Raw genomic sequence first — 71,707 nt, 5'->3', positions numbered from 1 at the left:
TATATCCCATGATATATTGTAGTGAATAGGAAAGAATAATAGAATAAAGGTATCAGGCACATTTTTAATGAAAAACTAGAAGAAAATAAATTATGTACAATTTTTTTTTAATTTTGGAATTTATCTCATTTTAAGTACATGAAGATTGATATCTAATGTCTTAATGTAGTAAATACTACATTAAATCACTTTTCTATGTCCATTGTGGGCTTAGCTGGGCAGTTAAGTGGCAAAAGGGGATAAGGTACCAGCCATGGAATCAGGAAGATTCATCTTCTGAGGTCAAATCAGTCCTCAAACACTTATTAGCCGTATGACCCTGGGCAAGTTACTTAACCTTGTATACCTCAGTTCCTCATCTATAAAATGAACAGTTCTGACAATTTTCTTTGCCAAGAAAATCTCAAATGGGTCATGAAGAGTCAGACATGATTGAAACAACTAAGGATTACATTTGATAACATCAATATTAACAATTTTTGGAAAGATTATTCTGCAAATTTGCATTGTTGTTCAATCAACAAATATACAGGTTTTTTATTCTAGATTAAATAATATTTGGAACTGAAAGCATCCTTAGAGATCATATGGACTAGCTCCTCAATTAACTGGTGAGGAAACTATGGCCTTGAATATACTAGAACTGAATCAGACTTTTGGGAGGCACAAAATAAAGAACAGACAAGATTTTTGCTCTTGGGATTTGAAAAAAATATGATAAGACTTGCAATCAACAGAAACACATTTTCTACCATTGCATTTCTAACTTGCAAACCACAGAAACATATAATCACAGTAATCATACAAGCACTAAGGGAACAAGGATATTAGGAATCCCTAGTGACAATGAAAAATCAAAATTTAGGAAGTTTCTCATTATGTGCCTCTGCAAGGTTTGCTCAAGTCTGGGATTTGGATTCAAAATCAAGGCATTTCTCAGAAAGACTAAGAAAAGGAAAGGGCTCAGTCCTCAAAGAGAATCTCTCCTGAGCTTTAGTTCTCAAGCAGAATAGGCAAAGTAGCTTACCATTATTTTTAGGATAACGTGGACGGAAATTAATGCACTTTTCAAAATGTTCATCAAAATCAAATGGGTCTATGATCCACATATCTTTTAGCTAAAGAACAGAAAAACATTCTTCAATTCCAAGACTATCACAACCTTTGTTCCTTTAATGGAGACTCTTAAGAACTCATAAGGCTTCTATTATTCCCCTTATTCTACTTATCTCATAGTTCTGTAACATTTGCCCTGAAATGATTAATAGCTTCCTTATTTAAAAAAAAAAAAAGTTCCCAAACCAGTGGTTTGTCTTTAGTAGTATTTCTAACTTGACAGGCTATACTAGAGATAGGAAAGAAAAGGAGCATAGCACCTTTACAGCTTTAGGCTCCCTCATGATTTCCACTTCAAACATTTATTGTTCACAGAGCTTCCAACAGTTCCAGGACAAGATGATCTCGTTTGCCTGAGCCAAGTGCTGGGCTACCTGGGCATCTACATTTTGTCCTGTTAAGAAGAGGAATTACCCCTGCTCATCTCCAGTCATAACCTGAGAGATGTGACTTGCAGACATGTCTATTAAGAGAAAACTAAGACAAGTGAAGAACATCCAGGTTTGCTTCTGCCATCCTCCAAAATTTAAGACATTGGTCAGGTAGACAAATTTTCCTAGGCCTCAATTTCCTCTATGTCAAAAGGAGCAAGACATTGGATCTATGCCTTAGTGCTATCTAGGTTCACCAAAATTCAAGTCCTTCCTCACTATCTGCTAGAAATTCTATAGTATAGTAATCCTACATTAAAGCTTGAAAAATCAAGCTCATCTTACTACTGTTACACTAAACATATATATCAGCCTTAAATAAGTTCCTCTTCCACAGTAACAACCTGCCAAGGATTATCTTCGGCTACAAAAATGCCTAAAAGTAGAGTCTTTTAGTGCAAGAACTCCAGACTAGTAAGAGGGAAATAATAGGAAACAGTTTTGTTTAAATTAAGTTGTTATTTACTACCAAACTCTCAAGAAAGTTTTGGTAAAAATGAGTATTTTGTTCTCTCAGTAGGTAACTGGAACATGACTATGGAAAGGGGAGTCTGATTCAGAAGTTGCTATAATATTCCTAGGGCAAGAGAGCTACATAGATCATTGCCTTCATTCTTTTGTTCACCATAACCACAAACTCAGGTTCATACTCACAAATGGCAAATGAATTTAACAATACACTTTTAGCAACAAACTCAAAAAATCTTCCACAAATTAACAAGCATAACATTATATTTGCCTTCCCCTTTGTTGTACTTTCTGCTTCTAGATCTGGAAGCTTTGTTATCTATAATTAAAAATTGACAAATGCTTATTCATTCAGATCTGGTTGAAGAAGCATATGCTAATTATCTAAACTATTCAATCTAAGCCTAGGTTTAGGCAAGGAAAAAGGGATAACAAGGAATTGAGGTTAGAATACAACTGGCAGCAATAGAACACGTTCCTTATTATCTGTTATAATTTCTTTAGAATAATCCTACATTAAAGTGAAAAATTTATATACAGAAATATATATAGACAAATCTAAAATCCCAGAACCAACATTTCCCTTACATGCAGAAGTCCTGCTAATATGTTATCCAAAGAGCCTTCACACACACACACACACACACACACACACACACACACACACACACACACACACACACACACATTCCCCCCTCCCACAACTAGTGAGATTTAGGTATTTATGGGTAGCTCTTCCACATGGAAATTGTTACCTATCTTTATCTGAAGTTCTTGGCCTTCCTTGGTATGGCAAACTCCAAACTTTCTCTGTATTTCCAAGCTGCATTTCACCACTAAGGTAATGATATCACTTAGCTGGTTCTGTTCCACTGTCTGGAGTGCCAGAAGCACATTGTAAGGTCTAGTTGAATCAGTACAGTGTTGTGGGGTGGCTAGCAACATTCTTGGTCTCCCCCCTTGAGTTGTTTCTTTCTAGATTAGGGAGCTCTTTTGTTTTTTCCCAGTAATCATTCAACAGGTTAAAAGTGAAATTAATCAAACAAAATTCAGAATGTCTCCAAATTAGAAAAATTCAAAACCTTAGATTAAAACAATTCCTTTTTCTATTAGATATCAAAAGGAATGATGGATGACGGATATAAGAAGTGTGCCTTTTAACATATTGCTGATAATTATGTCATAATTGTGGCTGAGAAGTTTGTTGGTTCTGGGGTCCTATAGAAAATGATTCTGATAATTCTCTCAATTTGAAAACTCTACAATTTTTCACTTCTGTTACTGTTTCTAGCCAAATCTCCAGTCAGTTTTCTAAATATATTTCTAGACTCCCTCTGCATGATTTCTAAGTAATTTTAAATTCTATAGAGGAAAAAAAATAAAATTTAAGTAGGCATAATTTGGATAGGGTTTTCCTTTTGAAAGTCAAATTATACTTGATATATTATTTGAGTCCCTTCAAATGTATGATATAATCAAGAAATACCCATGATATCTCCTCCAAAGCAGAGCATTTCTGAGACCAAAGGAGGGGGAAAATGAAGAGAAATATGGGCTGTAGTTAGGAATTTAACTGATAATAATAAAAAACGGTATGCAAATGTTATGGAAAGAATCTTCCCTCTAGGTTCTGTCCTCCCGTAGAAGGACCAAAAAATACCTAATATCATGCAAATTATACTTCTCATTTTTTATCTCAACCCTAAACTTCTTAATCAGAAAAAGCAGGTCTAGTAATGCTAGCTCCACTTTCCAATTAAACTTCTGGAATAGATGCCACATAGCAAGAGATCTGAACTGAGTCTTGAAGGAAGCCAGGCAGTCAGGAAAGGAGATGACATAAGTACCAAAAAATGATATGGGAGAAATGACATGGTATTGGACCCCAAAATATATGCCAGATTGATCACTATTGGGTGAACCAAAGGCTCTAAGGAGGTTTTCCTCTATATATTGTTTTTCTAATATACTGATGTACTTAATATTGGTTGATACATCATGCCAGAGTCTATAGATATTGGGTTTTGAGGCGTAGGACTTGGGGATAGTAAGAAAAAAAAAATAGGAGCAAAAATCCATATTTTAACAATGATTATCTTGCAATTTTTCAGTGTCAATCCTTAACTATTGAAAGTATATTGTAGAGTCAAGGTTGTAACCACAGCTGAACTAGATCACTTCATCTAATACATATTACAGTTGAATAAACTAAGGACCAAAAAGGAAGACATGCTTCTCGTTGTAGCCCTCATTAGAAAAGTTATCTATCAGAATCTGGCTAGTTTGGTGAGGCTTCCAAGAAACTAAGGGTGGAATTGTTTTTTCAAGGAAGTGTGGTTTATCTTCAAATCCTTTCAACCTCTTGAACCCTCCCACCCACCCTAGTGTGGATACTCAGCTTCACAATGTCACCAATGTAACAAACAACTGCAGATACACTTGTCCATGTTGTACTTTGCATCGAAGGTCAGACTGAACTTGTCCATCAATGCTATGAATCCTACCCAACAAACAAGTCACTCTGCAATGCCATGGTGATTTAAGAGTTTATTTTCTCTTGTCTAAAGCCAGGATAAAAGAACTAAGGCTGGGCAAAACAATCATCCCTTAATACGTTCGTTAGTGGGGCTGCAGTGGAAGGAGCAAGACAACTTTATTTTTGATTATTTGGGTTGACAACCTTTTACCAGCTAATCTGATCTAACTCGAAGGATCTTATAGCAGCCTTTGCAAAGGGTGCCTCCCCTCCAGCACCTGGCATGTTTCCCTTCCTTCAACAAGCTGCATTGTCCTTTTGGAGAGGGATTATGAATGGAACTAAAGAAAAATGTGTAATTTATATAACACTTAAGAGTAAACTTGTCTAGAAGTATTTGCTAAGCTCCTATTACATGCTAGGTTATTTTCCTAAACATTTCTTTTAGTTGATGGTTTTTGCTCCTGCAAAGTTTCCAAAACTCTGCTTCCCAAAAAGAAGGAGGAATTCAGTGACAAGTCTCAGAAAGAAAACCCAATTATGATTTCCATGTCCAGACAGCCGCCCAAAGCGGTGGGAAGGGTGAAGGGGATGTCTGTATAAACTACTGTTTCCATTGGAAAGGTTTTTGTTTTTCTTTTTGAAATTCTCCTCCTTCGATCCCCTCGGGCTGAATATCTTCCTTTTGATCTCAAAAATTTCTACCCATCATTTAAATACCCATTTCAAACCACACTCTCTCCCTCTCTCCCTGGAGTTTCCTCAGTCCACAAAGTTTTTCCGCCTATCAAACTTTAGTTTTCTACCTCCAAAATGGAGTTAAACATAGGGCAGCTGGTTATCCATATCTTAGTGGGCTACCAGAGCGTACGTTCCCATAAGGTAGGGATAGGGCTGTGCTCCTCCTCACAGCCCACCCGTGTTCTCAGCAGGAAGAGCTTAATGAATAAAAGCACGGGCTTGGGAGACTCTTGCTCTAGCAATGGGCGTTTAAGTAAGATGGCGAAGCTGAAGAAAACAGGGCCGGTTCGCAGACCAGGGGTGCAGGGGCGCTGTAACCCTCACCCAGGACCCAACGGCCGCCGGATAGCGGGTCGCCTCTCGCTCCCACTCTCACCGGACACGTGGACACCAAGCAAGACCCCCTGCCCTGTGATTATCTCTGGCCCCCGGCCTTCTGGAACACCAATAAGTCGGCGAACAACGCCGCCAGTCCGACCCTGGAAAGACAACGGGGAGGAGGTTAAACACCAGCGTCCACGGCCACTGCAGCTGAGACGCTATAAATTCCGACTCTCACAGCCTCCTGTCTCTCCTCCCAAGCTGTTACCAACCCAGCCAATCCGCATGCATCATCCAGTCCCTTCGTTCACTGCTCCAATCGGAAGCGATAATAGGAACTGTTCCCGCCCCCTCACCTAAGCGCCCACGCGCTGCTTTAAGGCCCCCCACAGTCTGAGAGTCGGACAAAAAGCCTCTCAAGTTAACTCCGAGTCCGTAGGGGACCAAATCTCAGTACGCATGCGCGTCCTCTGCCAGTGCGCGCTTTTCCCCAAAAGTCGTTTTCCTTAAAGAGATGCCTCGGCATGGCCTCACGATAGCAGTCAGGCTCTCTTTTTATGCCTTTAACAAAAGCTGGCAGTCCATGTTGCCGTGTATCACTAAAATTTGTGGGATTTTTTTTTGTTTGTTTGGAAGGAGTATTGAAAAAAAAGATATAACAGCGTGTCTTTTCTGTAGCAACCTTGATGGTGGTTTTGTGCCTGCCTAGTGTCACATGTTGGGCGGCAGGGGGCGGGCCTCTGAATTAGCCCTAATCTGAAAAGTTAATGTTTTTTCTGCCTTCTGTGGGAATAAATCCTAAAATTTAAATTTCTGCTGTATTTTACAGAAGTCCCCACAACCTTGATGTATTTCAAGAGAAACGCTATTTTGTGGCTAATGTCATGAAAAAAATAAATGCTTAAGTGATTACATTTAAAATTATTCAAAACTTGACAGAAGGGAAGCGTTAGGAAAAAGCTTAGTACAGTGCCTGAGGGCACAACATAGGATTTCATTGCTATATGCTTCGTGATTGGTGAAGGGAAAAGGGAAATTAGAGACAGAACGGTTATTTTGTTTTTCTCTATAAATATGTTGAGCAGTGGTTTCACTGCAAATATATATATTTGAAGGTTCAAAGTTAAAATTGACCCATAACCATGACTTAACGATTGAAGGAACCTTATCTGTTTCTTCAGAAGGTTCCAGGGCAATATTTTAAACCATTTTTGTGTGATGTGATCCCTTTTTAACAGTCTGGTGAAACCCAGGAACCCATTCTCCAAATGTTTTTAAATAAATAAAATAAACAGATTTACAAAGGAAACCAACTATATTTATTTGTTACATTTCAAGTTTCAAATTTCTCTGGCAGTGGACAGCCTTTTATTAAATAGGTCCTTTATAGTTGATTTGAGCTTTTTTAGTGCTCTAAATAACTTTGTTGTTCACAGTTTCAAAAGGATTCTTTGAACAATCTTGCTGTTATTGTATATAATATTTTAAATGGTTCTGCTCACTTTTCATTTTTCATGCACATCTTTCCATGTTTTTCTAAAACAACCAGCCCATCATTTCTTGTAACATAATGGTATTCCATCTCTATCGTATAACACAACTTGTTTAGCCAGTTTTTTGCCACCACAAAGAGAACAATGTAAATATTTTAGGATAGGTTCTCTTCCTTTTCCCCTGCTTAATAATGGTGCTGCTGGGGCAAATATACACAGTTTTATAACTTTGGGGGCATAATTGCAGATTGTTCTCCAGAATGGTTAGAACAGTTCACAATTCCTCCAACAGTGTAGTAAGGCTGCAATTTTTCCACATTTCCTCCAACATTTGTCATTTTCTCCCTTATCATCTTGGCCAATCTGATAGGTATGACATATCTTAAAGTTGTTTTAATTTGCATTTCTCTAATCAATAGTGGCTTTTACTTTTTCATTTGCCTGTATGTAGTTTTGATTTATCAAAAACTGCCTATTAATATGCTTTGACCATTTATCAATCAGGGAATGACAACATTTTTATATATTTGAGATATGAGACTTTTATCCAAGAAACTATAAAGAATTTTCTCCAATTTTCTGCTTCTCTTTTAATCTTGGCTACATTGATTGTTTTTGTATGTAAACTTTTTAATTTAATGTAATCAAAATTATTCATTTCACATCTTAGATTGTTCATTCTATCTTATATTTATTCATAAATTTTTCTCCTATCCATGTCTGATAAGTATTGTTTCATATTCTTCTAGTTTTCTTATGATATCTCCCTTTATATCTAGGTTATGTACCCATGTCATCCATATCTTAGTAAAAGCAAATTTCTGCTAAATCGCTTTGCAATTTTTCAATTTTTTGCTAAATAACCTATTCTTATCCTCAAAGCTTAAATCTTTACATTTGTGGAACAGAAGGTTACTAAAATCATTTTTACTACTATGAATTTTATTTCTACTTTTATACCGATCCATTTTTCTATTTCTTAACCTATAGCAAATAGTTTTGATTAGTACTGCCTCACAATATAGTTTAAAATCTGGTACTGCTAAATCTTCATCTTTTTAAAATTCCTTTGATATTCTTGACATTTTGTTCTTCCAAATGAATTTTATTATTTTTTTCTAACTCAATAAAATAATTTTGGTAGTTTAGTTGAGATGGAATTGAATAAGTAAATTGGTTTAGTAGAATTATAATTTTTATTATATTGGATCTGTCCATTTGTGAACAATTATATTTCTCCAATTATTTAAATTTGAATTCATTAGTATAAAAAGTGTTTTATAATTATGTCATGTAGTTCCTGGATTTGTTTTGGCAGGCATATTCCCAGGTATTTTATAACATCCATAATTATTTTAAATAGGATATCTCTTACTCTTTTTCCAGGGTTTTGTCAATGACATAGAGAAATGTGGATGATTTATGTAGATTTATTTTATATTCTGCTACATTGCTAAAATTATTGCTTCAATGAACTTTTTTCAATTTTTTAATTTGAATCTCTAGGATTTTCCAAATATATCATCATGTTTTCTGCAAAGAGAGAGAGCTTTATCACCTCAAAACCCATTCTGATTCCTTCAATTTCTTTTTCTTCTCTTCTTGCTATTGGAACATTTCTAATGCAATATTGAATAGTATTGGTAATAATGGACATCCTTGCTTTACTCCTGATCTTATTGGGAAGACTTCTAGCTCATCTCTTGCAAATAATGCTTGCTGATGCTTTTAAGTAGATGTTATCATTTTAAGGAAGAATACATTTATATCTTTGTTTTTAAGTATTTTAATAGGAATGGGTGTTGTGTTTTGTTAAAAGCTTTTTCTGCTTCTATTGGTAGGTGATTTTGGTAATTTTAAAAATACAATTATGTTAATAGTTTTCCTCATGTTAAATCATTCTTATCAATTATATTTAAATAAAATTTATCAAAATAGTTTTAAAAGCAATTTCATGCATCCCATGTCAAGAACTCCTGACCTAATAGGAGTGTATGCTTGGAAAGTTGCCATTCAAAACCCCTGGACATCATTCCTCACTTCCCTTCTTTTCCCAGATATCTGATCAGGACATTGGACTTTCTCTTAGTTGGGCTAATCCTTCATTAACATGTGCTTTTAATCCCACCTGCTTCCTCTCTTCTCCAACAGATTGCAACCTCAATCATACTTTCTCCAATTCATTTTCAGTCTCTAGCTACTGATCCTTCCTTACTGCCTTCAAATGTGCCCATCTTCCTTATGCTTAAAAACAAAAACAAAAACAAAAACAAAACAAAACAAAAAAAAAAACAACTTTTATTAGACCTTATCATCCCCTCAAGAACTTTTCTTTCTTTACTCCTTCCCTCCTTATCAAACTTCTTGTAAAACATCATTTCAGCTTCCTCTCTTCTCACTCCTCCCAAAATCTGACTTCTGATGTCATCATTCCAATGAAAGTAAGTTACCAGTCCTTTGTTAGATCTGTATCTGCTATTTTCAATATTTTGAACTACCCCTCCTTCTTTTCCTAGATACATATTTTGTGTTCTCTTCTACCTTCTTTACAATGCCTTGTCAGTCTTGTCATGTTCTCTGTGGGCATTTCTCAAAGTTGTCCTGGACCCTCTTCTGTTTGATGGGTCTGTTTGATCTACTCTTCCTCTTGATCTCCAATTCTTGATTCTGCAATAACCTCATCAGTGAAATCATCCACACCTATGAAGATGACTCACAGATCTATATGTCTAGCCTTTGTTTCTCTTGAGCTTTAGTCTTTACCAACTGTTGGACATTTCAAACTGAAAGTTCGGGAGACCTCTCACACTCAACATGTTCAAAATAGCACTCATGCCCACAGCCTCTCCCCCAAACACAGTCCATATTCAAATTTTTCAACTTCTAACATACCATCATTCTTCTAGTTTCTTGGCAAAGATACTGGATTGGTTCTTTCTCCAGCCCGTTTTATGAGAGGAAATTGAGGCAGAGGGTTGTGATTTACTTAGTCATTTGAACTCAGAAATTTTAGCGTTTTTGATTACGGAACCAGTGTTCTATCTACTGTGCCACCTAGCTTTCTCAAACCTCCACAAACTTTTTACCATCTTGAAACCAAGTTCTAATGACTATTCAAATGTAGATTGTTCCAACAACTTCCTAGTTGATCTTATGTTTCTCATTTTTTCCCAATTCAAACTCTATAATGTTGCAAAATTATTTTTTAAGCATAGGCTTATATTAGCACTTGCTACTCAATAAACTCTAGGGGTTCCCCATTGCCTCTAGAAGCAAATCCTTTAAAACTTCCCCGCCTGAAGCTTTTCAGTTTTATTGTACATCCCTCCCTTTGCCCTTCTTCAGCTCCCACTATTTAGCTAAATGGTCTATTTTTCATGTCACTCTAATCTTCTCTTCCTTTGCACAGATTGTCCCTCATGTGTGTTAGGCACTTCTTCTTCTGTGTACTCTAAGACCCCATCTTCCTTTAAGTCAAGTCTCCCTGCCCTCAGCTATTGGTGCCCTTCCCAGACTACTTTGATTCTAATTATTTTCTATTTATTCTTTTTATTTTCACTCATGTACTTCTTGTCTTCCTTTGTAGAATGTTGATATATTTTATTCTTTGTATTTCCAGTGCCTAAAAAGATATTAGATAACTTCTTGGTTGATTGATTCTCAATACAATTTTCAACTTACCACTTAAAAATTTTTAAAACACTATCATTTCTGCATATATGAAAGTTAGTATCTTGAGATGGCAAAAAGAATGTCCTTTGTCAATGGCCAGACAGTCTGGGGGATTGGAGGAGATGACGCCTGAGGCCAGGAAGAACTGGGTCAAGAGGCAAATAATGTCTCTGTGACTCACACATAATACTGTGACAGTCAGATGGGACTGCCGTTCCAAGGACAGCCTGGCGTGGACACACAAAAGGACCCTCAAAGCTGCTCCCAGTTCCATTACTACACAGAAACACAGAAGCTAAGTCCTCAGCAAGTCCACCAGAAAAAGATTTAGCCACTCACCCAAAGACCCTGGCAAATGGAAAAAACATACTTAAAGACTGACTCTTATGGATACACACCTACAGACAAGCCCTCACAGCTTCCCTGGGAAACATAGCCATTTGTCTTCAGATAGCAGCAATAAGGAGGCCAAGGAAAGTTCCCAAGGAATGATGGCCTTCTCACATGGGTACTTGATATCACACCCATCTCCATCCTCTCTCACCAAGACAAATCAGAAAAGAAAATGATCATTCAATATAGCTACCACTTTCTCATTTCCCAAGTCTGCATACTAAGGATTTTTGGAAAGAATCTCAAAGGCCATTCTCAAAAATTGTAAGGCCTATTGAGTTCTCTGTCCTGATGGACTGCTTGGAGGATGGTTGAGTACTTTTGAGGAGTAACAGATACTACCAATCCTCCTTTGTAGGATCTTGGTCATAGCATGGATGGCGTTTGATTTTGTAGAGTGAACTGAATCAGGCTTTGGCATCAGATAAGCAAACAATCTTCACAATCACATAGTAGATGAGCTGAAGAGAGTAGGATGGAGAATGCAGAAGTCCATGAAGGTGATGGCAGTGTAAAAACTCTGGCATTTACTCATTGAATGCACATGGATCCTCCATCTCTAAATAATGAACTATTAGTTTCTTAAGAGTTGTCAAACACATCAAAGGGCACTTGCCACAGGGCAAGTAACACACTAGGGTCTCTATCTAGCAGCCCCCAGAATCTAAAAGGTACACAGGACTTTTCAACTATGTGCTGTCAGCCAGCCAGGGCCTGAAAGACCTCAAAGTCAGGAGAGCCGAACACAAGATAGATTCAAGTAGCTCATAAAGGCATTATATAAGCCATTTGGATTAAAGCAGAACAGGCAGACAAGGGCCCAGGCCTCACCTGGAAAGTAGAAGCCGCCAGAAAGTTTAGCAGCAAAGAGAAGTCAGATAAAGATCAGCAATCTTTCGGGACAACATGCTCTTGTGCTGCAATTACCAGGTGGTGGCCAGCAGCCAAGGGGAGAGGTCAGGTTGAGTGCCATGGTCCACTGCAGGAAGACATCCAGATTGTATTATAACGGGGCAGCTAACACTCAGCAAGTAACCCATTCTACTTCTGCTATCAAGTTCTGAACTGCCAGCAGGTGCTTTCGATCGTAGCTCTTCTGTTCCAACTCTTGAGCCACACCTGCTTAGATCACCATCTGGGCATGCACTCCCAGGAGCTCATGAGTTGTGCTAAACTGAGGTCCAGGACACAACTAGTAGGCCCTGATGCAGCAACATTAGATGAAGCAGATAGCACCGAACCTATTTTGAATGAAACCAGGGCCAATATGACACACATAGCAGCAGTCAGTGGATCCTCCTAGGTCCATAGTGGGAATAGGTTTTCCAACCTTAGTACTATATGCTTCTGCCAGCAGCGCCAATCCTTTGCTATCATATCTTCATCTTGGCAATCAGAAGTCAATATTATACTTTTTTGACCAGTGACACATGCCAGGCTTTCTCAACTTTTTTTTTTTGACTCTGTCCCTTTGTTATCTTTCTCCAAGGTCTAGCTTGAAAGCTCATACACACCTGGTTGAACTGGGGAATCCTCCTTCGACATTCCAGAATGCTCCTGAGGCCATAATTATTTGAACCTTCTTAGCTTTGGAGATTTTACAAGACTTCTGGCTTCTGGGAACCCTCAATGGCTCTCCAAAACTAATAATCCTAAAAAGCCCCAATCACTGTGAGCTTCTGTGGCCCCACCAAACTCCATTTTCAGATCTTGTTGGACTTTGATGCCTCTTCCTGGATTGGGTAACTTGCCTCTTTTCTAAGGAAGCTGCACGACAGAAGTGTGGTAGGATAACTCCTGCCCTACAGAAACACTGTGGTGGTTGTGTGACCAGTGGCAAGGCTAAAACTAAAGGAATCTCTTAGCAATGAAAAATGATGATTCTCCATTGGTGGTGAAACTGATCCATTTGTCCTTTTCCCTTCCTATTCAGTAACTTTAAATATTTAACCACTCAAGAGCCAGATCTCGTATGTTGTCTTTCAATTGCTTTTCATGATCCCATTTGAGGTTTTCTTTGCAAAGCGTTCTAGAGCAGTTTGCTATTTCCTTCTCCAGCTCATTTTGCAGATAAGGAACTTGGCAAACAGGATTAAATGACTTGCTTAGAGTCATACAGCTAGTAAGTATGAGGCCAAATTTGACCTCAAGATGATCTCACAGGTTCTTAAATCTAAAAATACAAAGCACTTTCAGATCATCTTGTCCAAACTTCTTATTTCAGAATTATGGAAACTGAGCTGATTATGACTGCTTATCAAATATTACACAAGTAGTAAGTAGTAGATCTAATTTTTGAACCTAGGTCCTCTGATTTCAAACCCACCATTTTGTCAACTACATCATGCTACTTAGGAAAGAAGGTAACAATTATTCAACATCGACTGTGTGCCAGGAACTGTGTTGCATTTTACAAATATCTCATTTTGATTATGAGAAAAAACTTGGGACACAGGGACTATTGTTATTCCAACTTTAGTTGAGGAAATTGTGGCAGAAATTACCCAAATTATCCAAGGTCACACAACTAGTGTATGAGGACCAAATTGAACAGTACTCTATCCACTAGCTGGTCCTTAGTATCTTTATGGATAATACTCCAACTTAATCTAACTTTGATATTATCTCTTAGAAAAGCAAACTGACTACTTCCATGAAGAGTCCAAGGAAATTCTTACATCTTACAAAATACCTGCCATCTCAGACAACTTTAACAATTCACTGATGTAGATTAAAGGACATAAGATATAAACAAGCTAGTTTTAATAGAAGGAGTCGAGGGAATAAAAGTGCTTCCCTAAAACGCAAACTTTTATTTTAATATTTTTATAAATTTCTTTTAAAAAATAACAATGGGAAATTACTCTGAATTCCAATGTCACCAATGATCACCTGTATTCCCCTCTCCCCTGGGGGAAAAACCTTCATATAGCTTAAGGTCACAAATGAAAGCCAAGACATTATTAACAGGTACCCACAACCCAGAAAACGTTCCCCTGGTCCAGCGGTATAGACATGGACATGTTATACGTAACAATGCACTTAAAAATATATATATTTATATATACATACACACACAATTATCCTGCAAAAAAAAAAGTACTCAAATGAAATGTAACACTATACATTATGCCAATTATTCATTCATCCAGTCACCCACTTTTTCAATTTTAAGGTCATTAGAACAGTCGCACCTACATATAAGAAAAAGATTTCCGAGGAGCAAATAAAAATAATTTCCCAAACCCCAAACTCTCCTTGCAAAGTCATGGTGTTTCAAGATAACAAAAAAAGGGACCTGACATTCTAAACACAAAAATCAAACTGAAAACGGATGTATCCCTCCCTTCCCAAAACCCCAAACAACAAAAAACCCTAAAAGAACCTAAAAGATGTAAAATTGAGTAACAGAACATTTGCAGGGTTGTTACTATGTACAAGTTTACAAACATAAATAAATACAGTTTAAAAATTGTTTTTCTTAATGAGCTTGAGCTTTAGAGATCAGGTTTGAGGGGCTTCCTCTTTTAATACTGGATCCTAAAGATAAACTAGGAATCTTAACCCCTTCTGTTTTATCATCATCATACAAACTTTGTTCTTAGCAAGTAAGACAAGCCTCTGAAACTACAAAATAAAAACAATTCAATTCCCAAGGGAGCATCTGAAAGCAACACTTGGATACATGGATTCAGAACCTATTAGTCCTAGGATAAGGGAAATATATCTTTTCACACTTCTGCCACTGTCCGCATAACAATCCTTACTTTTTGATTAATTTCCTTTTAAAAGGCTTAATTTTTCCCTGCAAAATTTTTACAGGGAAGACAAAAATGAGAAAGCATCCCCCCCACTTATTTATACTTAGCTCCAGCTTTTTCCACTTGAAATGCTGAATATTTTCAACCACTTTTGTTCAATAAGACAGACATTCTTCTAAAACATCACCTTAATTCTCTGAAGCACAAGGTCCAAAAGATGGAAATTTGCTTTATGATGGGCTCTTAGATCTGGGAATCCTGCCCCATTCTTGATATTTAGAGGCTTCCTGAATCTTTTTCCAGTTTGGTCCATAGAGTACAATGTGAAAGCCTATCTGTACAAGATTCCTGAATCAAAGTATAAGGATTACATCTTAAATGGGGAAAGCAAACAGAAATAAGTATCCACACACCAGCTGCCAAGGGGATTAAAAAAACAAAAATTGGTAGAGGAACAATTTCATTACTGGCTCCAATAAGTAATGTGGAATAACCATGGCACATGTTTTTTTGGAAATGGCCAAGGAATAACAAAATAAATCTCAGACTAAAGACAGTAAGGGAATTTCCACTTCCTTGCTAGATTAGGTTTTAGTATGAATCTGTTCCTTACTCTTCAATTCCTAATGATCTACCCCAGGTCTCAACTGAGTCAAGTTACAAAACACACACATACATACACATGCGCGCGCACACACACATATTATTCAAAATAACAAATCATTGCATTCTCCCTTCTATTCCTGAAGTGCTGTCAAAGGAGGACAGTTTTATAGAAACTCTGTGATCAGCAACCTACAGTTTTGCTCTCTTGACATTTTACTGACTGCAAATATTCTCAGCACTTTAACACAAAAAGAATTTAAATTGTTTTGTTTTCTGCTCCAAGGATGGCAATTTCTAGGAGGACTGGCCATCCCTACAATCTTATGGGGGAAAAAAAATAAGAAAACTTTTGATCCAGGTGATCTCTCTATATAATGTTACATTTTCACTGGGAAGGTAGGTTAAGACCACCTAAGCTGAGCCGAGCAGCATTTTAAAATGCTAGTGAGTCTTTGCTTCTTTTACTCCAGAGGTGCATTTTTTCCCCCTTGGCATTAAACCAAACAGGTAGATTCAGGTTCTTGCTATAATCACAGGTTGATTAAACCTCATTCTTAGGGAACAATATGTTCTTTATACATCACAGGATGGAAATTTCCTCTGCCTGAAAGTCATCTCTGCATGCAACATGTTCATTCTGTTGGTCAAACATAAAATCTCAAACTTCATGGATGGATGAGACTAACCAAACTCCAAGTGGGAAGAATTGGGCTGTGGTTTCCCGGACTGTCATCTTGCTAACGATTGAACAAGTATCTCTCCCCTGGGATGGCCCTGCTTCACCAGCCAAATTAAGTGCCGCTGTAGTACTGTCTTGTTGGCTTTTTGTCTCTTGTACCATCCAAATATATGAAATACTAATGTCATTAATAGTTTGAAGTCCTGACTGAGAGGGGTGGGACAGAGTCCTTGGAATTTCAATTCGCCAGAGATCACTGCAATTATAATACCAAACCACTTATTAAAAATTAAGTGGTTTCTGTTTTGTAGAAAAGGGCAGAATGTGATCATGAGTGTCCCACTGGAAGATCTGCTCAATTTCCTGGAAAAATGGGACATGGTGGAGAGGAACCTGGATCAGCTCGCTCTCTCTGCTCTTGGTTAGGATACTCGAATCATTTGTGCCATTGCTTCTTCATCTGCTTGATTTGGATCCTGTGGACAAAGAAATAATAAAAACCATCATCTTTCTCTCCCAAAGTTAAATACTTCTGATTTTCACAACTAGTTTTACCAAGAACAAAATACAGTACAGAAAAAGTTTACCTAATAGTTTGCAATGTATAAGGAATGGATAGTATTGCTAGTAAACTGCTTTTTTAAAAGGAAGAGCTGGGGACTAACATATTCCATTTTCCTATAGAGATATTAATTATATGTGCCATCTATGTCCTTAGTAGGAATTACAAGAGAAAAAAAGTAGTCCCTGCTTTGTGTAGCTTATGGAACGAAGATCCATAGGGTCCCTGGCAGGTAGGTTGTATTCCTTTAAGAGAATGAAAATATCTTCAAGACTTAATTGGTCTAGAAGATTAAGGTTTCAACTATTAAAATAATTTCCTCTTCACCTTTGTACAAAAAGGCAGCAACTTAAGGAATTGGAAGAATCCTCAGGTTTGACACATTTCTGATCAAGAATATCATGATGGCAAATTTGGAGGCGAGGGAGCTTTACATGCCACTGTTGGGTAAACCTTTTTGTGTTCAATGTTAACCTATATATTTATTTTGGTTTTGGTTGGTAGGACTGAATCAGTATTAACATCTTGTTTGAAGTGGCAGGAGGGAACATGCACAGGAATTGCTGGCTAATGTTGAAGGAGCTTCACTCAACTGTATCAGGGTTCTTATTGAAAATCCTCTCCATGCTCTTAAGCTAGCTTCCTTTTGTTAAGTGTCAAGACAATCTGAGTGTGTCTCATTTCCTTCAAGCCACTAGGTGGATTGAGTCAGGCTTGGATCACAACTAGGAGAAAAGAGGACCAATGTATATTTTTTCTTTTAAGAAAATATTTTTTAGAATTTCAATACCTTGTCCTATTCCTTCTCTGGGTTTCAGACCCTTCCAGGAACTCAAATCTCTGGTTCTGGCCATACCAGTGGGCAAAGCAGGGGGAAAGAATCTAAGAACAGTAGCCTGCTGTGATATTCATTGGTTCTGGTGTATTTCAACAGGAATCAACCCCTTATTCCTGGACAGGGATGATGTAGCTTCCATAATCCTTAGGAAAGTCAAAGGCTAATAAAGATGGCAGTTTTAGAAGAGTAACCGAGGCCTTGCCTAGGACAATACTAACCCCAGACACATACAGCTGGCTAGTTCCACTGTGTCAAGATCACTAGGTAAAGTCTGAATCCTTACTCAAAATAGCCTTTTTACTGCACATTCTAACCTTGACATTATATCCAAGATTATGTTAGGTTGATGATCTATATCTCTTTCTGGGTCTCCAGGTGCTATGAGGCATATAGTACTCCATCCCATTTTGACAGGACAAATCCAGGATGATCAGGCTTCAAATAAATTCAGCCATCACAGATCCCCACTCAAGAGTACTACAGGCTTCCACTTTTTTAAAGGAGTTCAGACCGGCTTCCATTCCCTATTATCCCACATGCGCTTTTGTAACCAACAGCCTTGCCAGAGCAGCTAGATAGAGTTACTGATCACTGCTCATTCTGGCACCCTTTTGAGTTATGTTTGTTGAAGAGTTATATAAAAGCTGGGCTACTTTATAACCTTCATACTGCCTTCTAAATTGGAAGTTAACAGACATTGGCAAATTGATAAATAGAACCTGCCCAATTCAGAACAAAAATAATAGCTGTAAAGTATTTAACAGTTACAAAGCAACCTTGGGAAACAGTCTTGAATATTAAAACTCATTTTACACATTGCTAAAAATAGCAATAAATATATAATCAAATAGTAAGAAGCATGATAGAGTGGTACAGTAATTATTCATAACTTGTGCAGGGACAGTTTAGTGTGAAATGTGACTGAAATATATCTCCTCAAGAGCAGGGATTAATTTTTTTATTCTTCTATTCCCAGTACCAGGTGTAGTACCTGGCACATAAAGGCACTTAAAAAATGCTTTGCTAAATAATGGAACAGAGAATTAATGTTCAAAAAGATAAACAATAAGAATCCAGATGGAAGGACTTTAACGTAGCAAAAGGGTCTGGACCTGATGTCATCAGCTACCTATGTAGACTGTTGAGTCAAATAAGGTTGTGATCAAAATCAAGCTTTAGAAAAATGTAATCAGGCAGTGGTGCTGTAAAGGATGGATTAGAGGTATAAAACTAATTAGGAATCATGTAGGCCCAATACCGGATAATATTTAAAGAGGACAGGATGAACCCTAATAACATTGTGATAAGCAAACCAAAAGAATTTAGTCATATAAGTAGTGTACAAGGGATGAAGACAGATGACACCAATTTCCTGCTTGGGGAAAAGTGATAAAGGTTATAATAGATAAAAACTGGCTAATTTAAGAAATGAATTGGAAGGTAAAGTAATTTTTAGTTCGGGATATGCTCTATTGGAAACAACCAATTAACATTGTACATAGATAGCTGGGAATGTATGTTTGACATGTAAGGTTAAGATGTCAGTAATAATAATAAAAATAACAGCGTGCATCTACATAAAGATTACTATGTGCCAGGCACTATGTTACGCGCTTTATAATGCTGTGATAATCAAAAGATATAGTAATTGTAAAACATTTAGTACAATGCCTGGTTTGTAGTAACTACTACACAAATGTTATTTGTTTTTGTTATTATTATTAATCTTCAACATTCAAGTGATCATAACCCTAGGAAATAGATGCTTTCATCCTCTTTTACAGATGAGGAAAACTGAGGCAACAGGTTAGGTGACTTGTTCATAGTCATTTAAATAATGACAGAGGATTTCAACTCATGTTTTTCTAATTACAGGACCAATGCTGTATGCATAGTACCTTTTTGTTCAGTCATTTTTTTAGTCATGCCTGACTCTTCATGATCGATTTGGATTCCCAAGAAATTTGTTTCTTGGCAAGGAAACAGAAGTGGTTTGTCATTTCTTTCTCCAATTCATTTCACAGATGAGGAAACTGAGGCAAATAGGGTGAAGTGACTTTCTCTAGGTCACACAGCTAAGGAGTGTCTGAGGTCAGATTTGACCCCAGGAAGATCAGACTTCTTGACTTTAGGCCCATCACTCTATCTAGAGTGCCACCTAACTGCCCTTTTAAAGCATACCTTACTCCAAAAAATAACAAGAGAAGTCAGGGCAATGTCACAAAAAATGCAGAAGAAAGTGTAGAAAAACTGGTGGACTTAAGAGTCAGAAGGAGATATCGGTGTTCAAATCCTGCCTTGATATATAACTATCTATGGGCAAGTCACAGCCTCTGTACTTCAATTTCCTACTCTGAAAAACAGGGATGTTAATAAATCATCAGAAGGGTCCATTATCTGCTAAGTCCAATGAATTTCTCTCAATTCTAATCCTTTGTGATCTTTCTGCAGCATCTGACAATGCTAGGGCCAGACTTCTCTCTGAATTGCTGAGATACTTGCTCTCCCTCGGTTATCCTCTAACCTTGCCAATCCTTCTTATCATCATGTATATTCCACAGCTAACTTTGGGATCCTGCAATGCTCTGGCCTTGGGGCCTTTCCTCTTCTTCCTTGATGACCTCTTCAACTCCCATGCGAATGACTCTCAGATCCAGTCCTAGACTGAGTTCCAGAATTGTAAATCACCTATCAAACTCAAATAGAAATGGAGACCATTATTCTGTACATAAGGATCTCTGCAGCTGCATAGTGACTTAACTTTAAAATATGTTTTATTATTTAAAATGTATGTTATATTGCATTTATTTTGTTGAGTATCTCCCGATTGAATTTTAATCTGGTTTGAGTTGTATTATGGAATGTTGTGGGCTAAATGTAGCCCACAAGCTGTGTTCAACACCTCTCATTAGTTATTTCAAACTGGACATCCCAAAGCAACTTCAACTTCAATGTCTGAAACAAAATTTGTTATTGCTTCCTCTAAACGTCTTTTGAATTTTCCTTTTTCTGAGGGCACCACTATCTTTTCAGTAATCCAAGTTTATAAGCTCAAAGAGTTTATAAGTCAAAAGGCTCTTTCTTCACTCTCTTTCAGCCTATATATTGTTTCCAAATTATGTTTCCACCTCTACTTAACATCTCTCACAATCTTCTCTCTACTCACAGCCACAAACTTAATTCAAGTTTCTGTCACTTCTGCCCTGGACTACTGCAATAGCCTCCTAATTGATCTCTTCCCTTCTCCAATCCATTTTCCAAAGAGTGCAGGTTTGCCAAGTCATTCCCTAATAAACTCTGGAGGCTTCCCCTCACTTCCAGAATCAAATATGAACTCCTCTATTTAGCAGCCTATCTTTCCAAGTCATAACATACATGATTCCATTTCACATTCTCCCCTTCAAACTTCCAGTTCTCTGCCTCTGCATCAGCTGTAGTGAACTGGAACATATTCCCTTCTTATTTCCAACTGTCTTATTATTAAGTTTCCTTCAAAATTCAGCTCAAGTGCCATCTTCTGTAAGAAACCTTTACCAATTTCTCCAAGATATTTTAGTGCTTTCTTTCAAAAAATTATTTTGCATTAATTTTGCAAATATATACATGTAGATCTGATCTAAAAACTTCACATTCTACAAGAAACCTTTCTTGCTCCATCTCCATTTATACTAGTTCCCTCCCTCTTAGTTTATTTCTAATTAACTCTGTACAAATCTTGGATATACATAATTGTTCACACATCTCCCTAATTAAAATGGGGGTTCTTTAAGAGAAGGGACTATTTCTGCCTTTTTGGGAGGATATTCCCTGGGCACTGCCAGGCATACATAGTAAGTCTTTAACAAATTTTGTTTGTTGATTATTGATTGACTATATGTTTTCTTCTCCAATAAAATTGTAAGCTACCTGAGGGCAGAGAGCTTCCCCTTCCTCCCCCTTAAGTAACTAGCACAGTGCCTGGCACATAGCATGTACTTAGTAAATGCTTTTTTGATTACATGTACTGATTATCTCATATAGTTATTTTGAGGATCAAATGAAATAATGTATGAAAAGTGTGTTATACCTCCTAAAATGCTAGGTTTATTTCAGTTGTTCTTATTACTATTATCATTACCTGCATGTGGGGGCTATCCTTTTCCTTTGGAGAGAAAAAGCGACCACCTTCTCCACGCTTCCTTGCCATGGCGTGCCGATGCCTAGACTCATGTAAATATTTCTGTAATGACAAATATCTTTCTGTTTAGCTATTAACTTACAGAGACCTCAATTACTTAAGTATAATTTTTCTCCTCAAAATGTCGAGCATATATGATTTCAATTCAATAAATAGTTTTTTAATTATTTATTTTACTATTAATTTTTATTTTTTATTTATTATTATTATATATGACATATATATAATAATAAATTATTAATTTTAATTAATAGTGCAAGGCACTATTGTTCAGCAACAAAAAAAACAAATAACTTTAATTCAGTGTGAAGAGCAAAGAATGATTGGGAAGAAAATCTGACAAGCAGCTGTATAAAGTAAACAACTAAAGTTTGTTCAAATAAAAATTTGGTTCTTATTCTATGATCTTAAATGTTAAAATCTATTAATATCCAATATAACCTTCTTGCCTCTCTTCTTATAATCCACATAAACAGGGAAGATGATGCTCATACCAAATTGGGTTAATTATTAGCAATGAAAACAAAGAAAAGTACTATACATAAATTTCCAGAAAAGTCAAAGGGTAAAGAGACATGGCTTCATGATTAAATTACAAACCAAAAGACCCAATGTACATGCTGTTCTCCAAGTATATACGCACCCTCCTTTCCTTGGGGATTTTTCCTTCTGCCTCTAATTTGGCCCGAGCTTGTCTCCTCTTAAGAATCCGGTGATATTGCTTAGCATTCACATAGAGGGGCTCTTCTTCAAGCATTTCTGCTCCAGGCAAGGGGATCCTTTGGATAGCAGGCACAGAACCAGCCCCTGGTACCATCTGAGTAAGGAAGAATCCAGAACTTATTAATTAGGAGGATTAAGGACCTGACAAAGCATAGTTGCTGGATCCCTGCTTACCCTTTTTTTTCCTTCTGTGGCAAGAAAAACAAAGATGGGTTTAAAATATCTCAAAACAAATCATGTCCACTGCTTGCTTCATGTTATGAATACCTGCTGCCATCTAATGGCTACTATTATAAATACTAATACCAGTAGCAACAGCAATCAGGTACACATGCACACATTTTGGAAGAATGTACCAATCTCATTTTATTCAATATTTATTCATATTTACCACCACTTGACACAATGTTGGGTCAAAGCTATAACAGATACCAAGAATGATTTATTTTGTGCTTGCTTGCCATTTTTGATGAAACAAGCTAACCAGACAGACAGCTTTGTCCTACTGAGTTTTTAGTGTCCTAGAGAGCCGACTGTGATCTATGGGAGCCGGTTTATAAACCAGTTGATCATTCTTTTCTCAGGCTTGCTAAGTAATGATCCCAATAAAAAACTGCCCTCAAAATCTCTTTGATCCCTGAGGATCTTTTTCCTGCAGAAAGATTCTGTATATTCTTTCTACTGCAAACAGAGAAACGTCAAAATTCAAGTCTTTACTTTGTTATGACTTAACATGTTTACATATAGAGTACTATAAAACCCAAAATCTTTGTGGGATTGAAATTTCTTTCCTAATCTCAATGTTAGTAACTATTGTATACTATTTACCTAAAGTGTCCCTCCCTGATAAAGCTTTATGTAAATGATGTTTTTGTAAATTAAATAATTTAAAATACATTTTGCTGTTTTTAAGGGGCTTCCTTAGCAAAACTTTTCAATAACTAAAAAAATCCTTTGTTAAAATGATTAATCACTCTAAAATATTTACTAACATACAGATTCTCACCTACTAATAGAATGTAAGCTCCTTGCCAGCAGGGAATGTTTTGTTTTCATCTTTGTGTCCCCAGTGCTGGGCACAGAGCCTTGCACATAGTAGGGGCTTAATAAATGCTTGGTGAATACCTGCAATGAAGGGCAGCATGAGTGGAGGCACAGAATGGGCTCCCCCCAACCCCAACACACACATTTCTCTACTAGTGAAGGTTTCATTGTAAAAATTTCACTTCAAAATCAAATCCTTAATTTAAAATTATAGACCTTCATAATTCATGTGTATAAAAGTTTTATACAGGTTTTTATAGCTCTTTGCAACAAAACAGATCAGAATTGTGCCACACAACTTTTGTAAATGAAATCAGCTCTACAAAGTATAAATTGAGATTTTATGGAATCACCAAAGGAAAAAAAAAATCTGTATCGTATCACAGCATCATTTAAAGTCATTGAGCTGAAAAGGATCTCAAAGAGTACTTTACCCAACCCTCTCATTTTACAGGTGAGAAAACTGAGGCCCAAGTTCATATAGGTGATATAAAATATAAGAGACAAATCTAGGTCCTCTAACTCCAGAGCCAGTACTTTATCCACTTTAACCAGTCACAAAAATTATAAACCCAGACAGCACCTTAGGGATGATATGATTTAATACCCTCATTTTATAGAGAGGATCAGTACCAAGACCTATAGAAAAGATACAACAGGATCAATTACTCACCATAACCATTCCTCCTGAATTAACCACGTTCCCAGCAACTGGTAGTGTCACAGTAACAGTCCCCTGTCCACTGCTAGTTGTATTGGTATTGGCTCCTGTCTGGACAATCTGGGCTCCTGCCAAACTGGCTGCTGGGATGGTAATCATGCCAGAAACAGGAACTGTAACTTTAAGAAAATAAAACATTTGGTTTGTAGCAGCTCTTTTTGTGGTGGCAAAGAATTGGAAAATGAATAGATGCCCATTAATTGGGGAATGACTGAATAACTTTTGGTATAAGAAAATAATGGAATACTATTGTTCAATAAAAAATGATGAATAGGCCTGGAAATAGTTACATGAATTGACACTAAGTGAAACAATTAAGAACCAGGAAAATATGTATACAGAAACAGCAAGATTGTGGAATGATCTACTATGACAGATTTGGTTCTTCTCAACAGTTCAATGATCCAAGATAATTCCAATAAATTTTGGATGGAAAATACTTTCTGTGTCCAGAGAGAACTATGGAGACTGAATATAAATCCATACATGGAATGTTCACTTCCCTGCCATGTTTTGTTTTCTGGTTTGGGTCTGTCATGGTTTTTCCCTTTTGTTTTGACTTTTCTTTCCCAACGTGATTCATAAAGAAATATATTAAAAAATGTTGTATCTGACCATAGTCATATTACACCCATATCCACACATTTTAATGAAAGTAATGAAAGATCTCAGAATCAATTTATTTTATGTATGTATAAATATACATGCATATATAGATATGTGCATGCATGTGTATACATATACATATACACATATTTACAAATCTTTACATGCTGGACAAAGGTCAATTGTAATTATTAATAAGACTTATCCATAGATGAAAGCCGATTTTTCTTTTGGGTAGCTAGTGGTAATAGAAAATTCTTTGGAAAAGTGCTGTTGTATTTTGATATAATAAAACTACAGCAATTACCCAAGTCTGAGACTAAGAAGAAGATATGAAAAGTACTATTTCTTGGAAGCTAGACACCCCTTCTAAAGTGAGCCAGCCAGCCACCCAAGAAAACACAGGAAAGAGATAAACAGTAACTTGAAAGCACACATACTGTCTCATACCTTGTTGAAGGATAGTGCCATCTGCATTGACTGGCTGATAAACAATGGTCTGTCCTTCCGCAGTCTGTGCCACCTGCTGTCCCTGGACAGCTATCTGCTGTTGAGTCTGCAAGGAGCCAACAATAAATACCATATCCTCCCAACAGGATCCTCAAAATAAAAGAGCGGATGTCACATAGGACCACCTACTTTTCAGAAACATTTTAATGAAAAGGGATGTTTAATTTAAAAAGCAACTTTAAGAGAAAGAGGGTCCTTAAAAGGGGGGAAGAACTGAACTATCATAATAGGCTAACTGTAGCCAAAACAGAAACCGAATAGAAGTTGTAGAACTCATTCCTTCTCTCCGATATGTATTTCAAACCTTCAGATTCATTAAGTTTTTCACCCTCCTCCCCTTAAAATATAAAGATGAGTTTTAGATATTATTCAAATACTTTATCGTTTAGAAGCTTTTAAAGACAACTTCCCAAGTCAATGTGAAATTTTTGGCATAGTGCCTTAATACTTTCAAATTAACCATTTTATTGTATTTTAGGAAAGAGCAGTTACCTGGGTCTGGCCAGCAGTGACGGCAGTCTGGGGCTGCTGAATGATGATTTGCTGGGTTTGGCCTTGCTGACCTTGTACCTGAACAGCCTGACCCCCTTGAATCTGAATCTGTCCTGGCTGTACCAATTGGATCTATAAAAGTTAAAAAGACAAAAAAACAAAGAAAATTGTCTTATGTTGAAACTGCTCTCGTTTGGTCTTCTAATTTTATTCTCTCTCAATTTATACTTCATAAAAGTGGCAAATGGTAAGAAAGGAAGGAACAGAATTACCTTTGTCCTTTTTACCATTCTGAATCAAGAGTGACTTATTATCAGTTATTTTAGTTTAATTCAAGAGGACAGTTCCTGAAGTAGGATGAATTTCCTAGAATCACAGAACTGGAAGGAACACATACTTTACAACCACCAACTACAGTGGCTAAAAAAAAAAAAAAAAATCCCACTATTACAAATTCCTGAAGTAAGCTATAAGATCTCTTTTAGATCACTGAGAATGTGGGAAAGTCATTATTTTCCCAAGATACTAAGTATAAATCCCCTTTTGGTGGAAAACAGAAGAAATAAATGGCCATTCCAAGGTCTCTTAGAACTGAAATTTATCGTTCTTAAACAAGGAAAAAAAGGGAAAAACTACAAACAATAACATGTATTTTAAAATTTTTGAACTTCAAATTATTCTTATTCCCTCCTCCTCCTCACACTGAGAAGGCAAGCAATATGATGCTTATTCTACATGTGAAGTCATGCAAAACACATTTTCATATTGGTTGCCAAAAAAGAAAAAGACAAGAAAAATAAAGTTAAAATAACATGCACTTCAAATCTGCACTAAGGTTCATCAGTTCTCTCTCAAGGTAGACAGTTTCATTCTTAATTCTTTGGAATTGTCATAGATCATTATTTTAAAAAAATTACTTAGTATTTTATTTTCTTCCAGTAACATGCAAAAAACAATTTTTTAACATTATTTTCCAAAATTTTTAAGAGTTTGAGATTCTCTCCCTTCTTCATCCCTCCTTCCTCCTACGGGGAAGGTAAGTAATTCTATAGAAGTTATGTATATGTAATAATGCAAAACATTTCCATAAAGCATAAGATGAGCTAGCAGCAACAATTAAGTAGCATGTCATATTATGTTCTCATTCCATAGGCAGTTAATGACAATTCACAACACTTACAGACAGTTCTGGCTTTGGGTAAACTGTCAATGGAATTCAAGTTAAACCGGAAAAAAAAGACTAAACAACATTAACAATGAAAATGAGAAATGAAGGGAGGGAAAAAAAAAAAAAAAAAAAAGCAAGCTTCACTTTGCATTCAGAAACCACCAGTTCTTTCATTGTATTACTGAGAATAGTTGAGCATCTTAAAATATCGCTATTACTTTGTACACAGGATATGTTACTTTACACTGGCTCATGGAAGCCCTACTCACATCAGTACTCTACTCCATGCATACAACCACCAGTCCTGTATCATCTCCAACCTAAATTATTCTAACAAACTTTTAATTGATCTCCCTGGAGCTCATCTCTTTAATCCATTGTTTACACAGCTGCCCAAACCATCTTCCTAAGGTATAAGTGTGACAATCGTTCCTCTACTTAGAAATCTTCAGTAATTATACAATTCCTCTAATATAATATACAGATTTCTTAACCCTCAAAAATATGGCCCCCATCTATCTTTCTAGCCTTCTTTTGTTAGTTCTTTACATAAATTCTTATGTTCTAGCAGAAATAATTCTCCTAATTTAATACAAATTCTTTTTTTTATGCATTCATTCAATTCATTACTCATGGCTGGAATGGATTCTAACTTCATCTCAATTCCTCAAAAACCTTGTCTTCTTTTTGATCCATTGCCAACCACTTACTCCCTCCAATTAATTATTAGTTTTCTCTCTTCCTCGATTTAACTTTTTGTGTGTGTACTTGTGGCACTCTCCCAATAAAATATAAACTTCCTGAAAGGAACTGTTTCATCTTTTTATCTCAGGACTTCATAAATGGCAAGTTTGGTAAACTAAATCCACAAATTATTTGTAGCAATGTATATTCAATTCATCTGAAGAGCAAGTTAAACAAACACTGATCAAGTGCATTGTGCTAGGTGTTGAGGCAAGACATACAAAAAATAGTGTAAGAAAAATTATAACATCAATTCACATTCTAATGAATTGCTCATATAATTATGCTCACCTGCTGTAATCCTTGTGTCCCAGAAACAGGTACTTGCATGATAGTCTGACCCTGGCCACCAGGAACAGCTTGGACCATAATGGGCTGGCCAGCTGATGTTATTAGTTGACCTCCACTCACTTGTACCATCAAAGGTTGACCCTGGACCTGTTGGGATCAACAGAAAAAAAGAAAACAAAAAAAAACAATGAAATAAAGCTACCCAGAGAAAGAATTCAACTATAAGCCAGTCAGTGGGATTACCTACTAATGTTTATGTTACTTGGGACAAAAATTTGCTGGAAATTGTGAAGAAAAATGAGCATATAAGTGATTTTCATCATAAAATAATTTGTGACTAAATACCAAGGCAATTTAAAGTTAAAATGGAACACAAGTACAATCCTTTGAAGTTTCAACAGATTAACTAAAAAATAAACAAATAATCAAGATTTTTATCAAGATGCATGGAATAAGTTCTTAGTAGCTGATAAGAAAACTTGGTTGGCTTGCCAGTAGCCCAATTTCCAGGAATGGTGTTTTTCAAAGGGACAGTGAAGATTCTAGGTAATGTGAAGAGGGAAAGTAGGAAAAAAATACAAAGAGCCAGATTGGAAAGTAGCCATATGGGGGTCAAGTTCCTCTCTCCATTGTCTTTCAACTCTGATTCACTCTTCCAAACTCACCTTGAGAATTTTGAGTAATTTTCACCATTTAATGCTTAATACTTAATTTATAGATTGATCTTAAATTTATGTACTCTGTGTGCTGTTCCAAACATTATAAGAGGTTTGATCCCTATAAATACTCCTTATAACAACTATATTGATTTTAATTTCTGTAGAATGAGGAATGTGGAAATTATATAGAGGCAGATGATATGAATGGAATTCCTATTTTTCAAGTTTCTAAGAGGAAGCTACTATAAGCCTGAAAGCTACAAATGCTATGTATCATGATTCTTAAAAACGAAATGTTCTTTACCTAGAATTCCTTCTGGAAGCCATAGCACAAAACACTTCAATGAAATAAGAATGATCCAGTGTCACAAAAGTAGTTTGAATCTTCTGTTTTCTTGTTCCATCATGATTTTAGGATGCTAGTTCTTTATCATCTAAGACGCTAAAATTATTTCCTAATTAACTAAAATTAACAAATGACCAGAAATATACTAAGAATGGGTCAATTTAAACCTTTACAGACTACAAAGTTAGGAATTATTTTTTTCCATTACATAAACAAGTGAGAATAAAAGAACATTATGAAGAAATTTTTAATTCCAGGCTTTGTTAGTCTGTTGGAAGAATTCCATATTTATTATCTATGAATTTTACTGTCAAATTCTCATATACCTATTTTCCCTTCCTTCTTACTTCAAAGTAGATTCCTTTTGAGACACAGTTCATACATGAATAGGTTTTCAGAATATTTATTTCATGAATACTTAAAAGAGTAATTTACAATTCTCTAAAATAATGAGATCCTTTGAGAAAAGGGGCTGCTACTTATTTCCATCAAGAGCTTCCATTTCTTTAAAAAAAAAAAAAAAAAGTCTGAAAGTACTTAAGATAAGCTTTTAAGTATGGCACACCATTTATCTTGACATCTGTCACCTTTTAATCCTTCTTCTAATCACCACTTATGCATTCAAAAATGAACCCCAGTCTTCAATGTGGTAACAGTTAAAGAGTACAAGCATAAGACGAGCTCAAGGCAACAGTTAAGTAGCATGTTATATTATGTTCCCATTCCACAGGCAGTTAATGACAATTCACAACACTTACAGACAGTTCTGGCTTTGGGTAAACTGGCATTAATTCAACTTTATAAATTCCAAAAGAAATATGAATTCCAAAAGCATGCCTTTACTGTAGTACTGTGCTTTCTCACTGCTCTATGACTGAGGTCCCCCATCAAACCACTTCCACCTCCCACACTTCCCAAAACACCTAACAACCCACCAAGTTTTGAAAGCAGAAGAAAGAATGCTTAAAAAGATTGTTGGGAATTTGGCTTGAAACTTTAGCAAGAGGGTCCTTTGCTCCCCCTCCCCAATCTGTTGCTCTTTTGTCTTTGCTTGGGTATGGTCTTTGTACTCATGTCTAACTCCTACATGTTCATCCTCTGCACTCTTTTCCCAGTTCTGGCCCTAGTCCTTGAACCAGGTTCATACAAGCCTCCCTCCTTCACATCTACAAATTCACATTATGAAAAAAATCGTTTTACATAGAGGTCTGTGGTACATTCCATTTACTGAAAGCAAGAACTGTCTGTATTTATATATTAAAATAAAACTAAGATGAAGCAAGCAGAAAAGATGAATAAGCTGCTGAACTTTGTGACAGAATACCATTAAGATGAAATATACAAAATCAACTTCTTCCAGGATGTAATATTCAAAATACATAATTCATCATCCCACAACTATTCTTTTCTGAAAAACTAGCACGAAAAGAAAAAACAGTCCAGTGAGAAGCCATGCAATGCATGGCACTAAGCAGTAAAGATCTGAGCTCTGTACACTAACTAATGCTTTGAAAAATTTCTAACATATATGGAACAAATGAAATGGGTCACACAAATCAGGGTTTGAAATAACTTATCTTCTGCCCTAATTGTTCAATTAGGTAAGTTAGAAGATACAATCTGCAGCTTCATGTACTATCACACTCATTATCCAATCCCAAAGTTTTAAATCTATCAGTAACCAATTTCAAGATCTTAGATTCAAGATATATAATTAAGATTTCCAATTTTCTGAGCAAAAGCCAAGGTTCTTCTTTATCAATTTATCTTGTACACTATGGGAAATTCTGGTTGGTTAATTTATTTAAACTGTCCTAACATACATCTTTCCACTAAAATTCACAAAGGGAAATAATGAGCTTGGTCTCTAAAAAGGAAGGAGCCTCTCTCCAAACCCAACAGTAAAGTAACTCTCATCTCTTGTCAGGAAGAAGAGAAAAGATACACATAAATTTCATGAGTTTTGTTTGTATTTCTGCAATATCTAGTTATGGGGTGCTCTTGTAGTTTCTAGCATAGAAAAGAGCTTTTAACAGATAAAAATCTGCTCTAGGGAACTAGCCAGTATGCTAGTTTCTGAAGTTTCCTATTGGTAAAGTGCTTTATTCTGCTTACATATGTCAGTAATAATCAATTTAGCTTTCCTATCACCTATTATGGACACCGCATAATAGACTTCCTTCTATGAGAATACATTAGTATTGTCTGCTCCACTACTTTACTGGTTTATTCAAAATAATACATTATATTAAACTTGCTATTTCCTAACCACTTAATTCATTAATAAAAAATAATGGCTAATCCAAGCCTTGTTAGTTCAATTTTTTCTTGTTTCCGTTTATCTCAAATTATTAACATTCAGTACATGAGTAAAGATCAAACTCCTAATTAAATTTCTAAGTTAATTTAAAACTCCTACTGCTGAGAATTGCTGCTAGTTACTTATTCAATCATTCACTTTCTATTAATTCCAAAAATAGATATGTATGCTTTCAGAAGCGGGTGACAACACTTCTTGCACACTTTCTAGGAAACATTAAGAAACTCTGCAGGAATTTTTATGGGTCTCAAATGAAAACTGGCAGCATCAAATAGAGAAGAAAATCATATGCCACTCACTTTTACCATTCCCATTTCAAACCCTGATAAAAAAACAAAACAAAACAAAAAAAAAAACAGTATCAGGCAGGAAGTACAGGGGGAAGTTCATGCAGTGCTCACATAGATACAATTAGAGAAATCACCACTACCTGGAGTGTCTGGACTTGCTGGCCTGAGGCGGATGCCACTTGGGCCTCTGTCTGCAACTGGACAGCAGTGACACCACCCTGCTGCTGGGAACAGGAACAGGAATAGCTTGAAACTTGACAAGGAAATGCACAGCTCAAGATAAGAGATCACCTTACCTCCTGGAGGACAGAGATTGTTTTCTCAAAAGTCCCTTTTTTTCTGGACTTTCAGACTGAAAGAACAGACCCAAGTTGCTACTGTCACCAACTGGAACAATGATGTCGTGACATAAGCATCTGTCCATTTACTGAGATTTGCTCTCTAATGTGCTATGGTCAAAGTCTTTTTCATCATGTTTAAAAGCAAATGGTAAGGTAGCCTTCAGAAACAAGCAATTTCAGTCCATTTGTTTATAGAAGCACTTCAGGGCTCCTTTGTATTACAGAATTTATTTGTTATTCAACTGCATTTATATAGGAAATTTATTTTTTAATGGAATTGCAGCTACATTTTGAAAGGAAAATGTACATTTCAAGGATTTCATCATTTGAAAACAACTAATTCAAGTCATGAGTGTCTATCATATGTAAGACACTGTTTTGACTGAAAAGAATATAAATATATCCTCTCAAAGACCTTACAAAAATTTATGATGCAATGGGGGCAAATTATTGAAAACTAAGCATCTTTATAAATTCATAACTTTTATAACTTAAAGCTAAAAGTATTTCTGTTTAACTCAACTACATTAGAGGCAATTAGTAAATTCATCTAATGGCTTCCACATAGCTGTGTCTATTTAAGGATTATTCCTGATTTCCTCTCCCCAATTTTTTTTTAATCAACTAGCATGCTATCTAAATAAATGGTGACGCTTTTGTGGAAACCACTCATTTGGAAGGGGTGATCTTAGTGAAATAAAATCATGATTCAAATTGACTTCATCCTGTGGCCACTAATCAGGAACAACTTTCTGTAATGACCTCTGGAAACCTGAATTTTCTAAGTACAATATGTTAGAATTTGACAACAAAGCCAAACACAACAAGAAGTTAATTCCTTTTCATTTATACCTGGTTAATCAACAATTCTATCTAAAGTCAGACTAAGGTACAATGAATCAGTTTTCCTTCCCCCCTACTCCCCTACCCCCCAAATTGTTGAGACTTATCCTAAAATAAAGTAAACCTAGCAGGAAACATCAGAAAATGTCATCTGCATGCATTTCACAACAATACCTTACTTGGATTTGGCATTAAATTAAAAACCAGCAGCTCTAATCCTTTCCCAATGCATCTATAGTTGCAAATACAGCTTCTAAATATAATCCTAATGCTGAACTAAGAATTAACTTTCCAAAATCATCTTGTCAGCAGATCTACTTGAATCTAACAATTTTGTGTTCATCCACTATAGAAAGCCAAAGCATCCATACCAGATGGAATTCATCAGGAAAAGAAACAGAACAGAATCAATTCAATATATTCACATGAAGACAAACTCAACAATTCCAAAGTTCAATATGAAAGTAGCCCAATAGTTTGAACTTTTTAAATAATTTGTCAAGAGGTCTAGGTTAATTAATATGAAAGACAGATTGTTCAGGTAACATAAAAAACTATTCCAGTGGGTTGTGGATAGAGTACAGTTGCAAAGAAACCTGAATTCAGTTTGACATACTGAGTCCAAATATAAGGAAACATTACCAAGAAAATGTCTAGACCTTTGAATCTCGCAAAACTCAGAATATGATAAATTTTCAAATACATTTCAGCAGTCCCTCTTAATGTTATAGCCATTTCTCTTATTTTGACACTCAAAGTTGAATGATTTTCATACCTGTTGCTGAATTTGTCCAGCCTGCACGACAATCTGTTCTGTAGAACTATTGCTGTTTGCTGTATATTGCTCCATGTCTCATTTAGGTTGCAATTCTGTATATATGACAACCTCCTGCTGGATATCCTGGGAAACGGTTTAAGAGTGTACTCCTATTAGAAAGATTAAAAAAGAGATTACCAGAAATTATAATCAATAGATATATAGATCTCTATAATAATGTATGATTAATCAGTATCATTTAGCACTGAAATTACAAGATTAAATTAGCATAATCTATTGATTACAATAAACCTATGCTTCTAAGTTTTTAAAATAATTTCAAGGCATGCAGCACATTTGTAAGGCCTGTCTTCAAAGTGTTATAGTACATATACACTGTTTTAATCAAGTGGGTAGATCATTCAAGGCCTGAGATCAAATTCAGTATTATTCAAATAGCCAATTTTAAGGAGGGATTTCTTAATCAGAAACTAGAGGAATTTGGAGTTTGCATATGATCCCAACGAATGGAAGGAAATACATTTAAATACTGAATGTATCTTTGACTTCTTTTAAATTTTCAAATTACTCTGTATTTTCCTCTGGTCCCCTCCATTCTAGAAATTTTAATTTCTACTACTGTGAATCAATATATGCTGGTTAATGTTAAAGAATAAGCTGTAATACAAAACAAAGTGTTAGAAGGCAGTCTTGGACAGCATTTCCCTCTGGCAGAAAGATGATCTCTCTTGTCCCTTCCACTGAATGGGCATATATAAAACAATTGCAGTTCAAAACAAGAAGAGAAGGAGAGATGGGGTAGATGGGAGAGAGGAGGCAGATAGGTAAAGAGGTAAAGTGTATGAGAGGAGGAGGGAATTCATTGGATCTTAATAACCCTCAATAGTAGGTACTATTGTTTCCATTTTACAGGTGAAGAAACTGAAGCTCAGGATTACACAGTCAGCAATCTCAGGAAATGTATATCCAAAGGCTACCACTCCAAGTCCAGGACTGACCTATTTATTTTTCCAGATTGTCTTGTAAGTACTAGTATGTGATCTGGCTAATCAGTAAAGCAAATTCAATTCTACTATTCCTGCCTTCAATTGGCCAAAGGACAACTGTATTTAATAAAGTTTTGCCTCAAAAATATCCTTCCCTTATGAGAAGTGTCAACTTTGAGGAAGCACAGTATGCTTTTTTGGCTATCTCCTCCCCACCCCCAATGATTAAAATAAAACCCATGTCTTACCTTCACATGAAAAAATAAAGTTTATGTAAAAATCTATTTTCCTAAAGTGTCCCAAGGAAATTGCAATATCCCAAATAAAGAGATTCTCCAGTGAACACAATATCCATTTTCAGGGCAAAAATTTAACTCCCACCAAATTTCAATGCACGTTCATATAAATATAATACATGTGCACTGTCTCCAGAAGAGAGCAAAAAGCTCAAAACCCCCCAAAAAACAAACAAAAAACCCCCCATTCCCTATTGGATTCTTTATATTGGATTTTCAAAATGTAGCTTTCAATTTTTGAAATTAAAAACATGAGATACTTCTTCAAATACACATGCAAAACACATTAAAAAGGCAAATATTTTAAAATTATCCATGCCATGGAATTCTCTATATTAACATGATTATGAGTTTGTTATTACTTTTATCTTATCAAAGACAATTTAATTCTAAGAAGCAAAAACGGGGGGAAATTCCTTGAGGATTTATAATTAACAATAAACAAAAAGGAATAGACTAAGGACAAAAATCCCCCTTTATGTTAAAAAGAAATCAACCCCAGTCATAAGCAGAAATCTCTCAGATTTTTCTAAAGCACAGGTCTGACCCTGTTACCACCCCTTCATTTAATAAATCTCAGTGGAAACTGTTACTTGCAGTTTCAAATTTTAAAAGTCCTGTTTGGCTCTTCACAACCTTTCTAGTTTTCTTTCACTTTACTCTCTTGTATTTTTCTATCTAGTGGCACCATCATCCATGCAATTTCTCCAATAGGACAATCTATTACCCAACACTCCTTTTTATCTGCCTGTTTCCATACCTGGAATTCACACCTTTCTCATCTCTGCCTCCAGGATTTTCAAGTTTCAGCTAAAACTTCAATTTCTGCAAAATGCCTTTTGCAGTCCTTGTTAACATCAGTGTTAGCTCAAGGTTATCTCCAACTTATCCTTTATATGTCTTGTTTATTTGCATGTTGTCCTCACGGGATTTTAAGTTCCTTGAGGGCAGTATTTTTGTCTACCTTTGAATTCCTATTACAAAGCTTGGCACCTGCTGGGTACTTAATTAATTTGAAGTACTTGTCAATTTGACTTAATCTTGTTAGGGACTTGTTTCCTCCATCAAAATCCCAAGTATTGTAAACTCTATAGATAAGTCACCACTCCTAAAACTTTACTGCAGCCAGAATCATAGGATTTAAAGTTGAATAGACCTCTCATTTTTAAAAGTAAGCCTTGATCCTAATATGAATATAGAAAAAAAATTTAAGAACTTAAAATGCAAATCATTTTATAAACAAGAACTTAATTATGCACTCTATATAATAGGAGAAAAATAAATCAAGAGGAGCCTGAAGGCTGACTTAAGTCAGGTAAGAAAGAAGATGGTGGTAGGGGAAAATTAACTCTATGTTTTCTGGGTACAACAAAGTACTGAAGACAGGAGAAAGGGCTTGTGCAGTCAGTCTTCCATGGGAGAACAAATTGGTGTAAAGAGCTTCCAGGAGCCAAATGGACAAACAGCCTGGGAAAAGGAGGCAGCTTGGTTTGGCACCCAGTCTGGAGGGGGCTGCTGTTCTGCCCCAGCAACGAGAGAGGGAGGAAATGACGAGCCAAAAGGGGGTGGTAACGGTAACGGGACAGGAGACACAGGGAATGTTGGCTGGAAGGAGGGGCATGGTCAGGCCAGGGGAGTGGGAGAAGTGGAGGGGAGGCCACGGGCCTCCTGGATTTAAGAATCAGGCAGACAAGGGAAGTCAGACAGTAGAGAAACCAAGGAGGAGGAGATGAGGGGGATGGGGGGCGGGAAGACCATGGCAAGGGGCTTTTGTATTAGGTTTGCCAAGCTGCCCGTCCTGGGTTATGAAACGGGGAATGGCCCGAGCACCTCATTCATAGAGGATGGGGGATGGGTGGGGGTAAACGGAGCAGGCGGGGTTTTAGGGTCCAGGTGATTGAGTGGGGTGGAGAAGGGTACGAACGAGTGTGAGTGTGTGTACACACAAACACGTACAAAGGGCATATTCAGACGGGCACGCAGAAGAGAGGAAGAAAGGGGAGCTGGGTGGTCAGTAAGGTCAGCAAAGGTTTTGTGAAGAATTAACTGAGGACCCACTCCCCGAATGCCCTGGAGCCTGTGGGCCCAAGGAGGTGGCTCCCGGGCCCAGGGAAATTGGAGGTAGCGCTTAAGAGTCGTGACCGAGCGGGAGATCTGGACCCCATCTTGGGGGTCGGGACCCCTGGGTCAAGCCGCCGACCCCGGAGAGGCCCCGGCCATTCCCGCACGGGTGGGGCGGCCCCCTGCAGGCCTCGGCCGGGAGTGGCAGCAGGTCCCCGGTATAGCCACGCCACGCCAGGGCCCGGTTCCAGGCAGGCCTGCCCCGCAGCCTCCGCTGCTGCCGCCGCCGCCGCCGCCACCCGCCCCGCTCCCCGGGCTCGGCGGGCGCCTGGGCCTCTCCTGAGTGGTCAGCGAGACCCGCCAATCGGGGCGCTGGGGCCGGCTCTGGGCCGCTGGATATTGGCTCCTCACACTCACCGTGCCTCGCTCCCCCGGTTCGCTGCCCGCGCTGATTGGCTCCAGTACCGGACCCCGAAACCCAATCAGAGGCTCCAGCCGCCGCTGCCGCCGCCACTGCCGCTGCCTGGCAAAATGGCGAACGCGAACAAAGGAGCCCCGGGCCCCCCCTCCAACCGCCTCGGCGCAGGCGCCTGTAAGCCACGCCCATATCCCCGCCCCCACTCCCCTCCCCACCTGCGGACTCTCCCCGCCCCGCGCTGAGTGCGTACGGCGCACGCGTCCCCAAGACCCAGTCAGGGCCCCGCCCCCCCGCCTCCGGAAGAATGTGCAGGCTCTTCCAGGCCATGTTGACCCACCCTTTCAACCCAAGTTCCACCTTGGAGGTGCTACTGCGCAAGCGTTCACTGACCCTTTCCGTCACTCTCTCCTAATGTCCGCCAGAGATCCTTGAAAATACATCCCCCTACACACCCCGAGCTTGGCGCGCAAGCGCTGATTCGTCCCGCGCGTGTTCCCATTCTTCGCATTACGCATGCTTAGCCCGACGGCGGGAGAAATCTCCCGCCGGAAGTTCTCGAAGGGGCGCCACCATAGAGCGCAACCCTCCCTCCGGTCGGGCTAGAGGTACCCCGTTTCCGCTCCCCCGGCGGATCGTGGGAGGCCATTTTAGGTCCCTTTGGGGGCAGCCGCGAGTCCGATTTGGCTCGGTCACGAGCACCCGGGCTGAATCGGGAGCAGCTGCCTACTGGGGCCGAGGCCTGGGTTTCCCGGCAACTGGCCCGTTCCCGGGACCCCGGGTATGTTGGGGCCGCAGAGGCCTCCTCCCCCGCGGCGCCCCCGGGTTAGGTGGGGAGGGCGGGGCGTCAGTCTGTCCCAGGGCTCAGGCCGGGCGCCGCAAGAGAGGCTTCCCACAGCTGTTCCCGGAGCGGGAGCCAGGGAGGAGCTAGATTGCACACTCCTCCCCTCGGGTCGGGGGGGAGGGGAAGCCGCGGGAAGAGGGCGGGGGCACGAGGAAAACAAAGAACGCTACTGGAGGGGTCAAGCTGTCCCTCCTCCTGTCCCCGGCCCGGGCCAGGCTCTAGATGAACCTTAAACTCCTTCCGAGGCCTAGGCTACTCTTTTTTCTCTCTTTAGAGTGGGACTATGTATGAGATTCTTGAGCCCAGGTGTGTGAATAAATTTCAGGGGGGCCTTGAACTTGGATCGAAAACAAAGCCAATTACGTCTTTATTTCAATATACTTGGTGCGCTTTTTAATCCTATGCATTTAGAAACATAATGAGAAGGTCCTTGGCACAAACCAAAAAGGGTTAAGCACCCAACGTTGGAAGATTTCTGAATCTCATTCAAATATGGTTGTGGGGAGGAGCCAGATTCGTAGAATTGGAAAGGACTTTTTCTATGCCCTTCATTTTGCAGTTGAGGAAACTGAGGCCCAGAGAGAGGGGAAAGTAAGTTACTCCAGATCACTTCAAAGCACAGGGGTTTTAAACTGGGTTTCCGACCCCGGGGACAATGAAAGAAGGGCTAAGGGGATTGGGGCAAGGGAGCTGGGACTGTGAAGAGTTGGGTTGAAATTGAGTGATACCTACACATCTTTTTTTTGCCCCGCATTTTTTTTTTGGCCACTTCCGGGTGAGAATAGTGAAAATTTAGACTTCGTTTACTGGGAGAGAAACATCTTGGAATGTATGTGCTCAACCCTAAGCAAATTGGTTTCCTTTTCCATTCTCTTAGCTGAAGAAATACTGCTAAGCCTTGGAAAAAGCAACTCCTTATCATGGCCAGCAGCCCTGATGAAGATCCAGGAGAGAACAGAGTGCGTAAAAAATTGTTGATTTATTGGCAAATAAAAATCCAGAATAATTGAGGTTATAGGCGTTTCGCATTGTTTTTAATTAGGCAACATAATTGAATTATCTTTTCTTATCTCATTTACTGCAAAGAGGCTAATGCAATCTTAGGGATCACTTCCATCTTATTCATGGTTCAGTTCTCATTGAATTAATCTCTTGAGATTTTTTCTGAAAGATGCTTGATTCCAGTAAGAAAAAAATTATTTTCTGGAAGAGGGAGAAAGTGTCCAAAAGAAACAGCCAAGCGTTTCTACATATTGGTTAAATCATTTTCTCTTACTTCCCCTCCTTGTATGTTCCAGATTGTGTATGTGAAAGGGGACCTTTTTGCATGCCCTCAAACAGACTCATTGGCCCACTGCATCAGTGAGGATTGTCGAATGGGTGCTGGGATAGCTGTTCTCTTCAAAAAGAAGTTTGGAGGGGTGCAGGAGCTCTTGAATCAACGTGAGTTTTTCTAAAAATTAGATCGACCTTTGTGGTTTCTGTTGACTAACACATTTGTTAAAACTATTATGGGCACATCTTCGTCCAAAATATGATTACACAAGATAGTCAATAGACAGCTCTCTGGACTCCCATACTTCCCTTTATTTTAAATGCTACCACCATAGTTATATTTTTATAATATACTATTATAATAGCTTTTCCATTGTATTTTTACCTCACCTCTCTTTTCAAAAGTTGTATGTGCAACAACTCTTAAGTAGTTCCAATTACTTGCCGAACAAATTTATTTGTGTTCAAGGCTATCTACACTCTAGCCTCCACTATCTTTGCTTATTCCTTTTTAGAGCATTCTTTGGAGATACTAAGCACTTAAATAAATTTGTTCATTGCCATGTAACCAGTATATGTCAGAAGTAGGACTTGAAACTAGATCTATCCATTAGTTGGTCATTAACTCTACCATGTTACATATCCCATTCCTCCCCTGGAAAAACTTATTTACCACAGTGGTCTATTTTCTGTTCATTGAACATGCCTTGCATTTTTCTGACTCAGCATCTTTGCTTATGCCATTTCCTTTGCCTGGGGAAATCCTTCTTGTCATTCACTGTCCTTCTCAAATCCCAACCTTCTTCCGCAGTTTTTCTAGCCAGAAGTGATCTTTCTCTCCCTTGATCTATAACATTTTTATCTGTAGAACTTAAAACAACTATACTAGCATAGTTATTTATATGCATGTCAGTTTTCCTAATAGACTTTTAAGCTCTTAGAGGCTGAAGGATTATGTATATACATCATTAGATCCCCTTCTCGTGTGTGGAGTCTTGATTTTGTAGATCCTTAGCCTTTACTTATTGAGTGAATAAGAGTAAATGTGACTGATAAAGAATGTTTTGAGAAATGAAAACTATTACACAAATATTATACTTGGCATTTTTAAACAGATTTATTAAGTTTTTTGGTCTTCTTATTTTGAAACTTGAGTTTGTAAAGAGTTGAAGAGGAAATAAAAGGTGTGAATCAGGTATTGGCAAATTGATAATAGGGTGGGGCTAAGAATAAAGTGGGTTAACCATAGAGGGGTTGACAGGATGTCAAAGAGATTAGGAGGGGAATACCTTGTGTTTGTTCACAGAATGTAGAAGGAATAGAATTCCACTTAGAATTCACATTTTTAGTTAGAAAGCTTTTCTAATTCATTTTTAGAAAGAGAATATATTATTGAACTTAAGTGTTTAGGTTTTCTTTTTTTCATCTTATATTATTAAATACTTGCCCTTTTTCTTTTTCTTAAAGAAAAGAAATCTGGAGAAGTGGCAGTGCTAAAGAGAGATGAAAGATATGTATACTATCTGGTAAGAGAAAATTAGTCCCTTAGTGTACTTTTAAGATTGACTGGAAATATTGTGTGGTGGGCTTTTTAGAAGGGAAAATTTCTAATTGATGTAATGGACTAGTTAACACCCAGGCTAATAGAATCTTGCATGTAACGATTTTAGTAAGTTTTTTACACTATACGTCAAAAAACCTAGCAGCTTCTTTTATTCAGACCTGTTGTACAAACAATATTTACCCAACAGATGAATCTGTCAGGTAAAATTTACACTTCATTGCTGGGTGATTATAATATGATGTTGACCTTTAATTATTTGTTTTGGCTAATAAAAGCTTAAATCTTTCCCTTGGGTTCAGATTACAAAGAAGAGGGCTTCTCACAAACCAACTTATGAGAATTTGCAGAAGAGTCTAGAGGCCATGAAAACCCATTGTCTGAAAAATGGGGTGACTGACCTTTCCATGCCTAGGTAAGGAATTCTGGAATCTGGAATTAAAATTTCATAAATTTTGGAACACAAAGGATATTAATGTACTATATACTGCCTACAGTGTTATGATGTAAATGGTTTAATTTTCCATGAAATTGCAGGTTTAAATATTGATTTTCTTGTTTTTAATCTTTAAATCAGAAGTGAACATTTGAGTTAAGCCTTTCCCATCATCCAGTTTATTCACACTTAAAAATTAATATTATTCATGATAAAGGATAATGCAGGGAAGCATTGTAACTTAAAGAAAAAGAAACTGGCCTCAAAGCCAGGATAACTTGGGGTATAAGTCTCACTTCTGGCACATATATACTGCCTATGTATTACCATGCAAGTCACTTAGCTTCTCAATGTACTGGGCAAGTCTCAAAAGTATAAATTGTAGAGTTAAGAGTCCACACCCTATCCCAGCTTTCTGGTGCTGAAAAAGGGCTCTTCCTTGTACTACACAATGAAAGTAGAACAGTTCACTCAGTTTTATCAATTTAATACACAACATTTTAAGACTGGAACTTGGCCTCAACTCCTAAAGTCATGAATTTAGGGATTAATTCTAGGCTGTTGGATTTCTCCATGCCACATCTTTAGATAGTAAAGTGTGTGTCATAAAAGTGGTAAAATGATCACTTCCTTTGTACTGAAAGTTGAACTGTTGAGTCAATAAGTAGAAGATAGCCATTTTAACCTCAATTTGAAAATTAATTTGTGTGCTGGAATTGTGATTCTGTAATTGTTCTGATCCAGTTGGGGCCTATGGGAGTCATACTGGGGTTCTAGTATACCTTGTCCTTTAAATTCCTTTCATGTTAGGAAGTACTAATTGATTCCCCTTTCTCTTTATACTTGGAATCATAATATCTTTTTATTTTTTCTAGTTGTTCTATAGTTGTTCTAGTTACTAAAAGGCCTAGACTAAATTAAGTTCTTATCACTTTTTGCAAAATAGCATTGAGGATGCCAGGTCTCTACCTGCTTCCAAAATTGATAAGAATCAGTAAAGTAGAGAATGCCCTCCTTGAAATAGAAGGAAGCTTCAGGAAAATATCGGAGGATATGGTTTCTAAATAAATGCAGAAGTCTCTTCAGGGAATATCCTTTTCTGACTTAGTGAACTACTTGTATTGAAGCTATTGACTTGTAATGATACTATATTTTGATAGTACTTTGAAGCTTTTTGGAGTTCTTTCCTCTTAATAGCTTTATGAAGGAGGTAATAGAAGGAGTTTACTCATTTCATAGATGGAACTAAGACTTGAGTGTTAACTACCAGAACCCAAATTTCTGAGTGTAAACCTAATGCTCTTTTCCCAACACAACATTTGGGGCCAAATACAAATTAGACTAGTAATATTTCCAAGGCAGGAATCAAGTGCTCTGGATAGATTGTATAGAGAAAAATGACTACCCCAAAGATATTACCATATTTTAGGCTGATAAGCTATATACTTAAAAAGACCCTAAGTCCATATAGTTTTCCTTCTTTTTCCTATACCTTCATTTGTAATCCATTATCTTAGGAAATGTTATTTCAGAGGTCTTATATTCCTCCTCACTGCCAGGCAGTTTTCATTAGAAGGTATTTAAAAAGTCTCTCATCATCTTTCCCCCTTAATTTTATGGAGTGTGCTGTGAAAATTTTAGAGTTTTCTAAAAGTTTATTTTGAAAGGGAAAAGATTGAAATGAATTGTTCTATTGAGAAAATATATTTGTTTTGGCAAGCTCCAGTGATTCATGGCAACATGAATTGTATAATTCTTCACATAAAACAAAGTTAATCAGTGTGAAATTAGTCAACACACAAAAACTTTTTCTTTCTCACTTTGCTGTGGAACATAATAATCTTCATGGAATGAGTTGGGTGAGAGAGGGGGAAAGCTGTCTGAGTACTTTATTTCCACCCAACAAGGATGTTTTTGTTTCTTCCAGGATTGGATGTGGTCTTGATCGGCTACAGTGGGAGAAAGTGTCTGCAATGATTGAAGAGGTGTTTGAGGGCACAGACATCAGGATTACTGTATATACTCTCTGAACAGATGGACCTTGTGGATGTGTCCATGTCTCTCATCTCACCCCCACCAAGCCCAGAGAACTGGGACAAGAGATCTTAAATTGAACAGGGAAAAGTTTTATTTGAAGTAGTCTCTCTCTCTCTCTCTCTCTCTCTCTTACACCGGCCAAATTCAAGTTGCCGTTGTTTGGATGGCCTTTTGGAGGCTAGAGTGTTTCAGATATGTTATTATTTTGTTCAAATGAGAGTGAGAATCTGATGGTCTTTTAGATGGGAAAATGCTGGGTGATATTATAATAGGGTGAACGCCCATTGGTGAGTATCATTGATTTGTTCAGCTGGCCACTAAGTGGCAGCATTGACTCTGCTTCTCTTTAAGGAGAGCACCTTCAGGGAGGATGAAAGTTTCAATTGGTTTGGTATTTCTTTTTGTATCTACCCCCCCTGAAATCATGATTTGTGCACTTGTTCAGTGTTGTCTTTGTGTTGCCAGAGCATTCTAGGACAGGTGAATTAAGGTGTTTTTAAAAAAAACAAAAACATTTGTATAATTGAGCTTTATGTTGTTGACAGGGGGAATTCTGTTGAATAAAGTGGGAAAAAAAAGTTAAGAGCTTTTTCTTGAGTTTTGTAAAATGAGATTTTGTGATTATGGATTGTAGCCTACTCTCACTTTAGAGTAAAGAGTCTGAAAGGGTTTTCAGTTCCATTTTACAGTAGTACCTTATTCCAAAGCTATTGCAAGGAATCATACTCTGATTTTCATGAGAAATTATATAACTGAAATTAATGATGAATCAGGAGCTCTCTCTATAAGTGACTGAGACTTGATGTTCTTTACAACTTTCATATCTTTGCTGTCTTTCCATATCTAAAGAATATCTTTATAATGATATGAGCAAAATTGACTTCCTCCATGTGATAGTTTCATTCTTCCTTCTTTTATTTTTATTTTACATATTACCAACCAGATATTTCATCTCACCTGTGGTAGAATACCATCTATGATGTTATTTATTACTTGAAGTAAATGCTAGTTAGTCTCAGATAGCCCACTCCTAGAAAGAATCAACATGCCTGGCTATTTTAAAGGCTGATAAGGGAAAAGAGGAAAATTGCTATATATTTCAGTGGTAGTCTGTTCCCTTCATTAGTTTCATCCTGTACTATCAAACCTATTTGTGGTTAACTAAGGAGAAGTGTTATGTCCATTTTGTTTATTTCATTTTTAGATGAGCATAATAAGCTCACAATATTTAAAATGAGTAGCTCTTTATCAGAACTATGGTATTATAAAAGCTAGAACTACATGTTTTCTTCCTATATTTCTGTGCTAAGAATTAGAATAGCTAGACTGCTTATTGATTTTTTCCCCCCATATTGAATTCTCAACACAACATAAGACCTCTTGAGCCTATACTTCCACGTAGAAAAAAGTGTGAAAGTTATAAGGGTTATGTATCTTGGTAAAGCACTTTAAAACTACCTTTGAATGTAACCTTTGTACTTTAGACCTGTGTCTGGCTTATCACTTCATTCCGATAAGAAAAAGCAATTTCAATAACTATTCAGCTTCATTTGTATCTACACATAGACATTAGGGCTCCCCTGTGTAGTGTGTCTGCATTAGACTCTGGCCTTGAAAGTAGAGAGGCCCACGATTGCACATAGTTGTACTCAGCACTATTAAGTCCAAGATTTTCCCTTAAATCCTACCTCTGTCATTTTTAAAGAGCTGAGGGTTCATTTTTACATTTGGTTTTTGCCTCTAGACATAACATTTACTCTCAGTCAGTATGGCCTGGGGATGAAAGAGATCAAGAAAAGTGGTACGATAAAATGCTTTGCCATTTGCAAATAGTACTTGGGTCAGATTCCTGTGGTTTATCAGACTTGAAGAATGGATAAAGGAGACCGGATCCTGAATTCAAAATTAGGAATGTTTTTTCCTGGAAACCTGGCCAAGGTTTAGGAATATACAAATTTACACATAGTTTATTTTTACTGGTTTTCTGGTCCTGGGGAAATGGGAATTGTGATGTTGATTTTCACGTGTTAAGCTAGTCCATAAATGATTTGATTTGAATCTCACTGTGGGAATTCTAGCCCTCTTCTTTTTGGAATCAGAAAGTCAGCTACTTAATCATTATGGTAATTAGGCTTTGGATTTCTCTTTAGATATCCAGGGTTCACTTTTCTTTTGTTTTATATATGAAGAAGGAGAAGATTGGGGGAAGCAAGAGAATTTAATAAGATAATTATTTGTGCACTAGAAGCTAACCTGAAAAATTGGAAAAAATAAAAATGAAAAACCTTTTTATAGAGATGAAATTTACCAGTAGACAGTCTGTGTAAGGAGTTGTCAGGTTTCTGGAGCAATTACCAAATTAAGCCTCCTATTATTTTTTGGTATGACCTGATTGAGAGGCAGTGAAAGCTGATCTTGAGTCAGAAAGATCTGAATTGAAATCCTGCCTCTTCACAAATACTAGCCTTATGACCATAATGATGTTATGATAATTCACTTAATCTCAGTTGTCACAGGCTACTCTCTAAGAACTATAAAATACACAAATAACTGACCTACTTCTGTGGAAGGAGTTTCTGCACCAGTGAAATCACAAGTGGAAACAAAAAAATTGGTTCACATCCTCAGACTTGAATTCTACTCTGGTTGATCATGCTCTGTTATTTCTAACTCCCAGATGCTAAGTTTCTTGTAAACCTAGCATCTGTCAGTTTGCATTTGAGAAATAAAAACCATAACATTATTCTCTTTTGGTAATTATTGCTGTTCTCTTTTAAAAAAAAAAGTTTTTTTTTAACATTACAAAACACATTGCTGGACATACTTCTAAGATTTGCACGTTGATGCATATTGGTTTATGATGCAGCCTGTTGGGGAGTGACTATAACCTGTTGTTAAGTTTTTTTCCCTCCACCCTACCTTTCTTTTTTTCCCTCCCTCCTACCACTTTAACAAAGAGGGGCACAGCTTAAATTAAATGCACAGAGGAAGTATATTTTTAGTCCATTAGGGGCCTGTTTGATGAGTTGACTTGGATATTGTCTGGCTCCAAGTGGTATTAGGAAGCCACAGGCATGTCCCAGATGGCTGGGTATATCACTGATGTCTCTTGGAGGTGACAGGCTAGCCCTAGGGAGAAGATAGAGAAATAATGTTACCAGAGGCTAACACTGCCATTCCAATGTAAGAATTTCTTTCAGAGTTAACAAAACATTCATATTAGAGCTAGTTCCCTAAATGTCCTTCCCTCATAATGTCTTGGGATTTCTGGTTGATTTTTTGACCAAGCTCCTTTCTTCCCCTTGGTATTTATGATAGAAAATGCAGAGAACCAGTCTTAGCCATTTCTCATCTTGAATGAAAAGCTTTTCAACATCAGGTAAGAAACATGCAACAAATCAATGCTAAACAGGTGCTTAGGGGCAGTTAGGTAGTGGTGCAGTGGATAGAGTATCAGCCTTCCAGGCAGGAGGACCCGAGTTCAAATGGGGCCTTAACTCTGGGCAAGTCACTTAACCCCAATTGCCTCAGAAAAAAAATTAAAAAATAAGTAAAATAACCAGATGCTTAAAATCCAAGACTGTTGATTCAGCCATGATGATCCTTTAACTGCTCTAATTATTTAAAATCACCTTTTGAGTAGCAGGATCAACTCAAAAGAAGGAAACACTTTAAACCAATACAGAATATGCTCTTATACCAACTCATTACTAAATGATAGATACCATTTCTTTCTGACTTAGGAATGACTATTTCCTCTAAATCTCCCCACAAATCTTCTTTATGGTTACATCAGTAATCAAAACCCTTAATTAGCCATAGCCTTGGGGTTACAGATAATCAGAAGGTGATCTTGAAATCTAGTTTGACATGCTTTTAATGATTATTTTTGAGACAAACTTAGCTGTTTTGTTTAGCCCTAGGCTTCTCCCCACCCACCCACCCATCCACCCAAATCATATAACAATTGAATAGTAGGAGGCATAGTCCAGGAAACTAGAATAGCAGAAGCAAAAACATCAAAGGGTTTAAACTTTGTTATAAATAATCCATGTGTACAGTGTCATGTCTACAGAAGCTTATGCCAAAACAACTTTGTGAATAAGGATTTTTTTAAAGGCCTAACAATGGAGCAGCATGGTATATTAGGTATATGTTGGGCTTGGCTTCAGACACTTATTAGTTTTGTGATTCAGGATAAGTCATTTAATTTCTCAGAATCTAATTTTCTTATCTTAAAAAAGGGATTGAATTTAAGACTTCAAACTGGGATCCTATGAATACTTCCAACTTGTCCTTTCCCAAAATCTTCAGCTCTCACTGAAAGGAAAGTATACTAGGCTCAGCATTTATTAGAATAATATACCTGGGTGATGGAGTCAAAGCCACTATCTAAAATCAGTGGAAGGGTCCAATTTCTGGAGAGGAGATCAGGGTAGAAACCTCAGCCTATGGATTCAATATAGCTCAATTTGAAAACCCTCTCCTGGTTTTCTGAAAGATCTTTAACTATTTTATTTCCATCTGCATTTTCCATCAAATTCAAGCAGATTTAAAAAAAAAATTAAATGTCATTTAAAAGCATATTTTATTATTATGGTCTGGATTAGGGCCACAGAAAACAATGAATCTTGGGTATTAAAACAACCTCATTGGTAGCATCCTAAAACCATCTCAAAGTAGGTTAAAGGACTACTAAAAAATACCTAAGGTAAAGTAAAGTAAAAGACAGGAGGACTTTACAATGCTTTTTTCAGTGGTTGGATGATTGTGAACACTCATCTGGAGCCTGGCAAAGAGTCAGTGAATACTGTGTAGAATTCCTGAGGTTAAAAATTAGAGCAGAACCCAGAAAAGGATGTGTAGAAAAGGATCTAGTAATATCCCAGAGGGCACTCAGTCTGTTTTTGTTAAGGATCTAATTCACCCTCAGCAAGAAGCCAAGTTGGCCTTAATTGTGTCCTAATTGGTTGTTTAAATAGCTAATCCTCCCCTAACACAACTACTCTTCCAATTTTCTTATCTCCTCCTGACAACTGTAGGGGTCTGACTTGATGCTGCAACCAGTTTGATAAACATGTCATCTTAACCTACCACATTTCCTGCAGAGTATGTTTCTTGCTATCCCAACCTCCTTTCATTTCAGTACATTTTCATGCTCTTTTACTGAACTGCTTCTCAAGAAAAGGTGAATCATTCTTGAATTATACATCTAAATACAATCATAGATCTCCTTTAAAACAATTTTATAGTTGTGTAGAAACACCAAAACAAAACAAAACAACAAAAAACAATAACAACAAAAACCCAAACATTCAATTCAAACCTCTTGTGGGATTTGAAAAAATTATTTCAAAATTAAAGCGTTACTCCTTAAAGGGAGAGAAACCTGCAAAAGAGGAATAAAGATAATGGGAGAGTAGCCCAGAATGTGCTTCAGGCTTTTAATAGGTATGAGACAAAAAGAAGGTAGTCATGGATTCAAATGGCAACTCTGTTATGTGCTCATATAACAGAATTTAACCCACCCCTTTTTTGGCCATAGAAAATATAATTTCTACTCCACAAGGGCTTTGGGTCCCAACTCTAGAATTCCTGGTCAATTTTAGCTATATCTCTTTCCTGGGATGTGGGAAAATTATTTTGATTATAAGATTATAGATTTAAAGATGGAAGAGATCTTAGAGATTATCTAATTATATTTTCTTGTTTTACAGAGCAGGAAACTGAGTCCCTTAGAGAGGGAAGCCCAGATGTCTGGATGCAGCAGAATGAGACCAGTTTGTTTGCACAAGACTGATCAAGGCATACCTACACCATCATGCTATTATAGGCTGAAGGACTAAGAGGCATGAATTTGGAATTTATGATTTTTTTTTTTTTTTTTTTTTGCTGAGGTAACTGGGATTAAGTGACTTGCCCAGGGTCACACAGGAAGTGTTAAGTGTCTGAGGTCAAATTTGAACTCAGATCCTCCTGACTTCAGGGCTAGTGCTCCACTGCCGCCACCTAGCTGCCTCTGAATTTACTAATTTCTAAAAGCAAGAGAGTAGCTCTTCCTGACCAATGGGAAGGAGGGGAAAGCAGAGCCAAGATTGAAACAAAAAAGATTTGAAATGATTTTTCTTTACTGATGATACTGTTGTTGATGAGGATTAGCAATGCTTTAAGGTTTGCAAAGCAAAAGATATATTATCTCACCTAGGCCTCACAGCAATCCTATGAAGTAAGGGCTATTATTATCCCCCATTTTACAGATGAGAAATTGAGGCTGAAAGAGATTGAATGACTTGCCCATTGTTACACAGCTAGTAAATGTTTGAAGCAGGTCTTGAATTTGACTTCCTGACTCCAGGCCCATCACTCTATCCACTGCATGGCAGAGTTAAAGCTCTCCATAGGAGAACTAGACTCTATTTCTACTCATTTGTTCATTCAATAAATATTTATTAAACATTTAGTATGTTCCAGGCTCTACACCAAGTGCTGGGGATACAAAAAAGAGATAAAAAATAGTCCTTGCCCTCAACAAGCTTAAAATATAATGGGAGAGACAACATGCAAAGAACTATATACAAAGTACACTGTAAATAGGAAATTAAATATAAATATTATACATGTGAAAAATTGACAGAGGGGCACTAGAAGTAAGAGGGGTTGAGGAAGACTTCCTGTAGGTGGTATTTTAATTGGGACCAAGGAAGCCACAGAGGTGAATAGTTGGAGGGGGGGAAGGAAACCATTCCAGGCATGGGAGAACACGCAGAGTGAATGACCAGAGCTGAGAGTTGGAGTGCCTTCGGCGTGGGCCAGCCAGGCAGCTGGTGCCACTGGATTGAAGAGTATGTGTTGAGAAGCAAGGTACAGGAAGAAGACTGGGAAAGTAGGAGGGGGCTAGATTATAGACGCCTACTCCCCAAACCCTTGGCCCAGAGGAGGATTAAGGGAGAAGGCAGACTTACGTGTAAAGACACATCAGTGCAGGACCTCAGCCAGCTTCTCCTCATAGTAAAGGAAGTTCTCCTGAATGTCCTCCCAGGGCACAAAGGCCTTCGATTCTCCCTCTTCTTGCTCCACAAAATTCTGCCACACATACTCGAAGTCCTGGGGCTTCATGATGCGTAGCTTGCATCCCGCTTCCTTCAACCTCTTCAAGGCAGCCTTGATCTCGGGCTCTTCCCACATGAAGAGCCGACCCACCAACAGGAGCATCCTGAGGTTCTTGTTTTTGCTCAGGGTGCTCGAGATGCGGTCAGCACAGGCTGCGCAGGGGCTGGAGGAGACGTACCAGGTGACATTGTAGCGAAGGGCAGGGTCAAAGGTGGGCAGGATGGTTTTGAAGAAGGCCTCTTCTGCGTGCGCTGTAGCGTGCTCATCCTCCAGGTAGCCCCGGGACATCTGGCCTTGGCCATCCTTGCCCTGGACTTCCAACACGTAGCACAGGAAGGTCTTGTTCCGGCCAGAGCTGTATTCCACATTCCTGAACTGAAACTTAAAAAAATTGACAGGAAGCCGTTCCCTAGGGGTGAGGAAAAGAGGCGGGGAAAGGAGAGGAAGTAAGTCTCAGGTAAGATTTTGTTTCCAAGGAGAGCCAGTGAGCATCAATACCACAATGGAGAGCCTGGTCAGTCAGCCCAACATAAATAAGAATTAAAGGATTTCAGAGTTGGAAGGAACTTGAGAAATGACAGTCCGAATCTCTCAAATTAGACAAACTAAAAAAATTACATATTTGCACAAGTTTTTTTTTTTTTTTTTTTTTTTTTTTTTTTTTTTTTTTTTTTTTTTAAGGTTTTCAGAACATTTTCCTCATAGCAGACATGTGAGGTGGGTTGTACAAACATTAAACTATAGTCTTAGAAGTGACCCAAAAAAAAAAAAAAAAAAAAAACATAGACGTTGCACAACTTGCGTGTGTCAAATCCTGGACTCAAACTTCAGCACCCTCTTCACCAATAACATCTAATTCACTAATTCACTAAGCTGCCTCCCAGCTTTCAACAGATTCCCTAAAAATGGGACCCCTTCCTGCTCTCATTAAAATGCCAACAAATGAGAAAAAGCAAGGGTGACCCCAGCGTGAGGGGGTTAGATGAATGAAGTATGTATACAGTTTTATCCCATTTAGAAGACAGACCAAACTTCCACAAAAACCTTCCATCCAATATCATTTGAGGCTAATTCTTAACTTTCTTTTAGACTTTGGGTGGTATACTTTGGACATATTAAAAGTGTGGAATTCACAAAACTGCATTTTTGCCTCATTTTTTGGCTCCTCTTTCATCCATTTACCTAAGGCTTTAGGTAAATGGTCATTTTCATGTCAAACTACATCCTTTTTTCACCACCATCATTTCTTTTTATACATGATGAAGAAGAAAATGAGGTGATTTTTGATGAGCCTTGCAGATAAACTGGCAAGAATTCTCCCTACTTATCCTTTTCTTCTTTTTATCCCAATCACCATCACTTAATCACTTGTTATTGATGAATTATTATGAAAAATAGAAATAACAAATAGTATGCTCAAGACTGTTCCAGATGCAATGGAGGATGCAAAAGAAGAATGAAAAATAATTCCTACCTTCAAGGAACTTACAATCTAATCAGGAACATAAGACATACATGAAATAGAACAATATGAGACAATATTTAATAAAGAATTAAATTATTTGGACTTCAAGAAGAAGTGTGGGCACAGTCTTGGATTTAGTACTTAGAAAATCTAAGTTCCACTGCCATTAACTAATTGTCTCATTAGCAGACAAATCATTTCTATCTGAACCTCATTTCTTCCTTTGTAGAATGATGGGGTTGGACTAAGATGACCTGTAAGGTCCTTTCCAATTGGAAATCCTAATTGGATTGTATTGGTTATTCAAACCACTGGCAAACCTGCAGGGGGAGTATTGGTACTCCTGGACTCCAATGACCTAAGCGATCAGCTATGGATGCCAAAGACTAGGGTGAATGCTAAGTAATCCTCTGTAGAATCCATGCCATTGAAACTCAAGTTTCCATGTTCCCTTATGTCAAACTAATTTTCCACTATGGAGATGAATGACTGTGGGGGCTCAGCCCCTGGGATTCCTTAGTGCACTATACTTAGCTCCCTAAGCCCCTCTGTCCCTGGAGCAGAGGTGTTTATTATTTACTTAACATTTCAAAAGAATTGGGACTCTGATGAGGTCCCTGTCCTAGAGCCCACCCTTTATCCCAGTACAAGGTCAGACTCACCCCAAGCTACCAACTCTTTAGCACATTTAAAATTAATTTAGCATTAGATTTAGCAGCTAAGTAGAAAGACTTTGGAACAATGGAAAGTGAAGGGGATTTAGGTCAGAGGGTCTGCCTTTGAATCTTGACTACTTGACTACTAGCAAGACTGAGCAAGTCACTTAAATTTTCTGAACTTCAGTCCCTCGTTTATGATTTAAGGTAGTCATAAATTAGATGTCCTCTAATGCAATTTTCATTTTGAAAGCTATGCTTTTATAATCCCATTTGTCCTCTTCTTTCTCTCAAATCATCTAACTGTTCTCTTTCAAATCAATCTGAAAATCTCCTTCCCTAAACCCTCATTCTAGTCATAATCATAGAGCTAATTTCGAGCTTAAAGGAACCATAGATGAGCATTAGATAACCATAGAGGTCATCTAATCCAACCCCCTCATTTTTCAAATGAGGAAATAGACCTAAAAAGACTATCATTTAATCAGTGTCACACAGGTGGTTAGTGTTAGAGACAGGATTTAAACCCAGGCTCTTTGATTCCAGATCATACCTTTATTTTTTCTCCCTTTATCATTTAGCTGCTTGGTTGGACAATGTTCATTTGCAGTCACTTCTATGGTGCTTACTACATTGTTGTCTTAAGCATGTTTTCTGATTTTGAGCCTTTCCCCCGCTTAGGCTGGTAACTCTATAAAAAAAGACCTTGTCTTTACTTAGAGTGGCTCTCCATAGGACTCTCCATATGGAGGATGTGCAATAATTATTGACCCACTGCTTCATGTAGCAAAATATATAGAATATGTGAATTCCTATGCAAAAGGTCCATCATATATATATGTTTTCTTAACTTTCAGATCTCCAAACTAATTCTGAAAGGCTATAATCTCTCTTACTTTTTTACTTTTTATTCACTACTATCACCTTAGTCCCTCTACCTCTATAATGGCCAATAATAATAGTTTTTTTTTTTTTTAACAGATATTCCCATTTCAACTTTCCCTCCTTTCTGTTGCTGCTGTCAGGTTAACTTATAGACAAATCTAATGATATCATTCCTCCTCAAAATCCATTAGGGACTCCCTACACAGATAAAATAGAATCTGTTTAGCCTCCCACTCAGTGCTTTTATTTTTTCTACTGTACTTTCTTTACCTTCTATATGAGTTCCTCTCTGGCTCAGTTCCTTGTGCTGTCCTGCCTCCATGCCTATGTTCACAGCTTTCCCTACTCCTGCCCCTTTTCTCCCACCTCCCTTTTTTGAAATCAGAATTTATCTTTTCCTTAAAACTTTCCCCTGAAGCCCACTGGTAGCTAGCAATCCTTTTTATTTTAGACTTCAAATAAAGTTCTTTTAGGCATTTTCTGTGCTTATTATATGGTATAGTCTAATGACTAGAGGGTTGGACTTGGTATTCCAATTCTGCCTTTGACACTAGTGTTGTAACTGTGGGCAAATCACAATTCCTTTGTACCTCAATTTTCTCATCTGTAAGACGGGGATATTGATACTTATAGTGCCTGACTCAGAATTGTTATAAAGATCAAATGAAATAATATACACAGGGTACTATATAAATGTTAACAAGATTTTTTATTAATTGGACAATATCTATGTGAGAAGTAGCATGGCAAAGTGGAAAGATTACTAACACTATAACTCAACAAACATTTATTAAGAGTTTACAGGGCAAGAGGGCAATGTTTTAGAAGAAAAAGCAAAAACAGTTTTTGCCCTCATGAAGCTTATAATAGGGGTGACAACATAGACAAATCAATGCATACAAGATCAATTCAAAATAGGTGGAAGACAGCTTTAAAGCAAAGAGATGACAACTATCTGGAGACCAGAAAAGGCTTCCTGGAGGAATGGAATGTAAGCTAAGTAAAAGGCCAGGGAATTTAAGAATCAGATATGGAAAAGAAAGCATTTCGAGCAGGAGGCACGGTCAGGACAAAGGCATGGAAATGGGAGATGGAAGGAATAACACATAGGCCAGTATGCCTGGACAGTGCAATTAATAGACTAGAGTAATAAAGTCATTTAAAAAAAATGGAAAGACAGGTAGGGACCAGCCAGATCTTTAAGTTCCAAAACAGTGGAGTGTTATCTTAGCAGTAATAGAGAGAGACCCATTGGATCTCTTGAGTGGGAGTGGATCAGGGTTGAGGTAGAGTTCAGGGTGAGGTGACTTAGATGAGCTTAAAGCAGATCACTTTGGCAGTAGAGTGGAGCATTCTCATCAAACTATAATAGAAATGGAGGCTACTAAACTATACCCAAGAATTCCAGTGGGCTAAATATTGACATGGTTTTAAAATGTAATATTATTTGATTGATTTCTATTTATTTTGTTAAATATCTTTCAATTATACTTTAATCTGGTTTGTACACTTGGGCAGCTTGCAGTCCAAAAGTGGGATGTTTGACCCTAGTGGTCATAGAGGATGGGTTGTAGTAGGGCAAGATTTGAGGCAGGGTGTCCAATTAGCAGGTGTTTGATGAAGTGATGAAGATGTGAATTAGGGTGATAGCTACATGAATGAAGGAGAGAGGGGAGATATGTGAGAAATGGAGAGAAAGAAACTTCATGATTTGGCAATTGATCAGATATGTGAGCTGAACAAGAGAACAAGGTTTTCTGAGGTTACTGAATTTGGCTGACTAAAACCATGCCAAGAAAGTTTGAAAGAAGGATGGATTTGTAGAAGGGAGAAGTCCTGGTTTTAATATTTACAGTGTTGATGGTAGAATTCTGGATAAATTAATCCACCATCTTCGTTTCATAATATTTGCACTATCCTATCTAAAGGAACAGAAAGTATTGTGGGAAGTCACTTCGTAAATGCTATAACAGTATAAAAATAGGAGCTGTTTAAGTACAAACACACAGACACCAAACATGTGTATACATACTATATATATTATTTTATATTGTATCTATTATATATTATGTAAAATATACAAATATGTTTTATAATTAACATTATATTTATGTGGTAATTATGAAGTATATATATTTATATTTTACATAGTATACAACTTGAGTAGAAGTTGAGTATTTTTTTCTTTATCATATTTATTTTTATTCCTCTTCCCTCCCCTCAAAAAAAACTGGGAAAATTTACGTTTTTATCCTGAGTGATTTTCTTTTTTTTTTTCCCTTGAAATATAGCTCTGAAGACAGGCTTTTAAAGGTCCATTATGATTTAAAATGGACTTCACCTTAAAATCCAAATCACTTTGATTTAATCAAATGGACAATAATAATCCCAATCCAGGCCTCTGTTTAGATTCTGATGTCTGAGAATGAATGTAAATAGCAATTGTTTTCTGTCCCTGCCAGGGTCTTCCCTCCTCAGATTATTATCCTTATGATAATAAATTGGGCTACATCTGTCTCAACTCTTTTGTAGTCCTTGGTCACTGAACGGGCATGACCTCATGCCAAGACCTGAGAAAGACTTTAATTTAGGAAGATTAAGTTCACCCACTGAATCCTGGGCCATCTCCAGTCCTCTTGCTCTTTATACTCTCTTTGGAGGAGAAAGTGAGGCTGCTGACTGCTCAGCTCTGAGTCATTCATATCCCATTCACTAGAAAATCCTAAAATATCACCTTCTTGATGAAATTGGCCATTTCAACATATACATATAATAGAACAAATCTACTCTATATTATACACACTATATTTAATATGTATGTAAAATATCATATGTATGTGTAGAAAAGTGTATGGAGAGAGGAAAAAGTATTGCATTTTTTGCTTTGACACTAGCTTACTATTCATTTGCATTTTGCTTTTCTTTTGACATGATTTTCCCTTACTACACCCCCAGTGCAGACCAGAACAATCTCAGTTTTTGAGTAAACTCCTTAACAGGATGCAAGCCATACAAGGTATGTCCTACAAAGTTTGGAGGATTCAAAGCAAGGATTCAAACATTTTGTCAACTATTTATAGAACTTACAGAAGGCCCTATTACTTTGACTTCTGGTTAGGTTTCTTCCAACCCAAAGATTTTTCTGGATAGATTCTCAAACAGAGAAAGCTAATTTGTTCCAGCCTAGTAGTGGGTGCTAGATCCAGAGATGAGCTGCCCCACCTTGGAAAGAGCCCTACTCTTCTCTACTGGAATGCTGAAACCCCGCCTCCCTGAGCACAAAGAAGAAATCCAGAGTAACCAGAAACCAGAGGAGAGAAGAAAAGGTCAGCTCTCTATTAATACCCAGCTCACTCCTCCCTCCAGCACTGGACTCCTCTCCTGCTTAGTAAGGGGCTGTACCAGATGTTGCCACAGAGGAAACTATTTCAAAAGAAGAACAAATCAGAGAGAAAGTTTTGACTCTTGTTCCTCTTGGGGGCTAGGAAGCTAGGACAGCTTGGCTTTTCTGGAGCAGAAGGAAAATAAAGGGTGAAGAAGGGGCTATCTATCTCTTACAGTCCCTCAAGAAACATTTATAAGTATCTACTAAGTGCCTTGTCCCAAAAATAAAGTTCAATATTTAATAAGAAGCTTCTCTTGAAACCAAAAGCATGCAGGTTCTGGACATTAACATTGAGAATATGGAAACAAATCAGGAAGGCAGCTAAAATGTCTGAAATGGGTACTAAAGTTTCCCCTATAGAAAGAGATTCTTAACCTAAAATCCATAGACCCTAAGAGGTCTTATGGATAGATTTCAAGGGCTCTCTGATCTTTCATAGGGCAATAAATTTCATCTTTATTTCAATGTAATTGGTTTCCTTTGTAGTCCTATGTAGTTTACTTTATGTATTTAAAAATATTATTCTGAGAAAGGGTTCACAAGTTTCACCAAATTACAAAGAAGCTGATGATATAACAGAAGGTTAAGGAGTTCTTACCTGTTGGATGATTTTGCCATATTACACTGTTCTCAATTATTTTTCCCAATAGAAGAAAGCAGTGACACATAATCCAACAGCATATATTTCTTTCTTTACAGCAGTTGTAGAATTTCCTTCCTAATTAAAATTTTTTACTTATGCAAATAAGTAAGAAAATTTTTACTTTACATATCCTTTCAGCACACGTTTCAATACTAAAACATTGAGTGCAGAGGAAGAGATGAATATGAGAGAGAGAAGGAAGGGGTAAAAAAAGGAATTATACTGAAATTTTTCTAGCTGCCAATGCTGATATTATGGATCTAGTGTCCCAGGATGCAGCAACCAAATGTGTGTTGTTCAGTTATGTCTGGCACTTTGGGAGCCTATTTGGGGTTTTCTTGGCAGAGATACTGCAGTGGTTTGCCATTTCCTTCTCTGGTTCATTTTACAGATGAGGAAACTGAGGCAAACAGGATGAAGTGACTTGCCAAGGGTCACAGGGCTAGTCAGTGTCTGAGGCCAGATTTGAAATCATGAAGATGAGTCTTCTTGATTTCAAGCCCAGAGCTCTATCTATTGCACTACTTAGCTGCCCAGTTAGAAGAAATTGATACTTTTAAACGGTTCTTTAGGCACTCTTCTGTTTACTTTCAACAAATAGTACTTAGGATGGAAAGTTGGATGGCCACTTGTAAGAGATTTTATAAAAGAGGTCAAACTAAATGACTTGTCATATCCCTTTCAATTCGATGATTCTGTGATATAAACAGGTTAGTGTTCTAATGTGGGCCAAAGAGATGATGCAATGGATAGAGCTCTAGGCCTAGAGTCAGGAATTCAAATCTAGACTGAGATACTTACTAGTTGTGTGACTTTGAGCAAGTCACTTAATATCATTTGCCTCAGTTTCTTCCCCTGTAAAAATGAGCTGGAGAAGGAAAAGTGTTAGAATCCTAGTGTTAACTCATTAGAGTTGATAGAAACTATGCTTAAGTTAACACCTTTGAGAGTTCACACATTATCTCACACATTAATTTACATGTTTGGGAGATTTCAGGGTTCAGTATGAGATATCCAAATTCACACCTCCCATAATCCTACTCTCAGAGGAAGAGTCAACCTTTGAGTTTACACCTCTAAAAGAGCATAAAAACAGCTGAGCTCAGTCAAGAGAGTTCAGTTGAAAAGATTGAGAGGGGAGTATCAGTTGGCGATTGAGAAGCCACGAGTCGGAATTGAGCTGGAGGCAGAAGCTGGAAGACCTAAAAGACAAGCTGCAAGAGCTCGTGGAACCAAGGAGGGAGAGAGGCTCTAAGAAAACTAACTGGGCTATTTTGAAGGAAGCAATAAAAGACCTGAACTTTTAACACCTGGCTGGACTTGAAGTGACTTTTACTTGGAATGCAAACTAAGGCTGCCTCCAGAAAACCTCTCCAAGAAACCTGCTCCCAGAGAACCATCGTATTTGAGAAAAGAAGAGACTACCACAGAAAAGACTTTGCCAAGAAAACTCTAAAATTGGGTCACAAAGAGTCAGACATGATCAAGAAGAGGCAACAACAAAAACATTCTAATCAGTCCTCTACAGCTCCCCCAGCTCCACCTGCTGCTGCTGATAATCAAAATGTATCCCCAAAATTTGGGGGTTGCATTATTTTGTAGTAGAAAGGACATGTGAACAAGTGAAACATATTTCTCCAATTTTAGGAGAGAATTTAATGTCCAAAGTCCTCAGTTTATAAGTAAATTGAAGTTCAGAAACATAGTTACTAAAATGGCTAGTAAGTAGTAGTGGAGCTGGGATTTGAATCCAGGTTACTTAGACTCTAGATTCAGCCCTCCTTATACTTCAGTAACATTTGTCATTGTGCTAGGATACAAAATCTGCCTTTACCCTAGAATAGTGTACAGCATGTATCCAAATAATTCCAATGGAAGTTAAAATAAGATAAATTTGGTTGAGCTGAAAGGAAGAAAAATTGGGGACAGAGGGCATATTCCCTAAGTTAGCATTTCCTAGGAGTACATACCAGCATGGTGGGAGTAACAGAAGTCACTTGCCACACAGAAACATGGGTTGTCAGTGGGATTAAATATTTGTGACAGAAAAAAATCCCCAAGTTACATATAGATCATTGAAAATTACCAAGTTTCAGCTTTCCCTTCTCCTCTGCTTTCCCACCAGATTTCCTCCCCAAAGAGAAGAAACCAATATTTAATAAGTACCTACTACCTGCCAGGTACTGTGCTAAGTGTTTTACAAATATTATCTGGTTGTTATCTCTCTCCTCTCCCTAACACAAGAAAAAGATGTTTGGGAAAGATGTAAAGAACTTGTACTTATTTGTAAGATGTATATATATCCCAAGTGTGAGCCTAGGAGGCATCTTAAGCTTTCTTTCTTTCCTTGTAAAGGACCCTCAGCCAGCAGCTCTTTTAGGAAAGCAATTGAGGAAAGAAAGATACTTGTCCTAATAAATATATCTCTATTGGGCCATGGGATAGTCCAGTTTTGGAGAAAATGAGATAGAATGATTCTAGGCAATTATCTGAGCTCTTAGAGTGAGATTGGGAGAGGATTCTGCCTCAAGTCTTTTTCCACTCACCTCACCTGTCACCTTCTAAAGCTCAGAGCTGGCCATATAACAACCCTCCCTCCCTCCTCAGCCTCCCCAGCCACTGGATAAATTCTAGTGGCTCTCTATTGTGAGAAATGCTGAAACTTGGATTTCCACAATGTTGCAAGCTTTGAAGTAGTGTGGGATAGTGGGTACCACTGATCAAAAGGTTTTCAGAATGTGAGAGGCTAAGGAAGATTCCACAGGACAATTAAGTGATCAATCAAAGTCTTGATTGGAGTCAGCTAGTCTTGGGGTTTTGAGAAAACACAAGACTTAAAATAATAGCTGATCCAGCCAAACTAGACTTGTCCAAATCACTAGTGTACCTGCTTAATAGGCTAATTGAATATTAAATAACACACTCCATAAGAGGAGTTTCCTACCATTTTTGAACATGAGATGTATGATGAGGGAGGGGGAACATGTTTATACATGTTTAGGGAAAACATGTGGTGGGCGTATCAGAAAGATTGTAATCCAGAAGAGAAGGACCAATCTGTTCTCTAAAGGGAGGGACTGTGTCAGTCTAGCAAATATAAATAATTTCTGGCCAGAAATCAGAAGATGATTCCTTAAGATTCTTCTTTAATACATTTTTTCCAGTATCTGATTTTCAGTGTCAAGAGTGTGTTTCTAATACTATCACCTTTATACTCCACCATTCAAAAATTCCAAAGCCCTTCATAACCTACTCTCCACTCCTTCCAATCTTCTTAAACCTTCTTACACCTCCCTTCATGTATGTTTTTATCCAGTTCTTTGCTGTTATTGGAATAAAACACTATCTTCCACCACTGGGTATTTTCATTGGTTATTCCCATGTCTGGAATGTTCTTCCTCCTCATTTCTGTCTCTTGGTTTACTTCATATCAGAGCTGAAATCCCACATCCTATAAGAAATCTTTCCTAATCCCTCTTCAATTCTAATGCCGTCCTTCTTGGTTATTTCCACTTTAAACATAGTTCGATTGTACCTTGTTATTTGCATATTGTTTCCCTTCTAAGATCAAACGAGGAAATATTTAGAAAAAGTGCCAGTGCCTGAAACATAATAGATGCTACATTAAGTATTCCCTTCCTTTCCCCATTATGGCAATATCACCTATTCACAGGCCCTGAGAAGAGAACTTCTCTTAGTATTTCTAATTAGGAAGATGGGAGGCCCAAGCTTCCTGTATAACTGTGACTCCTTCCCAGGAAACAGGAAAGAATTCCCTTAAGAATCTCATAAAGACAGGAATTGTCTTGACTTTTCTTTGTATCCCTAGTGCTTAGCACAGTGTCCAGGACATAGTAGGTGCTTAATAAATGTTTATTGGTTGACTCTTCAGGGAGATTACGGCAGTAGAAGTTTATTTTTTTATTTATTTTTTTAATTTTTATTTAATAATTACTTTATATTGACAGAATCCATGCCAGGGTAATTTTTTACAACATTATCCCTTGTACTCGTTTCTGTTCCAATTTTTCCCCTCCCTCCCTCCACCTCCTCCCCTAGATGGCAAGCAGTCCTATATATGTTGGATATGTTGCAGTATATCCTAGATACAATACATATTTGCAGAACCGAACAGTTCTCTTGTTGCACAGGGAGAATTGGATTCAGAAGGTATAAATAACCCGGGAAGAAAAACAAAAATGCAGATAGTTCACATTCGTTTCCCAGTGTTCTTTCTTTGGGTGTAGCTGCTTCTGTCCGTCATTTATCAATTGAAACTCAATTAGGTCTTTTTGTCAAAGAAATCCACTTCCATCAAAATATGTCCTCATACAATATCGTCGAACTGTATAATGATCTCCTGGTTCTGCTCATTTCACTTAGCATCAGTTCAATAAGTCTCACGGCAGTAGAAGTTTAGAACTGGAGACTTTAGAGATCAGGAATTAGAAAGAGGACAGAACAAAGAAAGGAATAAATATTTCTTAAGTGCCCATTTATTATGTTCCAGGCACTGTGCTAAGAACTTTACAAATATTTCATTTTAGCCTCATAATACCTGTGAAGGAGGGGCAAGTATTATCCCTCAAATCCAGAACAATGGATTTGGAAGCTGAAAACTTTTTTTTAAACACTTTGCTCCACAATTTATTATTTTTATGAGTTTACCCAAGTCATTTCCCTTCTATGAGTGTCAATTTCTTCATTTATAAAAGAAATAGGTTGGACTAGATAATCTCTAAAATTTCTGAGGTCTTTGTAAACTCTAAAATCCCATGGAGAAGACGAGTTTTGCTCTGGAGGGAAGGGACTTGACCCATCTGTACTTTCCAGTAGCCTCTTGCTCCAATGCCTGCTTGTCCATCTCTTGAGGATTATGAAGAGAAGATGTTAGTGTCTGGTACTGGAGGTGAGATATCTTTATATTACAATGGAGTTAAATGCCTGTATTTTCTCCTTTCACCTGTTTACTCCTACCCCTCCTCAATAATGCTCCCATAGCAGAGACCAAATAATCAATCTGGGGGTAAAAGAGAATGAGGACTCATATTGCTGAGGAGCCCCATTATCTCCATCAGGGATAGCTCAAGGGAACACCTCCACCTACCCACCCACACACAACCCTCCTTCCTCATCTCTAAGGCAATAAAACTCGCAGATTCTTCCCTAACTGCTCCCATGCAGAGCAAAAAGGAAGCCAGGAAGCTTCTTTGGAGTGGAGTGGATGTACCTTCTGGTCCTGTGAAGCCAGTATAACATTAAAGAATTTAGATTTAGAAGGAACTTTAGTAATCTCACAGTCAATAATAGCCAGGTGCTTTAATTTTAAGATCATCTTCTGTTAGAGGTAATTGGTAGGTCAGTGGGCCTGAAATCAGAAAGACCTGAGCCTCCAACAATCACTTCACCTCTGTCTGTCTCAGTTTGCTCAGTTTCCATCTCACAGGGTTGTTGTGAAGATCAAATGAGGAAATATTTAGAAAAAGTGCCAGTGCACTACATCAAGTATTCCCTCCCTTTCCTCATTATGGCAATATCACCTATTCACAGGCCCTGGGAAGAGAACTTCTCTTAGTGTCCCTAATTGGGAAGATGGGAGGCCCAAGCTTCCTGTATGTCTGTGGCTCCTTCCCCGGAAACTTTCCAACTATCTGTCACCACTCTCCTAGCGATGTGTCACCTCCTTTTAGATGCACAGGCCCAGGATCTTCCCATCGAATCAAGACTCATTGGAGTCAGCTGGATAGTTTCTCTTCCTTCTGGGCCAGTCTTTTAATGTGTTCCAGGACTCCAAAGGGCATTTGCAATTTGTGAGTAGGAGCAGAATACTTCTCTTCCTCTCTACCCTTCCTTTCATTTTGTTTTGTTTTGTCATAGTCTTTTATTCAAGACTAACAGAGAAGAAAAATCATAATAACCTTGAATAATCAACAAGCATTTATTAAGTGTCCAATTTCTATCACCATCCCAAAATCACTTATAAGGTACATAGTATGTACCTTACTATGTATCAGAAAATGTGCTAGGCAATGAGGATGCAAGTACAAGGAATATAACATCACTCATGACGAAACTTTCTCTCGTTTTGCTGACACATCATGACTAATAAGATTTCTAAGAGTTCCAGCTGATGTAACTTTCATCAGGTGGACACACTCACACACATCCAAGACATATGATGTGCATTACTTTGGGGGTAAAAGTTGTAGAAAAGTGTGTCTATTAATCACATAATCTATGAAAGGGGAACACTTACTCCATCTGACTTTTTGTGACCCCATTTGGGGTTTTCTTGGCAAAAATGCTTGTGTTTTGCCATTTTCTTCATTAACTCATTTTATAACCAAGGAAACTGAGACAAGCAGGATGAAGTGACTTGTCCAGGGCCACATAGCTAGAAAGTGTCAAGATTAAATTTGAACTCAGGAAGATGAATCTTACTAACTCTATCCAGTGTACCACCTAACTGCCCTACTTTGTTCAGAGGTGACAGCAAAAATCAATAGACCAGGTAGAGTTTCTCTTCCAAGCTCTGGTTCTCCAGAAGCCCAGAGCTTTGTGGCATTCAAGTCTGCAGAATAACTCTCACCCTACAAAGCTTCAGTTCTCCCAAACATGCCTTCTGCCTCCAAGTTTTCATACATATTTCCAGGGACTGAGAAGATGGTACATGTGAGATGAGCATCTCATCTGCAAACACATCTAATCTTTCTTTTACCCTGCTTCTTCTCCTTCTTTTATTGCACCCCTTGCATAGTGATCCTCAAATTTTTTTCACATTATTTTATAAAAGTTCTTGGTCTGTGCCTTTGTATATATTCTGTTAATCTCGGGGTTGAAGATAGTAACTCTGGAGGTGAAAAAAAAAGTTTTCTCTTTATTCTACATCTTCTTTTCCTACCTTCTTCTTTTTCCCTCTCCCCCTTGTTCCCCCAAGTAGCAGAGTATGAAACTAATCTACCAGAGCAAGGCTCAAATCCCAGGGGCTCCTTACAAGGGTCTGATCTTTGATTCTGGAGCTTATTGACCTCTGAGATACACAGATCTACAAGCTAAGAGGGATGCAAACATTCCCTCCTCTTCCTTTCTCCAGGAGAGATGGACAGTGACACCTACAGGCTGTCTCAGAGCCGGCTACTTACCCAGAGGGGCCCCAGAGAGCAAATGCCTACATCTGTTGCTTGTCTCTCTGGAGTGTGGAAGGGAAAACATTTAGGGCTTCTCACTGTTCATTTCGGAGCTCTCTTTCTCTGTGCTACAGATTTCTAGCTTTCCATGATTGAAAGTCCACAATAACACCTTCCTTTCTCCCTAGGTTGGAGATGTGGGGGTGGAAATGGAAGGGGGTGCTTTTTGCTTGTTTTTCCCAGATGGGAACATTGGGGTTTCACAAAGGTAAATTTGAACTTCACACCCTTCAGGGATTTGTCTGTCACTAGAAAGCACAAATCACAGAAAAAGCTTCAGTACCTGGTCTTATCCATGGGCTAGGATGAAGTGGCAGGAACATATGTATGGATGGCCTAGGACGGTATAAATGAAGGTGCTTAATGTCCCTTCACCATCTACCCCTTTTCCCCCTTCCTTGTCCTTTAGCTGTCCCTTCTATTCCTTTCATTCAGGGGTCTCAGTGTCAAAGGGGAGGCTCAGTTAAAAATCTAAGGGGGCAGAGTAGGGACTCTTGGCCAGTCTGCACCAAAGCTTTCCATATCCCTAGACCTATCTGGCACCAGCTACTCCCCTAATCCCAGGATAAGGGTGAGATTATGTGAGTAGGCACAAGGCAGCACAACTTGGGGTCTGTTCTTCCTCTCAGGATTCAGGCTGAATCTCCCCTGGATAAGGTTTCCTGTCCCTGGAAACTACTGTGCTCCTGTTTTGCCTACCATCTCCTTCTCTGATCACTGTTGTTCTTCCCAGATCTCAGAGGAAGGCATAAGAGTGGGAAAGATTTAAGGGGCAGCTAGAGAGCTCATTGCTGTTCTTCCTAGGTGACAATGAGAGATACTGAGGGTGGGGAAGGATTTGGGGGTCATGTACAGCTAGGCTCAGCTCCTCAAAGTGCTCTCTCTTCCTTTCTCTGTCTGTCTCTTCCTCTGTCTGTTTGTCTCTCCCTCTCTTTGTCTCTGTCTCCCTCCCTCCCTCCCTTTCTCTCTGTCTCTCTCTCTCTGTCTCTGTCTCTCTCTGTCTCTATCTCTCTCTCTGTCTCTCTCTGTCTCTCTCTCTCTCTGTCTCTGTCTCTCTCTGTCTCTCTCTCTCTCTCTGTCTCTCTCTGTCTCTCTCTCTCTCCTCTCTCTGTCTCTCTCTCTCTCTGTCGCTGTCTCTCTCTCTGTCTCTCTCTCTTTCTCTCTCTCTCTCTCTCTCTCCTCTCCTCTTCTCTTCTCTTCTCTTCTCTTCTCTTCTCTTCTCTTCTCTCTCTCTCTCTCTCTCTCTCTCTCTCTCTCTCTCTCTCTCTCTCTCTCTCTCGCCATTTGGCAGTAGCTGTCGCTGGAAGGCTAAGGAAGGGAGACAATGAAGGGAATTTCTTGGAGTCATATCTGAATAGGCACGTTCTAGACCAGTCAGTGGGCCCAAGTGGGTAACATGGCCCTGCTCCTGCTCTGTTTCTTTCACTTGAACCTATCCCTTTGGACCAGGAAGCCTACTTTGCTTAGCCAGAATTGGATCTAATATCTTCCATCTCCCTGACCAGAATGTCCCTATGCTTTATACTGTCTATGCTTATCTCACTGTTCTGGCTTCTCTGACCAGGACTATGTATAAACTCCTTGCTCATGGGGTTCATGGATCATTTCTGCTGCTTTCCCCTGGAGAGATTCATAAAAGATTTGTAGGAAGAAATTGCCTCTCATTCAACTCAATTCCTATTGTGGAATCTTCTCTTCAGAGATAAACAGGGAAGGGGTCAGCATTACTTAGGATTCTTTTGCTCTCACTGTCTCTGTCTCTGTCTCCCTCTGTCTTTTTCTCTCTCTCTCTCTCTCTCTCTGTCTCTGTCTCTCTCTCTCTGACTCTGTCTCTGTCTCTGTCTGACTCTGTGTCTCTCATCTACTGCCCCACCTCCCTGCCAATTTCTCCTGGATTTGAGATAGTAGAGTTTCCAGGCCTCTGCACTTTTCCCTCTTGAACTCTTTAAAAGGATTAAAAATAAAACAGACAAAAATACCAACCAAATCTTATCCAAGCAAATGCTTCTCTGGAGGAATCTCTCCTGATTTGAGATTGCCACCTCAGAAAGTTGCTGCGAGATAAATTATTTGTAAATCTTAAAGACTCTATAAATGTGTTATTATTATAGTTATTGATATTAATAACAAGGACATAAAAATTCCTTACTTTTCAACTCTGATGTCCTAATATCCCCAAATTTGCACATAAAAACAATAATGTATTAGTCTATATTCAATGTCTACATCCCAATCTTAATCTCAGGACACAGTCAAGCTAATTCCTCCCTAATTCTTCCATCCCCAGCTCTGGTCAGCCTCCTTTCCTGAGGCTCTAGAACCCAAGTTCTCACTCATAATCCTCCTATATACCCCATACTTATCCTGAAAATCTCCCTCCTACCTCGTCCAGAGAAGAGCAGCCAGCAACCTGTCTCTTACCCTGTGACAATCTCGAAGGGCGGTAACTCAATCAGCTCCTTCAATTTCTCAGGATCATCCAGGTTATCAGAGTCGCCCTCTCCATTTTGAGGAGCAGCAGCGGCAGCCTCTTCTTTCTCAGCCATTTGGGGGAGGCCTGGAGGAATCCCTGGAACAGTTAGTCTGGGGCTTGGGGGCTGGCTAGGCCACGGACCGAGAGCTAGCTGGGCTGGTGAGCAGCAGCTGTCAACAGCTAAATCAGGCTGAGAGCAGCCGGAGAGAGCTGGGACTCTCTGAGCTCAATGTCCCTGTCTCTCTGTGGCTCCGGCCTTATAACCCGTGCCTTCCCTCCCCCACTCTTTTTTTAATTGAGTGACGAATATGTTGGAGTGGGGGGAGTGGAAAATTTTGGCCATTGGAATCCCCTATTTATCAGTAGGTAGAGACAGAAAGTTGGCAGGTCAGATGCCCTGGCCTCCCGCTCTCCGATGCAGCCCTCAGCCCACTACCTTGTTCTACTCCAGCCTTGTGCTCGTGAACTCCCTGTTCCCACAACCCCAACTAGGGTGGGTAGGAGTGACCAGTCACTGGGGGGCTCTAAGAGGAGTATTTTTTTTTTTTTTGCATAGGGAGTTGGGCAGGGTCCGGATGGGGAGAGATTTGGGAATGGGTTAGGTCAAAGTACAATAAAACACGGTGGAATAGGAATGGGGAAAAGTCACTGCCTGAATTGATGAATCAAAACCAATCTGCTAATTTATCCATATTTATTTAGTTGCAAGCCACACAGCAATTCTGTCTCCCCATAGTGCCATGCATCCTTCCTCCTAAAACCCAAGAAAAGTCCTCAAAGTGGAATATTTTCAAATATGTCTCAAGTGCTCAGCCTGACAAAGGAATCCCAAGCTGGGCTAAAGAGGAGAGGGCGTGAATTTGGTCAGGGACGTTTTAGGGTGAGACAAGAGAGGTCTGGATGATTATGCATCTGTGCTAAATACATTTTGGGACAAATGGGAACGTGTGCCTATTTGCAGATGGCTCCAGGGTTCATGGGAATGCACTTGGGGTGGTGATAATGGCAGAATTATTAGTGAGCATATTGTAATTGGTTGGTAGGTAGTGACTTTAGATCAGGGAGAAGCAAATCAATAGAAAACAAAATATTTAACCAAGTATGCCTTTATCATGGTCAAATAGCTATCACACATTTATATACAAGGCAGCTCAAAAGTCTTAATGGGATTTTAAGCTATTAAAGTTTAGTAGCTTATAAGTTATTGAAGCTTAACACGGCACCAAGACTTTTGGGACACGCTGCATAAGAATTTGAATTTGTCTTGAATAAAACGTTTCTGAAGAAACATGGAGTCAATCTCATGCTTGTACTCTGCATTGCTCACCATCCCAGCTTTGCTTGATATGAAACCTCTAAGATCTTTGTTATTAGCAATAATAATAATTATTATTATTATATAGAAAAATTCACCAGAACTCTTGGAGGTAGTCCGTATAATCTATATGGACATAAAATTTTTAAAAAATTGCTTTTGGCTTTTTTTTTTTTTTGGAAGAAGAGGAGTAGAAAACAAAAAAAAAATTTGCATCTGTGTGCTAGTGTGTTATTTATATTTGAAACTCACTTCAATTCACAAAAAACCCAGCACACAGTGGGTCAGATCTGGATTCAAACCCAACTTTGGACACTCACTGGACTCTGAGAGAATTAGCTCCTAAAATTTCTGGATTTAATTTGCTTCTGACCTTTATCATAGTGTATGGAGGCTATATGATTCAGAAGTGAGGAATCGGGGTTTAGATCTTCGGTTTAATCTCTGACACACATTTGAACCTCAGACTAACATGTATAGAGTCCTTCCTATTCTTACAAGGACTAGTTTGAAAGGGACAAAGGTAAGAGATGAGAAGACATTAAGATGGTTTATTCTACCCCACCAACTTCTTCCAGGCTCTGGTTACTAACAGTTTCATCTTTATTTCCAACAATCTCATCCTTTGACTTAGAGACCCGGGAAAGTCAGAGGGACCTGGACAGAAAGAGGAATCTTTTAAAAACTTCCTGGGCTTCTGAAAGCTCTTTGCAAATAGCCTAGTCTAGGCTCTCAATCCCTCTTCTTCCATCCCAGCCTTGCTCCCTCTGACATTTAGGAGAGTGACTTTGAGCCAAATGCCTTTACCCCTGATTGATAGCTTCCTTTACCACCACCATTCTCCTCGTCTCTTCACCAAATCCACCCCTGGAGATCCCTTTGACCCTCACTGGTTATTTTTGACTCCCCCTGGGGGGTGGGGAGCCGCTATCATGCCTAACCCAGGCCATTCTCCCCAACCCCCATCCCACCTCAAAGTACTCCAGTTAATCTGCGGAATTCGGTGCCAGAGACCTAGCTCCTCCCCCTCCAGCTGCTACTGAGCTCCTTCTAGGGCAGTGAACTACCCACTAGGGCCCCCTCCCCAATTCTTAGTGGATTTAAAGGGCCCACACAGGGCTATGAGGATTTCTCAGTCCTATTTCAGCCTTTGCCTTGCCTTACCTTTTCTTACATTCAAAAATCCTCTACAGGAAAGGTAGGAGAAAGATCCAGTGAAACACTTCAGAGAAGGAGGAATTTCCAATAAACATCTTTTTAGCACCAACTGTATGCAAGACTGTGAGAAAACTTAAAAAGTTTAGACAGGACAGATCCCCCTCCTCTTTTAGCTTATGGTCTAATGAGAACTTTGGCACATAAGAGAAGATAAATAGTCTGCGAAATAATATATTATATATGAATCAGGAAAGTCCAAAGTGATGTGTGAAGTTGCCAGAATAATCAATTAGCAAACATAAATTAGGAAGACTTTTTGGAAGAAATAACATTTTAATAATGATGATGGTGGTTATGATGATGATAGCTAGCACTTCAAGGTTTACAGAGTGCTTTACAAACATCATTTTTTTTTCCTTGCAAAAACCCTGGGAGGTAAGTGCTATTATTATTCCTATTTTGCAGGTAAAAAACGGAGGTACATAAAGATTAAGTGACTTACTCCATAGCTAGTAATCATCTGAGGTCTATTTGAGATCATGTATTCCCAACTTCAAGATCTATGTGAGTGTGCAAGTGTACATTTGCATATACATACATGTATATGCACATATATACAGTTATACACCTTTGTATATATACATATATGTATATGTGTACATACACCTATTACATACACTCACACACACCATCTAACTGCCTAGTTGGGGTATAAAAATTGGAGAGACTTTAAACAAGTGGAGAGCAGGATTTAGGGCATTCAGGTTGGGAATAGTGGAAGGAGAAACAGATGTGGAAAATGTAGACATGAATATATATAATACATATATATACACACATGCATACGTGTATGTATGTATATTTGTATGTGAGATGATAAGTAATCCAATTTGGCCAGAATTGTAGGTGAATGGTAATAGTCTGAGAAAAGGTTGGGAGAAGTGAGATAATATCAGATTTTGAAAGACCTTGAATGACAAAGAAGCTTAAATTTACTGCATAGATAATAGATTTTGCAGAACAGGTTTTGAGTCAGAGAGAGAGACAGAGACACACATACAGAGACAGAGACTCCTACAGGAACTTGATGCTTTTGACTGTGAACTGAGGAGTCGGGGAAGAGGAAAACAAAGCCTAGAAGAATATAAGGAGGGATAGGATCCCAACGGCAAAGATGAAGTCATAGATCATTGGTTCACAGGAAGGAATTAGGCTGCAAGGGTGAGAGAAGACTGGAAGGAAGGATATAAACGTTCTTTAAGCACCCACTGCTAGGGACTGTGTCAAGTACTTTACAAATATGATCTCATTTTATCTTCACAACAACCCTGGAGGTAGGTGCCGTTATTATATCCATTTTATAGATGAGGAAACTTTTAGGCAAGTGACTTGCTCAGGGTCACACAGTAAGTGTGTGAGGCTGGATAATAATAATAATAAAAGCTAACACTTATATAGTGTGCCAGGCACTATGCTAAGCTCTTTACAATAACAATATTATCTCATCTGATTCTCAGAACTATTCTGGGAGATAAGTGCCATTAATATCTCCATTTTACATTTAAGGAAACTGAGGTAGGCAAAGATTTAAGTGACTTGTTCAGGTTCACAAACTAAGTCTGAGACTGGATAATAATAACAACAATAATAACTTTTATAGCACTTTTTATAATGGCTTATTATAAGGCAGGTACTTTGAAAAGCGCTTTATAATGATTACAATTGTCATTTGATCCTCACAACAATCCTGGGAAGTAGGTGCTATCATTATTTTTATCCCCATTTTATAGATGAGGAACTGAGACAAATAGAGGTAAAGTGATTTGTCCGCAAGGTCTGGGGCTGGATTTGAACTCAGGTCTTTCTGACTCCAGGCCCTATGTTTTATCCACTGAGGAATAAGCACAAA

The 71,707-nt window shown here is 38.1% G+C and overlaps 3 protein-coding genes across 11 annotated transcripts; 1 reads left to right on the top strand and 2 right to left on the bottom strand.

The window, feature by feature from the left end:
- Positions 1–13,904: 13,904 nt before the first annotated feature.
- NFYA (nuclear transcription factor Y subunit alpha) lies at positions 13,905–37,894 on the bottom strand. 7 transcript variants are annotated; one of them, XM_051996905.1, is made up of 10 exons: positions 37,762–37,894; positions 33,608–33,759; positions 31,786–31,872; positions 28,034–28,180; positions 25,831–25,962; positions 25,279–25,384; positions 24,175–24,341; positions 22,378–22,551; positions 21,675–21,776; positions 13,905–16,633 (listed from the first exon to the last, which is right to left on the bottom strand). In XM_051996905.1, the coding sequence occupies exons 2-10, from the start codon at positions 33,680–33,682 to the stop codon at positions 16,580–16,582; spliced, it is 1,044 nt and encodes a 347-aa protein (XP_051852865.1). In that variant the 5' UTR covers positions 33,683–33,759; positions 37,762–37,894; the 3' UTR covers positions 13,905–16,579. The 7 variants fall into 7 exon arrangements, with proteins under 7 accessions (XP_051852865.1, XP_051852863.1, XP_051852867.1 ...); XM_051996903.1 differs by lacking the exon at positions 37,762–37,894 and adding an exon at positions 37,371–37,612; XM_051996907.1 differs by lacking the exon at positions 37,762–37,894 and adding an exon at positions 37,371–37,612 and having other exon boundaries at positions 31,789–31,872.
- Positions 37,895–38,036: 142 nt separating this feature from the next.
- Positions 38,037–44,104, top strand: OARD1 (O-acyl-ADP-ribose deacylase 1). 3 transcript variants are annotated; one of them, XM_051996912.1, is made up of 6 exons: positions 38,037–38,149; positions 39,090–39,171; positions 39,511–39,655; positions 40,955–41,013; positions 41,351–41,463; positions 43,412–44,104. In XM_051996912.1, the coding sequence occupies exons 2-6, from the start codon at positions 39,133–39,135 to the stop codon at positions 43,512–43,514; spliced, it is 459 nt and encodes a 152-aa protein (XP_051852872.1). In that variant the 5' UTR covers positions 38,037–38,149; positions 39,090–39,132; the 3' UTR covers positions 43,515–44,104. The 3 variants fall into 3 exon arrangements, with proteins under 3 accessions (XP_051852872.1, XP_051852874.1, XP_051852873.1); XM_051996914.1 differs by lacking the exon at positions 38,037–38,149 and adding an exon at positions 38,425–38,518; XM_051996913.1 differs by lacking the exon at positions 38,037–38,149 and adding an exon at positions 38,549–38,803.
- A 2,390-nt stretch (positions 44,105–46,494) lies between these two features.
- Positions 46,495–67,578, bottom strand: APOBEC2 (apolipoprotein B mRNA editing enzyme catalytic subunit 2). Its single transcript, XM_051996911.1, has 3 exons — positions 67,274–67,578; positions 50,484–51,040; positions 46,495–46,650 (listed from the first exon to the last, which is right to left on the bottom strand). The coding sequence occupies exons 1-2, from the start codon at positions 67,396–67,398 to the stop codon at positions 50,497–50,499; spliced, it is 669 nt and encodes a 222-aa protein (XP_051852871.1). The 5' UTR covers positions 67,399–67,578; the 3' UTR covers positions 46,495–46,650; positions 50,484–50,496.
- Between the last annotated feature and the right edge of the window lie 4,129 nt (positions 67,579–71,707).

The sequence above is a fragment of the Antechinus flavipes genome, chromosome 4 (assembly GCF_016432865.1).
Source record: "Antechinus flavipes isolate AdamAnt ecotype Samford, QLD, Australia chromosome 4, AdamAnt_v2, whole genome shotgun sequence".
NCBI lineage: Eukaryota > Metazoa > Chordata > Mammalia > Dasyuromorphia > Dasyuridae > Antechinus > Antechinus flavipes.
The sequence above is the reverse complement of the archived record's forward strand: the minus strand, read 5'-3'. Positions and strand labels throughout refer to the sequence as shown.

Excerpts from the sequence above, each read along its gene's own strand:
- NFYA (XM_051996905.1), bottom strand. The coding sequence starts at position 33,682 with ATGGAGCAATATACAGCAAACAGCAATAGTTCTACAGAACAGATTGTC. Across the intron at positions 28,181-31,785 it reads AAGTCCAGACACTCCAGGTA|GTCCAGGGTCAACCTTTGAT; the intron begins GTGGTGATTTCT and ends TGATCCCAACAG. Across the intron at positions 22,552-24,174 it reads ATTCAGGAGGAATGGTTATG|ATGGTACCAGGGGCTGGTTC; the intron begins GTGAGTAATTGA and ends TTCCTTACTCAG.
- OARD1 (XM_051996912.1), top strand. The coding sequence starts at position 39,133 with ATGGCCAGCAGCCCTGATGAAGATCCAGGAGAGAACAGA. Across the intron at positions 39,172-39,510 it reads AAGATCCAGGAGAGAACAGA|ATTGTGTATGTGAAAGGGGA; the intron begins GTGCGTAAAAAA and ends TGTATGTTCCAG. Across the intron at positions 41,464-43,411 it reads ACTGACCTTTCCATGCCTAG|GATTGGATGTGGTCTTGATC; the intron begins GTAAGGAATTCT and ends TGTTTCTTCCAG.
- APOBEC2 (XM_051996911.1), bottom strand. The coding sequence starts at position 67,398 with ATGGCTGAGAAAGAAGAGGCTGCCGCTGCTGCTCCTCAAAATGGAGAG. Across the intron at positions 51,041-67,273 it reads CCCTTCGAGATTGTCACAGG|GGAACGGCTTCCTGTCAATT; the intron begins GTAAGAGACAGG and ends CCTCACCCCTAG.